The sequence below is a fragment of the Cupressus sempervirens genome, chromosome 8 (genome assembly GCF_028749045.1).
Source record: "Cupressus sempervirens isolate cs-2001-9-10 chromosome 8, ASM2874904v1, whole genome shotgun sequence".
Classification (NCBI taxonomy): Eukaryota; Viridiplantae; Streptophyta; class Pinopsida; order Cupressales; family Cupressaceae; genus Cupressus; species Cupressus sempervirens.
Window position 1 is genome coordinate 788,878,979 of NC_143125.1, and position 72,089 is coordinate 788,951,067.

Genomic DNA, 72,089 nt, shown 5'->3' on the forward strand with positions numbered 1-72,089 from the left:
ATAAGGCTTTTAAGGAAATATCCACCATCACCAAAAAGGTAGAGGTGATAAATAAGGGTACTAGAAAGAAAGGAGCAATTGGAAAAAGTTAGTAATTTGGTTGGAAGATATCCAAGAACTTAGACTTCAAAAATTTCAAGCCAAGTGTCCTATAGCTGGTTTAGATGAGAAAACCTTGTATGTAATCAAAGATTGTATTAAATAGAGGAATGAAGCTTTGGTACAAGGTATGACTAAAATCAAAGAAACTTTGTGAGAACTCAATGTTATACATGAAATAATTTAGGGAGACCTCAAATGGTTTGGCAAACACTTCATAGGTAAAGAGGATGACTCTATTGCAAAAGTAGAGGAAGTGATTAAAGAAGTCCAGAAGAAATTCCAGGAGCTCCAAGATAAGAAGAGACCAAATAAGTAGGGACTTTTTGAACATAGCCCACACTGAAGCCATGCTAATAATCAACCTAAAACACTTGGAAATGCATGAGGAAAAGATAGCAGAATTGAAAAAGGAGAAAGAAATTTGGAAACAGTGACTCGCTAACATTGGCCTACCTCATCAATCTATTTTCTCTTCATTTTCAACCACCTATGAAGCATGGAAAGTGGCAAGGAATGTGTCTGGTGTGGATGGTGCTACTTGATCAAAATCCATAGTTATAGGTAGTTTCTTAGTCGTTCTTTCTAGTTTTTATTTTCATGCATTTTGGTTAACATAGTTGTGTTATCTAAAATACTATTTTACTCTTGGCTAGGTAATTTTGTCAACTATCTAGCCCCATGCCTTATATAAATGCAATAATTAGTATGGCATAAGTTTAATCTCTAGCAGACTAATAAGTAAAATTATTTTTGTTTTAGGTTTAATCTTAAGTTTTTGAAGATAGCATTTCATATTATCAGCAAACATAAATAGTACTCTACAGTTTGATTTTGCTAAAGGCTTTTTTGAGGTAGATAATACTGTCTACTTCTTCGAATCTGTATTTCTGAAAATACTATTTATATAAAATCCATTTTACTATGTTTGTCATTCATTCTAAGATTGCCTATTCAAAAATTTGAGGAGCTATGAGAAGTGAATTTCATTCGATCTATCTGCTTGTTTTCTTAACTTTCAATTATGTGGACAATATTGATACTTAAGATCAAGTGGTTCTTTAGAATTCAAAGTTACTTTATATAGATGAAATAGAATAAGCCGATTCAGTATTCTCAGCAAATTGTATTTTGAAATCTTTTTCTTTGTGGTAAAATATTGAATAATCATTCTTTTCAATAAAGGTAGCTACGCTTGTTTTAGTGAAGAAAACTTTTAAGCAGAGAATTCATTTACATCTTGTAGGAATTCAATTTATTGGTATACATTTTTCTCTACATTGAATAGCAAAACATTTTAGAAAAAGTGTTTACTAACACATGTAATATTATGGTGAGCAAGCTTAGCCACATCATCTCCAAGATGTCTTCTACACATCTTTAACTTTGGCTTCTCAGAATCACAATTGTACTAAGAGATATAACAAGTTTACAAGAACATGCATTTGTAAACTCAATCTTAGAAAAATCTTCACCGAAACTAGTATAAATTATTCTTGATTTAATATCTTATACTTCTAAGGTTAGCTTCATATACTAGACACTTAGTATAATCTCCCTTTAACCTTCCTAGTGAAAGTACTCAATGATCTATTTGTACCAACTTGATCTTTACTGTTGTTCTTCTATCAAATACCATAAAAAATTGCTATGTTAACATTAATGAAAAACATAGTCATGAATATAACATATCATCATAATTATTATTTAATCATGTTTCTACAATACTCCCCTATAGATGTATCATTAGCATTCATGCTTTTAACAAGATACTTATGATCATCCTTAGGTAATGCTTTTGTGAAGATATTAGTTATTTCCTCTTTTTTGTTAGCATATTCCATCTTCACCTCTTTATATTGAACTAAATCTTTCAAGTAATAATACATGATTGCAATATTCTTAGTCTTTCTATGCTTCATAGGATGCTTTGATATATTTATAGCACTTGTATTACCACAATAGATTGTCATAGGTTTACTGATTTCCTCTCTCATACCTTTGAGTAGTTGTTTGATCCATACAATTTTTGTATAATTTACTACAACAACAACATATTCTACTTCAATAGCAGATTGAGATATACCATTTTGTTTCTTGCTAGTCCATGTAACCATCCTTTTTCCTAAGAAAAATGATCCTCCACTGGTGCTCTTTCTATCATCAATATTTCCAACCCAATCAGTATCATTATAGGATCTCAATTCAAATTTCTCATTTTTCTTTTAGTATAGACCATAGTCTTGCAACTATCCCAACAGATAATGCAATATTAGGTCTGTTGTGTACTAATATTTTAATTTTCTAATCATAGACCTATATAATGTTTAATTCACCTCAGCCAAATCATCATTATTTGATCATTTATGGCCTATCACCAAAGGTGTGCTTACTGGCTTTGAATATTCCAATCCAAAAGTTTTTAGTATCTCTTTTATATATTTTGATTGAGTGATGTATATACCATATTTAATCTAATGTACTTGTAAATCCACAAAGAACTTGATTGCTCCAAATATAGACATTTCAAACTCTTTCCTCATTTCATTTCCAAAAGATTTTCATAAAATATCTTGACCTCCAAATATAATATCATCAACAAAAACTTTAGATATTAAAATACCTCAACCTTTCTCTATCTTCAACTATAGATTGTTGTTATTATTAGCCCTCTCAAATCCAATCTTCACAAGATAATTATTAAGCCTTTCATACCATGCTCTTCATGCTTGATTCAAACTATATAAAGCTTTGTGTAGTTTACATACCATGTTTTTGTAGCATCAACAAATCCTTCTTGTTCTACATAAAGTGCTTCCTCCAATATACCATTCAAAAATGTAAACTTAACATCCTTTTGATAAGTTAACTATTTTCAATTCTTTGAGCTCTGCAACTTGACTGCATTTTGCCACTCCTTTCCAAATTTTCAATCTAGCTTCATGGTAGGCCCTAAGTCTTCTAACCCTCCATCATGCTTGGACTTGTAGATGGTGTTAGACTTGCATAGGGATTTGTACATCCCAATAGAATGGTGTGGGTTTGTTGATGTGGAGATGAAGACAATAGCTAGCCCTACCCCCTTGGGAAATGGAAAACCTACTAGTGATCTTGTGAAAGGTGGGAAAAAACTAATGATTGGGACCCCCACTAGGTGGAAGAATGCACTAGTGGGTACCAATATGGCTAGAGATTCAATGGAGGATCCCAAGATTGTGCCTAGTGCTAATGGTCAAGTGATCTCCTTTCTAGATACTTTGGTAGGCAACGTCACTTCTAGCCTCAAACTATGTGTAGTTGGTAGATTTTTTGCCTTCAAACCCATGATAGAGATGGTCTGAAAGTGGGTAGCCCAAAAAAGGAAGATTAAGGGAAGTGTTGGTATTTCTGCAATGCCAAGTAGCCTTTTTTCTTTCAAATTCACTACAGAGGAGGATATCAATTTAATACTCCTTAGAACTAGGTATTATGGAAAGCATTACCTTGCTATATCAAGGTTACATCTGGGTTTTAATGCTAGGGTAGAACTCAACAAGATAGGCCCTTTTTGGGTATGACTATCTCAATTACCCCTTGAAATCTTAGATGAGAAGATTCTAAGGTGGATAGGGAATTCCTTCAATCACTTTGTTACTATGGACACAACAACAATACAAAAATTTAAACTAGTGTATGCCAAATTTTGTGTGAATGTAGCATTAAATTGGGCCCTACTGACTATGGTCACTCTAAAAACTAAATGGGGAGAAAAATACCAACTTATAGAGTATGAAAACATGAGACTTTTCTATCAGAAGTGTGGACAATTTGAGCATGTCATAGTGGACTGTAAAGCCCAACTATAGTAGGAGAAACAAAAGGAGGGATCCCTAGGAATCATAAAAGAAACTATTAGGGAATCCTCAGAAGCTCCATGGCTAGAGGAGGCTATTGCTGGAACTCAAAGTGTAGTGGCTAACAAGGTATAGGATACCCTTTTCATAGGGTCTAGGGGGCTAAGTGAACCCAAAGTGGGGGAAGCTTTAGATGAAAAAAAGAAAATTGAAGAGTATCCATTTAGACGAGAGATAGAAGAATTAATAAGGTCACCTTTGGGGGAACCTAAGGAAGCTGAGATGATGGAGGAAGGTGAAATAGTGGTAGACCACTCCCTTTCTAGTTCTCCAGCAAGTCTAAGAAGCAAGAGATTACAGGAACAAAAGCCTATAGACTGTGTTACCCAGGAGAGGGTATGCACCCCTATAAGAATTATGAAGGCCTCTCTAGTAAAGATAGCAGCAAAAGTGATGGAAATTTTAGATAAAGTGGAACCTAAAAAGGAACTAAACCCTACTTCCCCATAGGCAAGTGATAATGACTAATGGAAGGTTGACAAAATGAAGAAAGGGGGGGGACTAGATGTAGGAATAAATGGTACATCTAGAAGACCAAGTAGCAGAGCAATGAGGACAAAGCAATTAGCAATAGACATGGCCTATGGTAAGTAGCTTACACTAGAGACTATAAAAAGAGGTAAGAAATGAAATTTCTTTCTTGGAACTTAAGGGGGCTAAAGAACAAGTGGTACAGCTAGAAGACCAAGTAGAAAAGAAACTAGGACAAAACAAGTAGCAAGGGACATGACCTATGGTAAGTAGCTTACACTAGAGATTGTAACAAGAGGTAAGAAATCAAATTTCTTTCTTGGAAATTAAGGGGGCTAAATAACCCCCAGAAACAATATGCCTTGAAGTAGTGTATATTCTAGGAAAAGGTTGACTGTGTGTTAATCCAAGAAACCAAAATGTCTAGTGCTAATTTTGGTGGACTAGTAGGTCATGTTTGGCCTAGGGTTTCCTTCATACATGTGAATGTTGATGGAGCCTCAAGGGGTATTGCTACCATGTGGAAACCGTGCTCTATGACTAGATTTGAGTTATGGAAAGATAAAAAAAATTATAATACCTAAGTTCCAAACTAGTAATCAAAGATGGGCACTTATCAACATGTATGCTTCTAATAATAAGACAGGGAGAAAAGAAACCTATGGATAGTTGGAAAGGTTAATAGACACTATGAAGAAAAAAAACATAATGTTTATGGAAGATTTTAACACCCCCCCCACCCTCTACCACTCAGAAAAGTTAGGGGGAAATAGAGATTACCTTGAAAGCTTGCAAGTTCTTCATGATTTTATGGGAAAAATGGATTTAATTGATGTAGACTTGAGAGGGATCCCATTCACCTAGACTAATAATAGAGAAGGAAGTGATCTCATTCAAGTAAGACTAGATAGACTTATGGTGATGGGGAACCAAAATTCACTGAGTGATTCCTTTCTGGAGAACCTCACACAAATTTCTTTTGACTATTCCCCTTTAATCTTTCACTGGGACAATAGTATAAAAGGAGGTTTGAAACCTTTTAGGTATGAAATAATGTGGAAATCCCACCTAGAATTCAAGGATTGAATCCATGAATGGTGTAACATAAGGATAGATGGTATTGCAATGTACAAACTAACTCAAAAATTAGATAATATAAGGAGAAATGCTAAGGGCTAGGCTAAGAGTTCCTTTGGAGATTTGTTCAAATTCAAAAGAGAAGTGGAGGAGAAACATAAAAAATTGCAAGAGGAGATTGCTGAGGGAAATAATTTGGAAAAGCTACACAAGAAGGAGAAGATTATAGAAAAAAATGGAAGTATATCATTTTGAGAGAGGAAATATTTTGGAAGCAAAGATTGAGAATTTAATGGTTAACTAAAGGTGACAGGAACACTAACTTTTTCTAGTCAACCTTGAACCATAAAAGAAGAAACACAAACAATAGGTTGGAAGCAGAAGGGGGAGGAGAATATAAGGACTAGCAAGAGATGGGAAGACATGCTATGGATTACTTTAGCAAGGCTTATAAAAAGGTAAATAGAATAGGAAATTAGGTAATTAGAAGAAGTTTGATAAACATGATCCCACAAGTGCTAGGAGAAGTGGAAAATAATACCATTCTAGGAAACATCATAGAGGAGGAAGTGAAACAGGGAGTGTTTTCTATGAAATGTTACAAGGCCTAGGACCTAATGGTTTCCTCCCAATGTGTTTCCAACAATTCTAGGAGGTTATTAAAAATGGGCTAATTCGGGCAACCAGGGATTTCTTTAAAATGGGGAAGATGCTAAAAAGGATAAATAGGACTTTTATTGCTTTGGTCCCTAAAACTCCAACACCCATGATTCTCCTTGACTTTAGACCTATAAGCCTTTGTAACATAGTTTATAAGCTTTATGCAAAAGTAACGGTCAACAAGATTAAGAAATTCCTAGAGAACATTTTAGGAACACCACAAAAGGGGTTTTTGCTAGGAAGACAAATCTTGGATGTTGTGATAACCACTCATGAGATCATGCATTCAATGGAGAGAAATAAAATACCTGTTATAGCCTTCAATTGGATATCTCTAAGGCGTATGATAAGGTAAGATGAGACTTCCTTTATGATGTTCTTGAAAGAGTGAGGTGTAATGAAAAGGTCATAAACCTTATTAGGATGATAGTGAGTACTGTCTAGTATGCGATCCTACTAAACAACTCTCTTTGGGGTAATTTTGAAGTGGAGAGAGGATTAAGGAAAGGAGACCTGCTATCTCCCTACCTCTTCATTATGGTGGCAAAGGTGCTAGGGAGATCATTCTCCAAACTGGTAAATACAAGTTGTGTTAAAGGTATTAAACTCACCACTACTATTGAAACTAAAGTGTTACAACAATTTTTTGATGACACTTTTATTTTTGGAGAATCCTCTATAATGGAAGTTGGAGCATGGAAGAGTATCCTTAGAAACTATGAAGACAACTTAGGTTAGCAAATAAACTACTCTAAAAGTAAAGTTTATTTTTTAACATTGATGGTGTTATGTAGAGGAAGATCAAGAATATTTTAGGTTGTCAATCAGCTAACCTCCTAGATACTTATCTTGGTTTACCTTCAACCACCAAGGAAGTAAAAAATGACTTCTAGAATACTACCATTTAAAGAATCCAAAAGAAGCTAGCAAGATGGAAAGGGAAAATTCTTAGTAATGCTAGAAAACTACACCTATTCTCTAGGACTCTCCAAGGCATCCCAATTTACTTTCTATTCCTTTTTAAAATAAACCAAAACATGGCGGATAGAATTGAGAGAATATAAAGGAGTTTTATTTGGTTAGGAACAAAGGAAAAGAACAAATTGAATCTTGTCAACTAGGAGGATGTTTTCAAACCAAAGGAGGGGGGGTTAAAGAGTGAGAAGACTTAGAGATCTGAATAAATCCCTTCTTGCTAAAATTGCATGGAGGCTAGGAGAAAACAACACAGATTGGAGCAATATCATGAAAGATAAATACCTATCGAACTCCCTATTTACTCATATTATCTTTAATAATGACCTCCCAAGAGGATCCAAACTATGGATGAATATTGTCAAAAGCATAAGTATATTGAGGGAAGGGATGAGGTGGATTAAGAGCAGTATGCAAAACATCAGGTTTTGGGAGGATAATTGGATGGGAGGGAAACCACTAGATTATAGAAAGTTTAGAAGGCTAATGGAAACATTGAAGGCAGAGGTGGGGCTGAGAGTAGCATATTATATTCACGCTAGAAAGAAGTGGAAGAAATTACAAAAAGATATATGTCACCAAGAGGATATTCAACTACTTAAAGAACTTGAGGAGTTGATAGAAGCTCAAAGACTCCCAATTTTAATGTAGAAGGATGTAGTGGTGTGGGAGATAACTTATAGTGACCATTATACTATCAAATCTACTTACAAACTCCTCTTTTGTAATGAATTTTTTCCCACAACATGGCATAAAGTCTGGATCAGTAATCTTCTGCCCAAAATCAACTTCTTCTAGTGGACTATTCAACATGGTAAGATACTATCATTGGACAACCTAAAAAAAGGAGGGTTTTTTATCACAAACAGATGTTATCTCTATAAAGAGAAAGAGGAGAGTGTATCTCACCTTTTTCTTGAATACCCATATACTCTAAAGATCTAGTCACTAGTGTGGGAGAAATTTGGACTGTATTGGGTGCTAAAGGAAAATTTGAGTCAATTTGTGGAAAACTAGGATTGTCCCTTTTATCACCCCAAGTTGGTATTCCTATGGAGAATTGTCCCATCATACATTTCCTGGCACATATGGAAGGAAAGAAATAATAGAATCTTTTTGGAAGAGAAAAGGCCTGTGGAGGTAGTTATGAGAATTATGGAGAAATTGCTAAAAGAAAATATAATGATTACCAAATGTAAGGTACTAAAGGAAGAACCAAGAAGGAAAGATGGGGTATCAAATAGAACTTTAATCATTTTGATAACTCTAAGGTAATAAGGAGGCAAAAAACAAGATGGAAACTACCAAAAATAACACAGCTTAAATTAAAATTTGATGGTGTTGCAAGAGGGAGTGTTGGGGCTATAGGTGGAGTGCTAAGGAATGGAAATGGTGAAGTGTTGCTAGTCTATTTCAGGAAAGTTAGTGGAGGAAGTAATAACATGGCTAAAGTGATGGCTCTACTTTGGGGCCTACAATCAGTTAGTGAGATGAAGATGAAGGAAATAACTATAGAAGGTGATTCTAAATTAATAATTGATATGTTGAAGGGAGTCTCTAAGCTAAGCTAGAAATATCCAAAATATTATCATGGATATTAGACATATCCTAAATAGGATGGAAAAAATCTAGTTATAGCACATATACAAGGAAGGTAATATGGTGGTAGATGTTGTTGCTACCATGGGGTTTGAGTTAAAGTAAATGACATGTTGGAGAAGCATGAATATCTTAAAGGAGGAACATAAGGCCCTAGTTTGCAAGGAAATGGGGGAGAAAAAATTGAACATGGCTAGACAAATAAAGATCAATGCCAAATTTGGCAATATCATATCTAGGAAGGAGAAGCTCGCTAAATTTAATAGGAAATATAAAGGAAAGATGACGAGACACTGTCATATAGGTTGGATAATAAATAGAAACAATTTGAGGCAAGAGTTGCTTCGCAATTATGGTAACATAATGCAAAATTTGAAATATTTTCCTTTTTAATGTATGAAAAATATCATTATAGATACTGTCAGAGATTTTAGGGATGTTAGATTTATGATGCAAAGTACACACAAATCCCATAATGAAAAGATACGAGATTTCAAAGCACCTCAAAAACTTTCTTTAGGATGTTTAAAGGCCCTAGAGATGTTATTTTCAACATCACAATGTTGTTATTGATGAAAAATATCCCTGTTGTCAGCAAGCTTGAGGGTAAAAAGGCTTAGATGCAAATTACTAAGGTTGCGGGGTCATGGAATAGTGAGGGAGAAATGGGTGGGGATTTGAATCGATTAGAGCCAACAAAGATAGAAAATTTTAAGGATAGAATGACAACCTAGTTCCTGTTAAAAGAACGGGGAATTCTTCCTTATATGTAGGCAATAGTAGGTTATAATGAAAATTGTACTCTTTAGTTTATGCAGAGTTACCATAAATGTTATCACATTCCAAATAAATGATGAGGTTATTGCGATGGCCACTGGTTTGTCTGTAAAAGGGAAAAAATGGAAGAAGGTTATGAAAATGGTGGATGAGGCTAGCATGAATAGATATTTTTCTAAGGATGAAGAGCCTATTTGCTATATGGGAGGCTTCTTGAGGGATAAGCTACCGGCTCCTTGGGATGATGTTTGTTTGGTGATCATTAAATACCTCACACTCAAAGGCTGGTTTGGAGTCTATTATTATTATCACTTCCCTCTCCTAAACCATTTTAGAAATATACAATTTATTTCTATTCTATTCTTTCTTTTACACTCCCTTGAGGACATGAGAAGTGATATTAGGGAGAAGAGAAGTAAGGGTAATAATTTCACTATCATTCACCAGGGTCTGATTTTTAGACTTTACTAGTTTCATCTTGCCCTCTATCCCCCTAGGGTTGTTTTTGTTTATAATCAATGCCACCACCAAAATTCCCCTCTGAGTACCAACACTAGAACCAAAATCCACATGTCACATCCTTCCCCTAGTAGGAATAATAAGAAAAAGAAAAACCCAAACCTAGTATTTGAACAAAAGAGTAGTAAAAAAATCAAAATTGAAAAGCTTATAGAGGTGGGAATTGGGGATTTAGAGGAGGAGGAGGGAGGAAATGGTAGGAGAAAGTCAGGAAGGTTAGGCAAAACAAAATCAAGGTATAAACAAAAGGAAAATAGATTTAGGGTCAAGGAGGTAGAAGAGGAGAATTCTAGGAACAACATGAAAGAGAACTAAAGGAGGAGAAACATTCTGACTACAAGAGAGAAAAGGGGAATGAGGAGAAAGAAAAAAGTGAAAACTCTATTGATAACACCTGGGTGTTTGCTATTAATGTCAATACCACTGAGACGACACATGTTTTGACTAGTTTTACCTTGTAGCCTATTACCTTATGTGAGGATAGCAATAAAGTGGATACCTCCCCTATCACCATCTCCTCCTTGACAAAGGAAAAAACTAATTTTTTTACTAACCCTAGGCTTTGCAGGATGAGAACCAGCCATTGAAAAAAGACTAAGGAGGCACATAAGAATATAGAAAAAGGAAACAAGGAGAAAGAGGAGGAAGAAAATGAGAAGAATGCATAGATAAAGAAAAGGGTCAAATCTTTAGAGGATGGGTTTTAATCCTCTAAATTTTCCTTGAAGGTTACCCATGCTGCTACTACTACCCTCCAATTATTGACGTAGGAGAAGGATGTGACAAGGCTAGAAATGGAGGACAACAAGCTCTTGTATAAGTTTCTTGCTGAGGGTTGAGCTAGAGTGCTTATGGCTTGGAAAGAAAAAGATAAAGATGAAAAATAATTTGGTGGTCTCTAGGGGTTTTTGATCCCTAGTTGTTTTTTTTTTTCTATAGCTACTTGGTTTGTTGGTCTACAACTTATTCTCAAACTTGGGTTGGCTTGTTTATGCCAACAGTTTATTTTGAACTTTAATAGTATGTTTAGTGCTATAGTCTTTAGAATTAGTATAGATGATACTCTAGTAGTTGTAAATGATCGATTTTTTTTTTGGGCTGGGTTGGTTTGTTTATGCCAATAGTTCATGTTTTGAACAATCATAGAATGTTTAGTACTATATTTTTTGAATTAGTATTAATGACACCCTATTAGCTATCTTTTTTTGTATGGTGTTTATTGGTTGACACTTGTAGTTCTCTATAGTAGTGACTACCATCTGCTTATTTTTTTCAGTAGTGTGTTGGTTGTCATCTTTTTGGATGTAAGGGCCGACCCCCTTGTTTTGGTTTCTTTTTATTTCAAAAACATCCTTTTGATAAACTTTGAAACCTTTGTATATAGAGTAAGCAAGCATAGTTCTTACTCCTAATTTTGCAAAAAGATCGAAGGTTTCTCCATAGTTTATCCCTTCTTCTTGTGCATATCCTTTACAAACTAATCTTGCCTTCTTCCTTGTGACCTCACCATGTTCATCTAACTTCTTTTTGTATACCCACTTTGTGCTAATCACATTTGTATCTTCTGGTCTAGGAGTCTATGCCTTATTTTTCTCAATTTGTTCAATCTCTTTTTTCATTGCCTTACTCTAGTCCACATCTTGTAAGGCATCTTTCACTATTTTAGGTTCTTGAATGCTAAGGAAAAATGTATCATTTCTCAACTTGTTCCTTGTCATTGGTCTAGCATCTTTATCTCCAATGATATGTGTAGCAAGATCATGTCTCTTGACATATTTAGACAATCTTAGTTCTACTCTGTTTTCCTCATTTGGTCTCTCAACAACTAAATCACTATGTACATCTCTATTAGGTAGTTCAATGTCTCTTTCATGTACACTAATCTTAGAATTAGAATGTGCTCAACTTTATTCTATAACTCAGCACATGAATGTAGCCTAGTTCCTGAATTCAACTTGGCATTCATAATATTTGACTCAAAATTCATTGAAACTTTTTGTTTATTTGTACCTTGATTTACAACATCTTCATCAGCAAGCATACCTTCATAAAAGTATACAAATTATTTGTATTCTTCTAGTAACTTCATATGTTTAACCTCATGTACCTCTATATGTTCATCAAATTTCACATTTGCACTTTCCACAATGTTGTTAGTGTTAGTATTTAAACACTTATAAGATCTACTTCTTGTGGAATAGCTAAGGAATGTACCTTCCTCATATTTTGCATCTAATTTACCATTTTTAAAATCTTTGAGAATATAACATTTGCTTCCAAATACCTTAAAATATTTTACATTGCGTGAGTACCCATACCATAGCTCAAAAGGTGTTGAATGAGTACCTTTCTTAACTTGTACATGGTTCAAGGTATAGACAATTGTACTTACAACTTCTCTTTATTATTTCAAAGCAACAATTTTCTCCATCAGGAGTGTCCTAGCATAGTCAATTATAGATCTATTCCTCCTTTCAAATATTTCATTGTGTGGATGGATCCTAGGAGCAAATTTCTATCTTTTGATTCCTTTTTCATTGCAAAACATCTCAAATAAACTCATTTGTTGTAAATTCTCCTCCTTTATCAAATCTTAAACATTTTGGAATTTTACCTATTTTCTTCCTAACTCTTCCTAAGTACCACTTAAACATTTGAAAAGCATCAAATTTTTGTTTCAAAAACATAACTGTCATCATTCTAGAATAATCATCAACAAATAGCATAATATACTTATCTTCTTTATAGCTTTGTACTTCAATCTATCCAAACAAGTTAGTATGAATAATCTATAATATTCCTTTAGACATATGAGTCTTACTCTTAAAACTTGACTTTGTCATTTTTCCTAACTGACATTGTTTGCAAATTATATTTTCAAGTTTCTTCAACTTAGGCAAACTTTTGACTCTTCTCGTGTTATTGATATTAACTAAGTTATCAAAATTAACATGACATAACCTCTTGTGACATAGTCACATATCATCAAATTCTACAACTAAACAAGTAGTATCCTCTATATCAAGGTAGAATAGATTACCTCTAGTTTGATCATATTTTCTAATTAGTTTACCACTAGTATCATATATCTTAGCAATCTTATTCTTAACTCAACCTTACAACCTGAATTATTTAGTTGTAACACTCAAAAAATTATAGTTAAGTCCTTCAACATAATAAGCATTGTCACATGAAATATATTTTTCAAGTTGGATAGAACCTTTTCCTGTTATCAAATAGGGTACATCATTACCAAACCTTACACTATTTCCATCATAATAATTCAAGATAATGAAATTACTTTTATCTCTAGTCATGTGATATGAACACCCACTATCAATGATCTATCTGTCATTCTTGTTCACACATGACACTAATGTAGTTCCATCGTCCTCATTAGATTCATCCTTCATTACTACATACACCACTTCATCATCATAATCATCAGATCCATCTTTTGTTTCCTCTTCAGCAATGTAGCAAGACTTTTTGTCTTTGTCTTTTTAATCTACCTCTATGAAATCTCCTTGATACTAGTGCTTCAAGTTGTTCTACATCCTCTTCATCTATTTCACTATCACTAGACGCATACTTTACCTTTTCTTCTTCTTCTTATTAGGTTCCTTCAATGACAACTTAGCTTTGAAAGTAGATTCAACATTGTCAAGTTTGAAATTATCAAAATTAGATAGCTCAAAAGCAATGAGCCGACCTGCCAAACCTTCAAGAGTTAGATTAGATCTTGGTATATAGCATAGTTCTTGTATTACAAAAAATATAATGGTATAAATCGGTAGTAGTGTTCTTAAAAAATTTCTTAGTACAGTCTCATCATCTATTGTACTAGTAGATCCCCTTATTTCATTAACAAAATCATTTATCCTAGAGCAATTTTGAGTAATATTCTCACCTTCTTGCATTATCATAACATCGAACTTACTTCTAAAACTTTCACATTTGGCTCTTATAATGTTTGTGTCTCTTCTATAGATAGTGTGAAGAGAATCTCACATTTTCTTTGCACTTTCACAACCCTTGATATCATCAAATTCAACATAACTTAAGATAGAGGCAATATCTAACATTTCTTGGTTGTGTTCTTTCTTCTTTTTCAAATCTTCAATAGTTAGGGCTCCAGCAAGATCAACATGCTCTATGGTGATGGTATATTATGCATGATCTCTAAGACCTCCTAGGTGTAGGTTCATCAAAATTTTCCATGTAGGAAATTTATCTCTATTAAGCTTGGGTGCCTCTCTTTTTGACATCTTGATCTTTTTCTTCCAGTACCTTTAAACTAGTCCTCTTAAACAGATGACTCTAAGATAGATTTTTGGAATTCTTTATAATAATTGAGAGGGAGGGGGTCAATTAGTTATTTAAGGTCTAGATGTACAAATAATTTTTTTTGAAACTTAGTGAAGCTATATTCATAAAATATTTTCATCATGCATGCATCCATTACATCATACAATGACATAAACTTCTAGGTTACTCTCAAATCAACTTTGTAGAAATATAAGCATGAAACGTAACAGATTCAATAACATAGTTGACATAATGATTTAACATGGAAACCCAATTTGGGAAAAACCACCAGTAACATGCTACTCATTCTCACTCTTCTGAAGTGATGCCTTGTGAAAGGCCAACCATGTTAAAGTTTATAATGGACATTGTTAAATGTGACCTTGCTAAAGGATTTTAATCACTCTATTAGGAGTGATCCTTGTTAGAGGACTTTAGATCATTCACTTGGAATGTCACCTAGTTAAAAGATTTACAAATGATTTTTAGGTCAACCATAATCCAAATAATTTTCCCTAGACTAATACAATGATTAAAAAGAAATAGTAAGGCTTGATCCGATAACAACTTATAACATAGCTTCAAATTAGAGATCTTTGTTTTAGTCCTTCATTCTTCTTGGATTTTAGACAACTTAGCTCTAACAACTTATTCAACCTTCAAGCATCCATACCCTTAAGATTTTTTTCTTTACTTTCTAATACAGAAACTTCTCTTAGGTCATTGAATGAAGCAACAACCTAGACTTCTTATCTTCCTTAAGTTCTTACACATGAAAACCTCTGCTTCTAACCATCCATCTTTATAAATAGAAAACTAAGATCTTTTTCGGTCATCCTCCATTGTCCATTTTAGGATTAGGTTGGATTAGGTAGGATTCAATGAATCTACCCATCATTTCATTTTATCCCCTTCTAGAAATGTATCCTTCAATCCTCTTTGAATTCACCTCAAAATGGTTTAATTTTAATACTGTGCCACTAGCTCATCAAGCTTATCTTCCACACAGTTCACACAAACCAAGAAATTAAATTTGTTGGCTTAGATTTACTAAATTCTTGATCTTTCTCATAATGCTAACACTCAACATTAACTTGGTCCTAATGCTTGGCATATACTATGTTTAATAGCATCAACTATTAAAATACTTGGCATGAACTAAATTTTACTAGTTCTTGGCATCAACTAAACTTTACTCAACTTACAATGTATCACTCAGCTTACACAAAACTTGAATTTTCCTTGACTTCAACTAATTTTTTACTCAGCTTATACTAACTTTGTGATATTGCTATTAGGATTTAGCTGTGTGATTTTTTATCCAAACTCATTGACCCATGTTTCATGAGTAGTGAGTCAACATGAATCCATATCTCATGAGAATAAATGAAACACTTAGCACTCATTGGATCTAGGTGATGCTCACAGGGGTGAAGCACCATAGGGGGTGAATTAGTTATCCAAGGTCTAGATGTACAAATAATTATTTTCAAAACTTAGTGAAGCTATATTCATAAAATATCACCTAGATCCAATGAGTTCTAAGTGTTCCATTTATTCTCATGAGAGATGGATTCATGTTGAATCACTACTCATGAAACATGGGTCAATGAGTTTGACTAAAAAATACACAATTAAATCCTAATAGAAATATCACAATTTGACTTGCTGTGGAAATTATCTCCTACTTATACTAACTTTTCTCAGCACCTATTGTGTAGAGTATTAAGCTTGGTAGACACAATTCTTTTAACTCGTTCTTCAAAACTTAATCAATCTATCCATCTATGACTTCTCTTTGACTATGGCAGCTACTTTGTCTATTGGCGTGGGTTCTCTGTTTGTTTTTTGGTGCTTCTTCATTTGATTGCCTCCTTTAATGCATGGGCTATCCTCTATTTTTGGTCTTTGGGTTCCTTGGAATACGCTTTTACTGGCTTAAAACCTTCGAACTCTCCTTGTTTCAATTTCCTCTTTTCAAATCGTAGTTGTTCTATCCCTTTGGTGCCTCCAATTGCATCTTCAGACTTTTATAGGTGGCTTATATCTTTAATCTTCTACCTGGGTTGCTTCTTCTAGTATGATGCAAGCTTTCAGTGTTCTTCGTTGGCAGATTTCTTTGAAAATGCTTGTGTGGATGCATTTTTCATGGCAGGGCATAATCTTCATTTGGTGTTGATGGCTTCAAGTATATGCTACTACGGATTCTTTCTTTCACTTTTTTACGCTCTTGGTCATTGCTTTAATTGCTATGGCTTTCTTTTAACTGCATTGCCACCTCCTCAATTTAAAACTCATGGCTTCCTCATTCAATTGTTTATCTGGTGCATGAAAGTTTGCATCATGTTTTGAGTGCACTATGTGAGCAAGTTCATGCAGTAAAGTTTTCTTAATGCTCTCATAATTCCTGAAGCCTTTAAGATCATCTGTTCTTAGCCGTACTGATATTTCCTCTCCATGATTCTAATGAAGTATTTCCTACAGATCCAAGTGCCTGTGCTCTATCATATGATGATTCCTGACATTGATGAAGTGTTATCTAACTTTGGCAAGGAATATCTAAGCCACCATGTCGAGCTTGTGTATCTTCATAATATGACCATATAATGATTACTTTGCTCACAAGTAAAAGAACAACATTATTTAAAACACCTTGTAGTATAGACATTATATCTCCATGATGATTGACTTGAGATATGCTATGAGAAATATCTGATGTCATAAAAATGTACTGAGGTAGTAATTTTCCAATATTAATGATAGTTTCACTGTTAACCGCCAATAGATGAATCTCTCACACGTGGTCCTATATGATTGTGTGTGGCCAGCAAGCTCAACTGTTACTTCCTGCAATCGATGAAATGCTTCCTCCTACCATCTTCTCCAAGAGACCATAGACACTTTAAAATATGCTAATCTAACTTGGGGTGAGCTAGATAGCATAAACCCTTCAAGATTTAATTCTGAGCTTCTCAAGTGTGGCTAGTATTTTCTAGAACACCAACTCCCTAATATACCTTATCAATCTGATACCATTTAGTTGGGACCCAAAGTGGGTCCGGCTAAAAAAAATTTCATTTTCGAACACCTGAATCATCAAACTGATCTATTCATCACCTGATATTGATTGAAAACAAATTTTGACAGCTGATTGATCAATTAGAGTTCATTTTACCACTTATCTGCAAATTGTCAAATTTGTGCCAGAAGGTCTGTTCATTGGCCTAAAAAATTGACCTAAACATTTGATCGAGCTCCAAAAATTGGCACACTGATTCTCTATTCTGCACACTTGCACCCTATCAAATCTTGTCTTATGATGAATTCCCAGTCAAAAGATATTCGTCATCAAAGTTGCCTTCTCAGAATTACCTGCAAGTAAACATTTTAAAAAGCAATAAACTGGCTTTAGATATGGCTTGGAAAATTGGGCAAACTGACACTTGGGAAAATGAAACTCAAGGCATTAGTTCTCTGTCATGACGACAATGTACTTCTGTGATTTGGGCTCATGACGAATCACGAGGGTCAAATGGAAATCAGTCAAAGTGGGCTACTTAGAATTTTATAGACTGAACATGCTAACAAAAAGCATTTTTTGCAAATGGAATTGACCCGAAAAAGTGTGCAGACGGATTCGTCACAACTTACAGACTGACACACTTATAGTATTTTCAGAGGACAACATAGTGGTATAATCCATTCAATCTTACCAATCACAGATCTCAAGTTATAGCATCACGAATATGGGTCCTGAAAAATCTACAAATGCTAACACCAGTAAAAGGTTACAAATTGTGTTTGGAATTGCGTTTGAAAACTGATCAAACAGATTCATCAAGACTTAAAAATTGAAACATAACAAATCTCTAACATCTACAATACAACTCAAAAGGAATTTTAGCATTCGGGTCAATTGGGTCAGAGTTATAACTCGTCAAATAGGGCTTCCCAGAATTTAGAATTAATTGTAAAAATATGAAAACAGTAATTGACCAACTTTGAGGGATTCAAAACCTAGTCAAACAGACTCAAAATGACTCAAAATCTAAAACATAGGTTTTCAGGTATGGATACTAGACACTCCCAAAGTGGCAAGTCATGATGCAATTCTAGGTGCAAGATATTAAGGCATAAACAGGGCTTCTTGTCGCTGTTTGACATAGCGTAAAATGCAAATTTTTAAAATACTCAAAACAAGACTTCACCAAATGACTCGAGATGTCAATTTATCATCGTGGAACACTTAGGCAAACTGAATGAAAGGTGTTAGAAACATTAAACACCTCATGGGCCTCAAGGGTACAGCCGGGTACATTTGCATTTATGGGGCTTTCATAGGCTTGGCTTGATTCAAAATTTTGAAAATGGGGCTAAAATGAAGCATGTAATTTTTTGTCCCAACACAATCTTTTTTCAACAAAATGTATAGTTTTAAATAAATGAATACAATGAACAAAAAATTTCTTAGTTTCATTCTAATTCTCATCTCATATCTCTATAATTTGTAATATTTTGTGGTTTAGGGATAAAAAACTTAAACCCTTTTTGCATCCCCTTAAGGTTGTATGTCTTATGTGTTTTATAGTTGGAACAAAGAGCCAAGTAAATGCTTGATATATTTGATAGGGTTTATAGTTATTTGAGAAAGATATTTCATGAGAATGAGGTCTTTATGAACACTATTGTTTATTTCACAAAGTGATATGATAGAACTGATATCTTGATGTATGGAATATGTCACTGGTATCATAGATATATAATTGTGATTTATGAAATTTCCTAATAGATAAGGCACTAATTAGCTTTAGGATCAACATGTTTCTTACTGTTGCATATTTGGGATCTTTTGAAATCAAATTTATAATCATCCATTTCCATTTCTATTTAAGAGCTGAAAGGATTCCTTCACTTAGCTTGTGGATTTCATAGGACTTGCAATTTTCTATTGTATACCTTGTTATTGCATAAGTATAGGAGAAATATAGGGTTTATCTACTTTGTCTAGATTTAGTTGTATGCTTTTGACACCAATACCATATGAAGAATCTATAGGTTCACCTGCCTAGGTTTTGTAGAGCTTGAAGTAGAAGAAAGGTCTAACCTTATAGTTGGCCTTGGTGTTTGAATAGGTATGTTGTAGATGGTACATAGCTACCCTTAGATGTATTTTGTTCTCATTGGGATTTTTAAAATGCGACATTTTAAAACACCAACAAAATGGTGACTCTAGTGAGGAAATATTGAATCTAAATGACAGACAAACCTTGAGAATTTGAAAAAGAATATTCAATAAAATTGGAAGAAAGATGTGTAAATTTTATTACAACAGCAAGGTTATGAAGTGGTTTCCATTTGTTTTTTGATTATTTATGTCTCCCATTAATGTTTTATCCATTTGCAGTAGTAGCTTTAAAGGTTGACTATAAATTGTGTTGCTACTAAGAGAGTTCACCTTCAATCAATTCAACCAGATTTTGTTTTCAAAGTTTTGTTGTAAAATCATAGTCAAGAATGAACAAAAAAGGTTTTTTTCTCATTTTCAAGTTTTTAAATCTCCAAGAGTGGTTTGAGTCCCAACCTGGTTGATATTGATGCTTGGTCAATGCTAACGTTTCTCAATACTTATTGTGGCTCAGTTGACACTAGCATCACTCGACATGTGCATCAAAATTCTTTAGTCTTCTACTCTATTACTTGATCAAGTCTATGCATTTGATCTATCTTTTCTCACACTTTCAAGTCTTGTATATTATTGTCTTCTCCCACTATAACATTATTTAAATAATCAATTTAGCATGTCAAAGTCCAACTAATCAAGGATCCATTTTTAGTTTCTACTTCACAACTCAAATTTTCCTCTAAGTTCTTTTGTTATGAACAACTTCTCAAATCCTCTTCAACAATAAAATAGATATGACACTTAGATAAAATAGAATTGTCTCCCCAATAGGTTTGACATCAATGACAACACAAGAATTGTTCAAATTGTAGTTCCCAACAGATTGCTTATGGGATGTTAATCCATTTGTAATCATAATAAATGAATGTAAGAAAATTTGTCATCATATAAAAGGAAAGAAAGTCAACAAAGGGATAAAATGGATTCCAAGATATAGATAAAAAGGTAGATAGGGCCTTTTCCCCTCAAGTGAGGAGATCAAGGAAAGGACTATCATGTCTCTCACAAAGTAGGAAAATGGACTTACAAAGGATATGCTAACAATGTCACATGGATAGGAGCAACATAATAGGGATGTAAATGTTTCAAGTAGAATGACCATGGACTAATTAAGGCAATGAAATTAGGGCTTGTAACTAATTTTCTATTACTTTTACTCTTTTATTTAACTTGTAAAGTTTAAATTTTGACTTGTAACTAATTATAGAACTTAGGAACTTATATGCAACTAATTAGGAGTTAGGACATGTTCCTTAAAGGGAAGAAATTTGAACACTTGTCTTTAGGCAAAAAAATTAGGACTTGTAACTAATTATATATTACTTTTACTCTTTCATTTAACTTGATTAGGACTTGTAACTAATTATATTGAACTTTTACTCTTTTATTTAACTTGTGTATAAATTGTAATTTCTAACTAATTATAGAAATTAAGAATTATGTAACTAATTAGGAATTTAATCATATCTAAATATAAATTACATAGAACAAAATTAACCAAATATGTATACATCAATTTCATCAAATATATACTAGAACATTATCTTACATAATCTAGCATGCAAAAGAAATGTCTAGAGAATGTATATGTATAGGTCAATAATCAAACATGTATATGAACCTAAACATAAACACATGTGTCAAAGATTGTTCTCAAGTCTAATATAAATGTATCAATCATTGAAAAATAACAAAAACATGTATAATCTAGATCTCATAAGATAATATCAAATATAAATAGTGTGCATGTATACATCAAGATATCAAATAATCTATAATAAAATAATAATAATGATGATCTCCAAGTGTAGGACTATCATCATGACATCTCCTTATAGCATGGTCTAAGAACTGACTATTAGGGCTCTCACCAAGATGTGTTGACCCCTATATATATTCAAGACAATGTAATATCAATGCACATGTAATCAAATTAAATTAAATATCTATTAAATTTACAAATTTCATTTAATTTATATGTACATATGTATGCATGTGTACATGTGTCTAATTCAAAACATTTAAAACTTACCTATCCACTACTGACATCATCAAATGAGTCTTGATGATGTACATGATCTAGCATCAAAGATGGAGTAAAAAGAGGCATGTTCCCCTACAATACATACATATATGTGCAACAAATAATATTAAAAAATGTATAATTACAAAGGAACAATATGTATACATGCATAAATTATTAGTTTCAAACAATTGAAATTTTAACATGAACAAAAAACTATAGATTTACTTGTGTAGATATCGGCATCTGATAATACTCAGTCTACCTAGTATCAATCATATCCACCAATATATCTAGATTTTTTTGGGCCTCATCTAGCTCCATCTTTGCATCTATGCCAGCATTACTACTAACTGGCACATGTCCTAATAATGATGAGCCAAGTGGACTGACTAGATGAGATGGCATAGAAGTAGAATCATCATGTGTCAACAAATTCATCCATCCTATGGTCAACAACCTAAATTCAACATCATCAAGGCCTACATCTAAACTTGGACCATGCCCTCACTAGTTTTAGGGTCTATACTAGTATGTATATGTCCCTTTGCAGCAAAAGATTGGTTAGTAGGTGGATCATGATGTATACTACCACCATGACCACTATACTAATCAATGAGAGGAATTTGGATGAGGATGTGTCCCAATACAACCATGGAAAGGATGTTGAAAATCTAATATAGGTATGCCAAGATTCTCTAGTGTGAATCTATATGAATATAATAGATGCTCAGTAAGAGTAGTCATAGTAACTCATGCCCACATTCTAATGAGACCCTCTAAGCTAGTCAATGAAGGGATTCTGGGAGCATTGTACAAGTCTCCTGAAGATGAAGCACTAGATGATGATATGGAATGTGGATGAGACATCAAATATTGGCCAAACTCTCCCTCAAAATAGATCTAATAGATGCATCAATCCCTCTAACTTGCTAAATCACCCCCCACAAGTGGCTGCTACACATGGACTCATCAATTGATAGACCAAATATAGGGGAAATAGTAGATGTCGTCTCTCCAATAACTAACCTATGTGTTTTTGGTGGATGAGCTGATAGCCTATCAACTAGTCTACCATGCACCTATCCTAAATGTGATGGTAAATTAGTTTAATTCACCACCCTACCTAAGTGAACCTTACCATAAAGTTGTCATTAAAAATAGATGAAATGTGGTCATTATTTGGATAACGACCATGAGTAGTAAGGAAGCATGGGTATATTAGTGCAACCATCTATGGATCTTTACACCAAAGGGGAAAATACACCTTCACAGACTTTTTGGAAACATAATGTATGAAACATTCCCTCTTTAGGACATATATGGGCACTAAGCCATGTACCTGACGTAGTGAAATACCTAAAGAAACATCTTATCTCTTACTATCAAGGAAAACTTGTATAATATGTGTAGAATATGGATCAACACCATGAATCTCATCTCTAATATATGTAATGCTACATAACATGCTCTAGCATGTACTACTATATACACTAGAGCATGTGCCACTAGATAGGCATTCATAAAGTCTCTAAATCTCTTGGTTAGTGCAATCATAGAGCTCATGAGGTGGGATATGCTATTGATCTAAGGGAATAGGCCACTACTAGGGAGGACAAGTTTCTTCCTATTGGGATAGACTATTTTTTCTTGGGGAGGGAGATAGGCTACTACTCAGAGGGGATAGGAAACACCTTCTCGGGGAGGATAGGTTGTTGCTCAGGGGAACAAGCAATTGGTGCTCAGAGGGGAAAGGTTGTTGATCTTCCATGTAGAGGTCAATGTATGTATTATAATGTGTAAACCTAAAATTTAAATTTAAATATGACATTTAATAAACTTGAAAATTATTACAATATAATTTTAAAAACTAGAATTTCATAAACATGAAATTAAACATATAATACAGGTGCACATGAATCAAAATTATTTTTAAATGTTGAAATGAATGCACATGTACATGTATCAAATTTACTTTTAATATATGTAAGTCTTAAAACATAAATGAACATGTACACATATTTGAAACTTATTTATGAACATTAAAAATGAGCATGCACATATGGATGGGCTAAACATGAAATGAGCATAACATACATGTACATGTGTGCTTTACTTCCTAAAAGTTTCAAATTTGAATTTTGCACATGTGTATATATGAACCCTAATATTTAAGCCTATTTTTACCCAATAAAACCCTAATATGAACCCTAATAAAAGCCTAATTTGGACTCCACAAAAAGTGTAATTAAAACCCTAACCTTAGAAGCTTAATTTTAGTACAAATGTAATTCTAATCCTAACCTAAACACTCACTCTAGAACCCTAACTATTATTTTAATTATTCATCAATTTATATAATGTGTGCATGCAATAACTTCATAAAAGTGTTGATTAAGTCTATAGAGCCTAGACCACATGGGTGGACTACCTAACACATAACTAGGTTAAATATAGAACTAGAATGAATAATAAATTAAGGGGTCCTAATATAAAATATCTTAAACTTGGGTCCGTGTTTAGGATCTATTCATAAATAAAGCCTAGAATTTAGAGAATCTATAATCTAATGTATTGAAATTTCTATACACATGAAAATATAGTTCAAGCTCGATCTTAAAATGATGGCTAAAGGGTCTAGAATATCAAAAAAATTTATATACATATATCACATGAATTTCTAAATTACAAACAAGTGTTATGGTATCTAGTTTTTAAATATATGCATACATTTAACTTTGTGTGCTCACTTTACATTAATCTAGAGTTGCCATTCAAAGTTTTAAGTTTAAGTCAAGTTTAATTTAGGTGAAGTACTTATAAATAAATTGTGTACATTCAATTTCAAATTTTCCATTGGTGTACAATTTAAGTGTGAGTATGAAAAACATATATTTAGCGAATTTACATTGCATTAAACATATAAAATATACATACACGTTTCTAGTATGTATTTTTATGTGTACAACTTAAAAACTAATACATGTTAATTTAAACACATACACATATATATATGAAATTAAAATTAATATATTACAAGTTCATGTGTGTACATTAAAAATTTAAAAGTATGTGTATTTCCAAAATATGCATACATACATACATAAATACATACATACATACATACATACATACATACATATATATATATATATATATATATATATACATATATACACTCACATATATATGTACATGTACATATGTATGCACACACATATATATACATATATTGTTAGAAATAGTAAATCACCAATATAACTAAGAGGGGGGGCGGGGGGGGGTGTTTGAATCAGTTATATATCAATCTTGAGAAATTCTTAAATATTCAACCAAGTAAACAACAATCATAAAGAAATGTGCATACACAATTACACTAGATATGTTGACTAGGGAAAACCCTAGTGGGAATCAGGCCCATGAATAATGTACTAATCTAAATATTCCTTGTTAAAGGATGGACCCTGTTAGGAGTTTATTAAAACACTTAGTACAAAGAGTCCCTATTAGGAGACTTTGAATCCTTGTCAGGAGATTCTAACCCTATTAGGAGTTGTAGAAGGTAGTTGAACCCACTATCCAAACAACTTTAGGATCGGATCAATGAACCCACTATCCAATTGATCTTGGTACTATTCCTTTAAGAAAAATAGATGTGACAAAATCTTTTGCTTCTTCCTCTATCTAGTGTGTCAAACTTCTTCACCTTCAAATCATGTAATCAAATCTAGAACTCTAAACCCATCAATAGTAACCCTTGAGGTCACGCATTAGTAGATTACTCTACTTTGTAATTCATAATTCTTCTCTGCTTCTTAATCTCCAAAATGATCCGATATCTAAAACCCACAAAGCATCTTTACTTTATACCAAACTCAATATTAATTCCTTGAGTTGACTCCATACTTTATTATAAGTTAATTAAATGAAATACACATTTAATTAATGTTTCCATCTCACAACTATACACAATATTTCACATGCGTGACTTCCATACCTTCACACTTTCTAACATCATCACTGGTTAGTGTACTACCTCTAGTTAACTGTGCAACCCTTATTCCAAACAATGTGCTATATCAATCATACAATAGAAACTATTCTCCCAATGCTTTGTTTCCCTATGGTTCTCTATAAATCATTAATAACTTCCATATAGTATCAATTTAGGTTTTGCACACTTCCCCATATGTCACATTGATGTTGTAGTATATGTTGGTAACTGGGCATGAGTAGATATGCAATGTAATGTTATTAATACAAAAATCACAGTCTGCTACTCTACCAATTTTGCTAACTTATTACTATGTTGTCATCAATGACAAACATAGTTATACATCATATAAATGTTCTACAATACTCCCCCATAGCATTAGCATACATGTTAAAAATCTCCCCCTTCAGTATTGATGGTAACATAGATGAAAATCATCCAGTTCTAAGAATACCAACAAGTTTCTTCATCACTCAAGTTTCTTGCCTCATGAAAATCTCTTATTGCAACACTTCTCCCCCATAGTAAAAACTTTCTCTAATTTTTTTCTTTTCACTCTCTCCCCCATTGACATCAATGTCAAAGACTATACATAATTTGAACATACAACAATCTATCAGCACAATCACAAGCCAATCTGTTTATTTGCAAATTTTTCATATAGTTCTATAAACAACACAAGTGTCTAAAGACATTTTTCAACACCAATTACCTATTTCCAAGAGTCCTTGACTAACTCTATTAATCACAAATACTCCCCCATTTAGGAAGCATCAACATATAGTACAATCTAATAATGGTTCTATATACCTTGGACTAATGCACTTTTTGCATCTTCTATTCTGAGCTAGGTAGGGGCATAACCCCAAGCATACCTCTTAGGTACTCAAATGTATCCTTTGGCAAGGCCTTTGTGAAAATTTCTACAATCTATTCCTTAGTATTAATGTACTCTATTCTGATTTCTTTCTCAGCAACTTTCTCTCTCAACACGTTATATTTTATGGCAATGCATTTAGTCTTAGAATGCAAAACAAGATTCTTATACATGTTAACAGTACTTGTGTTATCATAGTAAATGATAATAGGTTATGTGGATGTAATTCAAATATCATTCATCATCTGCTTCATCCATGTGACTTGATTATAGTTGTTTGCTTTTGCAACATGCTCTACCTCTACAGTACTTTGTGAGGTACAATTTTACTTCTTGTTGAGCCAAGAAACAAGTCTTTCTCAAAGGAAAAATGCTCCTCCACTAGTGTTTTTTCTATCATCCCTATCTCTAGCCCAATTAACATGTATATAAGTATAGAGAGTAAAGTCATTGCTTCTGTCATACCAAATGTCATAATCTGATGTTCCTTTGAGATATCTAAATATCCTTTTTACTACTACATAGTGATATTCTTTAGGCTCAGCTTGAAATCTGACTACAATTCCAATTGCACTAGCTATATCTAGTCTTCTATGAGTCAGATACTACAATCCTCCAATCATATATATGTACTTCTTTTGTTCAATAGTAGGTGTCTCATCCTTGCATGACAACTTATGACCTGTTACCATAGTAGTTCCAATAGGCTTTCAAATAGTATCAGTGGGCTTAGTGGTCTTAGGCAAATCTCTTATAGCAAGCATATTACTGGCCTTCACAATGTAATCAAAGTTCATGTCACAAAATCTTTTATGCCATAGCCAACTATTGTCAATCTTGGCTACCAAACATGTTATTATAGTGGAATTTAATTGAAATACATTAACTTTGGTTCTTGTACCAGTACCAAGTAGTTTTCCTTCCTTTTTTTTGATAATGCATGTGTTATTATCAAACTGTAGTTGGTAACCTTTGTCCATAAGTTGTCCAACACTCAACAGGTTATGCTTCAGTTCATCAACAAAGTAAACATCATTAGTGTATGTTTTACCATAAAGTGTGATAGATCCAACTCCTGTAATATGACAGGCTATATTGTTCCCTACTCTGACAATTCCTCCATCATGGCTTTTGAATTTGACAAATTTGCTCATGTCACCAGTCATGTGATGTGAACAACCACTATCAATGATCCAATCTTTCTTTTCAACTTGTGAGATCAGCACACTTTCTTCTCTAATTTCTTTGTCAAGATCCTCCTTTATAGCTACAAACCCTATTTTTTCTTCACTCATGTTTTGATCAGATTCGTCTTCTTCTTCTTCTTCATTAGCATATAAACAATTTCTAGATCTTCTAGATTTGAACCTTCCCTTATACTTTATTTCTCTTTTAGGACGCTTAGATGCATAATGACCATATTCATTACATGTCCAACATTTGAAGATATTCTTACCATCTTTTTCTCTTTCCACAAGAAGAGCTACACCCTCTTGGATCTTTTCTTCACTGAACTTGCTACTACTAACAATGTCTCCCTATGATTTTGTGCTCCTTGCTAAACCAGGTTTCATATTTAGTGCACTGAATGCTATCTCCACTTTCTCCAATTCTCCAAAGTATTTTAGATCAAATTTTGCAACTTCCAACCTACCAAGTAATTGCTCTTTGGTGAAATTAGTGGTACAAGGTATCATCAGCTAAATCATTTGTGCTACTGTCTTGAAAGGTGGTGTCAAACTTTTCAAAATCTTCCTTATTACTTCATCATCATATTTCTTTCCATCAAGAGATGTGATCCCTACAACAATATTAGATATTCTCACAACATAGCTTCTTATAGATTTATCTTCCATCATTCTAGCATCTTGAAAAGCACAATAAAAATTTTGCAATCTAACCATTTTTGCATGTGTATCACCCTCATAATTAGCCTCTAAATTTTTCAAATTTTCATGATATCTTTTAATTAATTTTACCTAACTGTACTCACTTTAAGGTAACTCTGACAGTATTGGTTCTCTTGCCCTTATCTTGCACATAAACACTTCTCTCTGTTCCTTGGTACAGGTGTCAAGATTGTCTTCTTTTATAATATTTTTAGATGTCTTGGTTACAAGCCAATATCCTAGACCCATGCACAAAAGATGATTCTTCATTTTATCCTTGTAGTTGTCATAGTTTGTTCCATCAAATCTATGACTTTCTTTTCTGAACAGATTTTCCATGGATCTCTCAAAGTTATTAAACTTTCCCTTTAAGGACCTAAAGCTCTGATACCAATTGTTAGAAATAGTAGATCACCAATATAACTAAGAAGGGGGGAGGGTGGTAAATTAGTTATATATTAATCTTGACCAATTCTTAAATATTCAACGAAGTAAACAACAAACATAAAGAAATGTGCATACACAATTACACTAGATATGTTGACTTGGGAAACCCTTGATCAAAGGGAAAACCCCAGTGGGAATGATGGCCATGAAATAATGTACTAATCTAAATATTCTTTGTTAGAGGATGGACCCTATTAGGAGTCTGTTACAACATGTAGTACAAAGAGTCCCTGTTAAGAGACTTTGAATCCCTGTTAGGAGATTCCAACCCTATTAGGAGTTGTAGAAGGCAACTAAACCCACTATCCAAACAGCTTTAGGATTGAATCAATAAACCCACTATCCAATTGATCTTGGTATTATTTCTTTTAGAATAATAGTTGTGAGATAATCTTTTGCTTCTTCCTCTATCCAATACATCAGACTTCTTCACCTTTAGATCATGCAATTAGATCTAGAACTCTGAACCCATCAATATTAACCCTTGAGGTCACACATTAGCAAATTACTGTGTTCCTCTACTTCATAATTCATAATTCTTCTCTACTTTTTAATCTCCAAAATGATGAGATCTAAAACTCAAAAAGCATCTTTCCTTTATACCAAACTCAATATTAATTCCTTGAGTCAACTCCATACACATGCAACTTTTGTACCTACACACTTTCTGACATCATCAGTGGTCAATGTACTACCTCTAATGAACTACACAACCCTTAATTCCAAATACAATGTGCTATATCGATCATACAATAGAAATTTTTTTCCCAATGGTATGTTTCCCTGTGGTTCTTTGTAAATCATTAATAACTTCCAGACGCTATCGATTCAAGCTCTACACACTTGCCCACATGTCACATACATGTTGTAGTACTATGTTGTCATCAATGACAAAAAAAAGTTATACATCATATCAATGTTCTGCAATACTCCCCCATAGTATCAAAATACATGCTAACATATATATATATATATATATATATATATATATATATATATATATATATATATATATATATATATATATATATATATATATATATACATATATACATATACATATATGCATATATATACATACAAAAAAACATATAAAATTAAACTAAAAACATATTAAATGAAACTAAAATCATATAAAATGGGTGAAAAAACCAAATATTCATATCTATTTCAAAGTTTGATGAGTCAAGTGCTTTTACTTGTGCACTTTTGATTGAGACTATACACTCCACTATCAAAACTAACATGTGGGGTCAAAGATGGCCTATTTGAAGCTTCTAAATTTTGTAAAGAGTTTCAATCAAAATTAGTGAGCTTGAGACTAGGCTTAACAAACCCCGTCTAGGCTTAGTAGTATTGATCGAAACTACCTAGATAGTTTTGATCAAAACTAGCTAGGTAGTTTTGACTAAAACTATGTATCACCCATAGTTTCTATCGAAACTAGATGCATAGTTTGTTTTGATAGAAACTATATAGTTTCTATCAAAAAAATTCATAGAACTTTCTATTGGAAGTATGAAAGAAAAAATTGGTTGTTGAGAAATTTTAGAGGAATTTCTTCCTCCAAAATATTTTAACCCACTATTGTGGGTTCACCCATAAACAAGATAATAGTGAAGTATAGATTTTCATTTCCTAAAGTGGATGACATAATGGATTATTTGAGTAGAGCAAGATATTTCACCTAGATTTATTTGAAAAGTGGGTATCATCATATCATAATTAGAGAAGAAGATGAATGCAAAATTACTTTCAAGAAAAAGGAAGCTTTGTTTGAATGGTTGGTTATGCCTTTTGGTTTAGTTAACACACCTAGTACTTTTATGGGGCTGATGAATGAGGTTTTGAATAAATTCTTGGGTAAGTTTTTGATTGCATATCTTGATGACATTATGATCTATATTAAGACTAAGGAAGAACACCTTAAACATATCAAACAAGTGATATTTTGATTGAAGGAAGTAAAGCTATTGATTAATCTAAGGAAATATTTGTTCATGAAGGAAGGGATTGTGTATCTTGGTTTTGTAATTTCTACTAATGGTTTAAAGATTAATCCTATAAAATTAAAGGTTATCCTTGATTGGCCTACACCTAAGACTGTTGGGGAAGTTAGATTTCTCCATGCATTAGAAAATTTGTATAGGAAGTTCATCAAAAAAATTGAACTCAATATGTAATGCAATGACATATAGTATGAGAGGGGATAAAAAAGATTTCTAATGGACACATGGTAGGCATAAAAGTTTTGAAACATTAAAAAAAAAGGTGGTACAATTACCTACACTTTCTTTGCCTAATTTCACTAAGTTTTTTCAAGTTGATTGTGATTCTAGTGGAAGTGTCATTGGAGCTATTTTGAGTCAAGAAGGAAGACTTGTAGCTTTCTATAGTGAGAACTTGAATCAAGATAATAAAATGTATTAAGTTTATGATTAGGAATTATATGATATTGTTCAAGCTTTAAGGAAATGGAGATATTATTTGATGCCTAAAGATTTTGTGTTGTACAATGACCATAAAGCTTTATAGTATTTGAGAAGTTAGAATAAGTTGAATTAGAGACACATGAAGTGAGTAGATAATTTTTAGTAATTAGACATAATAGTGGACAGTTTAACAAATTTTTTGATGCTTTGATCACAAGAAGATATTTGTTGATAGAAATGAGAGTTAAAGTACTTGGTTTTGATGATTTGAAATATTTGTATGAAACTAATCCTAATTTTTTAGAACCTTGTAAGTCTTCTAATAGTCATATGACAAGTAAACAAAATAAGTGGACAAATTATTTCATTTATGAAGACATGTTTAAAGGAATTCAATTGTGCATACCTAGAGGATTTATGAGGGGTATCATCATGAAGGAGAAACATAGTGGTGGACTTGTTGGATATTTTGGAATTGAAATAGCACTGAAGATGATATCTAACATATATCAATAGCCTTAGATATATAAATTTGTTTAGAAGATGGTTAAGACTTGCAAAATTTGTCAAACCACAAAGGGAATTAGTCAGAATTTGGGTTTGTATTCATCATTTCATATACCAAGTAAACCTTGGGAAGATATCAATATGGACTTTGTCCATGGCGTACCTAGAAATCTGAAAGGTAATGATTCTATTCTTGTAGTGGTTGACATATTTTCTAAAATGGCTAATTTCACCCCTTGTAAGAATACATATGATGCAATACATGTGGTTGAATTATTCTTTAAGGAAGTGGTAAGATTACATATATCTCCTAAAACTATTCTTTTTGATGGGGATACTAAGTGTATTCATTATTTTTGGAAGATACTTTGGAAGAAGTTGAATATTGAGGTTAATTTTAGTTTTATATTTTATCCACAGATATATATATATATATATATATATATATATAATTGAAATTGTGAATAAGGATTTGGATAACTTGTTGAGATGTTTAGTTAGAGATGAGCCCACAAATTAAGGCTTGATTTTATTACAAGAAGAGTTTGCATACAAAAATAATGTGAATAAAAGTACTAAGAAAATATCATTTGAGATAGTACATTCTACCCAGCTAAGGGGTTTGAGTATTGAAATGAAGATGAGTATTGAAGTAGAGGAATATGTGGATTTCATGAAGACATTACATAAGGAAGTGAAGAAGAATCTAGAGACTAATAATCAAGAGTATAAGAAAAGAGAAGATAAAGGAAGAAGACATAAATCTTTTGAAGTTGGATATGAAGTTATGGTTCACTTGAAGAAAAATAGATTCCTAGTTGGTGTTGGTGTTTGAAAATGTTACCCATTTCCAATTACCCTAATGAGAACAAAGCACATCTAGGGGTAGCTAACTCCCATTTTCAACATGCCCATTCAGACACCAGGCCAACTATAAGGCTAGACACTTCTTCTTCTTCAGGCTCTGTAAAACCTAGGCAGGTAGACCTATAGATTCTATTAGTTGGGAGTTAGCTGCCCCTAGATGTGCTTTGTTCTCATCTGGGTAATTGGAAACGGGTAACATTTTCAAACACCAATAGTTGGAACCTAAAGTAAGTTGAAGATGAAGAATTTTTCTCCTTGTAAGATTTTAAAGAAGTTTGATATTGGCAATGCTTTTGAGGTTGAATTACAAGAGGACATGGATATTTCACCAATATACAATATTCTAGACATCTTTGAATACTTTGGATCAGATGAGGAATTAAAAGATAGCCTAGATTATCCCAAGAATATGACTAACAACATTGAGAAGGTTTTATATAGAAGAGTAAGTAAGAGCATCAGAGAAAAATACTACATAGAGTACCTTGTCTGGTGGAAAGATAAACTAATTGGCAATAGTTCTTGGATAATACAAGTTGAGTTGAAACTTTATGATTTATATTAGAACATCAAGGTTTCTTAATGTGGACGCTACTTCTAATTTATTTACCCCAAGTGTCTAATGCAAGAGCATCTTGAGTCAATGTGAAATCTTGCATCAACCAAAAATACTGCTTTTGCTTATGTCCAATTCTTTGTTTGGTGAGTGGTTGTTGTTTCTCATGGATTCAAATTTAGCACAATGGATATCTTAGTAAGTACCTATTGGTGATCCTTATTCTAAGTGTGTGGAATCTAATGTTCCTTATGGTTGGAATTTTGTGTCTCCTTCTTTGTTCACTTGTTTCATCTAACATGCCATGAAGATTCTTTCTATGTGGTTTTCTATCATGACATGGCATCTTGTGTGGTAGAAGGAAATCTCTTGGATCATGTATGGACCTATCGTTAAGAGAGTGGATTCTATTTAGATCATTTGGTAGTTCTTTTGTTTTCTTGTCCAAGGTAGGACCTATTTTTTAATTAAATACCTAACACGTCAACTTTTTGCCTTATTGGCTATATAAGAGCTTGGATTATATTTAGGAAAGGATGATTTTACCAAGTTTTGGAAAATAGAAAATATAGTGGAGAACAGGTGAAAAATGAAAAAGGAATACTTTTAACTCTATGATTGTAATTTCTTTATAGTAGCCACAACCTAGAGCATTTTAGAGTTAGCCATGTTGATTGTATATTTTATCATGGGAGTTGTCTAACCAATCAGCAAATCTCTTGGTTAATGATGCTAGTTAAGTTTTTTCTTCCATGTATACTCTTGAAGAGGTGTTACGAGATTGGATGTGGCTCCTTTCCCCTACTGTCCTTGCATCAAGAAGCCACCCATAGTGTCAATGTGATTATGGTCCATGTGGTCTAATGCTAGATTATTGAAATTAAGGTCACAATAATCCTCATTTTCAACAAGAACTAATTTGAATCAAGACATATCTTGAGAGGAATAAGAAGTGTCAAGGGTGTAGTTTTCTATTTATAAGGAACTCATTAAAGAAGAATAAATAAAACTTATAAAGCCCTCATGTATAGAAGGAATAAGATACATGCAAAATGGTTGATCATTAGGAGAAATAATAATTCTATCATCTAATTGTGCATCACGAGGAAGGGAGTAATCCATGTCCTTATATAAGGGTTCATCCCAAATAATAGGAGTATCCATGTTAGGGACATTGTAACTGTAATACCCCAAAATTGGCTGATTGCCATTATACCAATTCTTGTCTATTCTGATCAATCCTAAAGTCCTATTTCACTAGGCAATTCTTATTCTGATTCTCGCTACTTGACTTAATTGTCAAATGCCAAAAATCCTAATCTGCATTACTCACACTCTTTATTTAATTCCTAAGTATTGACTCAAATTAACTACATTAAACCTATTGATTTAATTTAATTTAATTATAAGTGTTTATAATTTAATTTAATTTAATTTAATTACTTCTTTAGCTAATGTACAAAGGAATTAAATATATTTGATTTAATTAAATATTCTCATTCTAATTGTTGAATTTAATTATTCAATTTAGAATACTCAATTATGAGATCATATTTAATTTCCTTAAATCAAATATCTTCTCCAATATTCTCTCTTCAGTTCAAAAATGGAAACTCTTAGTTGACTAAAATCATAAAAGGAATTTAAAAAATTAACTTCTTATTCCACTCAAAAGAAATTAGTTAACTTCCTTTTCATAAAGAAACTTTCCATTCTAACTGAATCTCATTTCTAATCTCAACCGTCCATCCAAATTGATCTTGACAATTGATCAATTCTTGGATTCTATTTAAGAAGCTCTCAATTCCTCATTTCAAAAAGAAGAAGAGAGGTTGAATCGAATTTCTATTGAATTGTTGTTGCATTATACACTCAGCTAGCTTATTATATTCACATATTCTCATTCCTAGATTAAGGACATTTAGAGTTAAAATGCATACATTTAATCTAGTTTGTTTTATAAGTTCTTAGATTAATTGCATAACACATTTAGACTAAATTGCACACTCATATAGAATTATTTGCATTCTTAAATCCTTCGTTCTTAGAGGGTCTGGTTGCTTACACCTCAAATCTAAGGATATCTAATAAGCAAAATCTCTCTAGATAGAAGGCAATAGGTCACCTTGCCGAACTATTCTTGGATGAACAATATCATGTTCATTCCAAGATGAATCCACATATAAAGACCATGTTGAAGTGTGTGTGTTAAAAAGAGGCCACATATTCACGCATGCAGTGACTCTCCAAATATTAATCAACATCATCTTTGAAAGAATTACTCATTCAAGGGGATGGGGATAAATGCAAGGAAAAACAAAATTCTCATCATATACATTAAATTAAATGTCTTGAAAATCATGAATGAAATTTGAAAGAAAAGATAACAATCCCATTGAAAGGAAATACAATGGCTGTAAAATAAATGCAATCTAAATTTGAAATAGATGCCATTTTTTTAAAAATTCACAATGAAAATATATGAAGTAAAATCTATATGCAAACAATCCAAAAGGAGATATAAATACCACAAATTTAGAAAATAAAAAGTAGATCTAACTCTAAGATGAAAAAAATAGGTATAGGATGTAGGGTTCACCAAAATGTATAGGGGGGGAGGGGGGAATGAATCTGCTACCCTATACAAATATGAAGGGTGAAAAAAAAATTCTCATCCTAATATACACCCACTTAACACTAGATGAAGTGTCAATCTACAACCTTATGAAAATGGTATGAATAGTTTGGAATTACTTCTCCCTCACCTCCATAAAGAGGTAATTTTATGTGGGAAGATATGCAATATAAATCAAAATATAAAGGAGTGGAAATATGTATTAAAATAGAGATAGGAAGAGAAATCACCTTGAGGAATACAAACCTGTAAATATTTTATCATATGAAGTCAAAAATTGTTGACAATTGGATTCTAGGTCTTAAATTACAAAATATGTAAAACCAAAAATTTGTTTTGCTCCAAGTCAAAGTCAACCAGAAGAGCAGGTATCAATATAGGACAAGGTCAACCTAAAGGGGTGGGGATGCAGTGTGTCCCTAACCTTCTATGTCTAATTGCAAAATACATTTTAGATCTATGAAGTACTATGAAAAGGGTACTTGAATTTTCACAACATTCTACTTTCTAAGACTATAAGCTACAAGAAAAATGGATTTTTTTTTTTATGAGAGATTTTCCTTGATCAAGTCTTAGTTTAGGAATTAACCTTGAAATTGTAATTGAACTAGAAATGCTAGCAAGTAGTAGAAATATATCTAACATGAAACAATGTAAATATATGAATATTCTCTTAAACTTATAGTTTAATCAAATATATTGATGCAATAGCCTAGATTCAACTTTAAAAATCATAGGAAAGAAAATCAAAACCTTCATTAATGGATGTGCTTTAAATTCACCGTTGGAATGAAAGTAGATCTTGGAGAGATGAATCTAGAAGGTGCAACAAAGGATCCAAAATATATTAAGGTAAATATTGAATGTTGAAAATTTTATCTTGCATAAACTCCTTCAATTTCTTGAGTGATTTAATCCTTGGTCTTCAATGGATAGTTTCTTAAACACCTAGAATGCTTGAATGTTTGATTGCTTGATGCACAAAGATGGAATCTTGATATTCTCAAGGTGGATATGGAATAGATGGATCTTCGTATACTTGTTATGGATGGAAAATGAGGAGAATGAGGTGCTTATAAAGGATTCACAATAAAATTTATTTATTTTCTTACTAGGTAAAAGAAATGATTCCTCATATCAGCCCTGACATAAGGGCTGAGAAGGGAACCCAAAATACATCATGGGGTAGGGATTTACTATGTCCTTGATATAGGGTAGGGACATATTATGTCCTTGACCCTAGGCCCAAAAAGATTCATGATTCCCCTAGGGTCCTAGAATATGCACTAATTTTAGGAAATAGCTACAAATATTAAGAAAAGCCTCATTTTGGTGTGGAAAAACAATTTTGTGATTGGAAGATGAAAAAGGACAGCAAGGGGGTAGGTTATAAATTGATCTTTGCACCATAGAATAGGAATATGAAGGAGGATCCATTAGATCCTACCCCAACTCCATCAAGAAGGAATAAAAGAAATGGGAAGATGCAAATTAATTACAATTTATGATGAAATTACATTAAATGGGTGCTAAATCATCATTAAATTGAAGTGCTTCCAATTTATGATGATACAACTAAATATAGATATTTAAATTTTTGTAAATAATAAATACACAAACTATAGGAAATGTTTTAAAATGTGAATCTCTTGGCATTAGATGACATAATGTTGTAGGGATGTCCATGCATCATGTTGGGGTGCTAGATGATAGAGAAAATACAACTCTTGACCTACATTTCTTACTTTCATATTCCAACTCAAAAACTATTTGTTACCTACACACATATAGGAGTAAATTATTGTGGCTACAAAGAAGCTTGTCATAGTCAAATCCCCACTTTGGTAGTCCCACCTCCACAAATGGTCAAATAAATAGATATATGATAAACCAAAATGGAGGCAAGTAATAGAAATTACTCCATGCATGATCAAGGATAACCCCTAATACATAATGAAATAGGAGCTGATAAAATGATTCAATTGTATATTGTTATTGATGTTACACAAATGTTATACTTCAAATGTGCACTTCCTATTGGAACCAAGTTTAGAGGACTCTAGTATATACTAAGAATAAGTTTAGAAGAAGTAAGTTCAGGGATTCCTATGTAAAACAAGTCAACTCAGTTACCAAAGGAGTTCAGTGTAAACCAAGTTAGGTTGATTACCAAGGAACTTAGTGGTAATCGAGTGACCTAGTTTTAGCCCACCTACAACAAATTAGTTTCATTTATTAGTTGGTTTATGCAAGCTGACTTAGTGGATGTTATTTATTTACTTGAAATGGTATTCAATCCAACTTAACATTGGGTTTCATATATATGAAAGGTCAAGACATGGACCGAGATATGAGAAAGTGGAGAAGAAGGTAAGATGTGAATAAAGAAGGATATATGATTTAGAGCAGAGTATCTAAGGAGCTAGAAAGAATATTCTGATCAAGGAGGATTTAGAGGATAAGCTAAACTAGTGATACAAATTTGCAATTTAGTTGCTTCATTGATCAAGTCAATCATTTTTACTCTCTAACAATTATAGCAGTAAAGAAATCTCTTTAAAAATTTGACCGAATAGTCATTTTGTAAATCTTCTAACTAGGTAGCATTTCTAGATTGATGTGTCTTAAGACCTCTGACAAGGTGACTCCTAAAAAGGTGATATAAATCCTTAACAAGGTCACACCTAATAGTGTGTTTGTTAACCTTTAACAAGGTTGGCTCCTAATAGGGATCACTTTAGAAGAGTGAAAAGTTATAACTAGTTGCATTGGTGGTTTTCCCAAATTGGGTTTCCATGCTAAATATTGGTGTCTCATGTGTTGATGTTATTTTCTTATTGCTTCATCTTTTTGTATCTAAGTTACTAAAGGTTAATACACATCATTATCTTAGGATTACTTTGTTAACTAAATTACAGTAAATATATAGTTCTAACTAAGTTGTGAGTTAAAAGGAATTTTGTATTGACATCTAACAGATTTGGAATTATTTAGTGGTAACTGATTCACCCCTCGCCTCTCAGTTACTCTTCTTATATTTCCAACAATTATTATCAAATTTTTTGGTGCTTACAAGAAAGTTTTCAAGGACCTAAGCTAAAGATCAAGATGTCACAAAGATAACTTCAAAGCATGGGGAGAACTCATCAAGTTGCATTTGGGAACCATTGGAGATACATGCCTAGAATTCCTAGAGAACCAATATGTGTCACCTCATGATCCTTTGATTGTGGAGTGGATGGTAGCTAAAAATAATCACAACACAATGATGATTAACATTTCTTCTGCTCTCAATTATGTTAAATTTGATGAAGTCAAAGATTTTTCTATTGCTTATGGAATGTGGAACAAGCTACAAAAGATCTATGGAGGAGATGAAAATGTGAGGATAACCAAAGTAGAGAGTCTAATAGGTCAATTTGATCAGATGAAGATGAGAGATGATGAAAATATTATAAAATATAGTGAGAGAATCAAAGCAAGTGTGACTGCAATCAGAGCTTAGGAGGAATAATTGAAGATGCAACAGTAGTCAGCAAGATATTAAGAACTCTTCTTCCTATTAATGTAATTAGAAGTTTTGTTGTAATTAGATAATATTGAGATGTGGGGTGTATCAATATTCTACAAATTTTTGCCTACAACTAGATATTGTTAATTACTTTATAAGTTGCATATGAAAGTAAGACAACAATGTTGAATAGTAGATATAACCATACACAAAGAGAACTCATAAAACCATTATTTTTTAACTAGGGAAACACTAGTTAATGGAAAACCCTATTAGGGATGATACCTACAAGTTGATTCACTAAACAAAAGAACCATGTTAAGGATATTGACCCTTAGGAGCCTATGAAATACATATAGTGTCTTGAGTCCTTGTTAGAGGACTAGGCCTTGTTAAAAGCCTCAACCCTATTAGGAGTTGCTTCAACATTGTTAGGTGTTGGTGGATCAAATACAATGTATACAAGAAGAGCCCACTTCCATAACATGCAATATACAATTAAGTTCTTCACAAGAATGGGTATACATACAATATTGTCCTACTTTTGTATCTTGCACTTTCTCTTATCATACATCAAATTCCGCATCACATAAGGCTCAGATATCATTTAAACTTTATTCTCAACTTTTTGACATCACATCTACATCACACATTATCTGTACAAGATATGATCTTTACTTATATCACACAAACTAATAAATATATGCTTAGTCGGCATTAATAATTTCACACAATTCACCAAATATAAAAATAAATTTGGATAAATATCTAGGATGTCGGTCCATCATGACTTAGTAATTATTTTGTCACAAAAATAATTCCTTAAGTCATAAAATCCAATTCTCTAATATGATTTGCTCTATTTTGTTAGATAATTGGACTGATATCTTAACTATAACTTGTGTTGTATCATTTGTATTTTTCTACATACTAACATATGTCATCACCATGTTGCCATCTATCAATATTTAACTATGCAAGTCCTAACTCAAACTCAATTGTTCATACATGTCATATATGACTTTGTACTACTGCAATTTGTCTAACACTTAGACAATTTTCTAACTGTGATTGTATAAATGAAATACTAAATACATGTTGTTATAAATGGTAGTACTTTTGTTGTAATTCTTTAGAATAACTGAAAGGGGTGAATTAGTTATTAAAGATCCAAATGTGATATTAAAACTTTTCACATCTTAGTGAACCCATAAAACATTTATCATCATGCATGCATCCATAAGATTATGTAATCACTAAAAACTTGTAGATTGTTGTCAAATCAATTTGCAAAAATGTAAACATGAAACATAGTAGAGTCAATAACACACTTGACACAATAATTTACATGGAAACCCAATTTGGGAAAACCCACCAGTAACATGCTACTCTTTCTCACTCTTCAAAAGTGATGTCATGTGAAAGGCCAACCTTGCTAAAGGTTACAATGCACATAGTCAAATGTGACCTGCTTAAAGGATTTCAATCACCCTATTAGGAGTAAGCCTTGTTAGAGGACTTTAAGTCATTCACTTGGAATATCACCCAGTTAAAGGATTTACAAATGATTGTAAGGTCAATCTTAATCCAAAGGATTTACCCTAGCCTGATACAATTATTAGAGGGTTACAGTAAGGCTTGATCATGTAACAACATACAATTCCATTTGTAGATTATAGATATTTGTTTTAGTCCTCCATTCTACTTGGATTTCACACACTTCATCTATGATAGCTTGTTCACCCTTCAAGAATCCATACCCTTAAGCCTTCTTGCTTGAATTTTCAATGTAGACTCTTCACTTAACAGGGTTGACCTTCTCTATTTTGTGTAGTTTCCTTTAATATGGTTGGCCTTTCACATGGCATCACTTTAGAAGAATTAAGATTTTTTTTGTTCATTCTCCATCATCCAATTTAGGGTTAGGATAGATTAGATAGGATTCAATTAATCTACCCCTTATTTCATTTCATTCCCTTCTACAAACTTCTCTTTCAATCCTCTTAGAATTTTCTCAAAATGGTTTACCATGAATTTTGTGCCACCAACTCATCAATCTTATCTTCCACATGGTTCACACAATCCAAGAAAACAAACTTTTCAGCTTAGATCCATTGAATTCACAATCTTTCTAATAGTGTTGATGCTCAACATTAACTAGCTTTTGATGCTTGGCACATACTATGCTGCTTGGCATCCACTGTAAAATCTCTCAACATGAACTAAAGTTTATTGGTGCTCAAAATCAACCAAACTTTACTTAGCATCAACTATTTCACTTGGCCTACACTAAAATAGACTTTTTCTTGGCTCCAAATGATTTTTTTCTCTACTTGCACTAACTTTTCTTGGCACCTATTGTCCACTCGGTCAAGCTTGGCAAACAAACTTTTTTTAACTTGTTCTTCTAAACTCTCTTAGAGTAACCAACCTTTGCAACCATAAGTAGACTATCAATGCACTATGATATCATTGTCTTAGTTGATTCTTGTACTCTTTTTCCATATCATAATTCAACCTTTTCTCTAGTTGATATTGTTACATCATTTGGTCAAATCCTCTTCATCAATCAAACAAGTCATAGTACTTAAATCATATAATTAGTTGTCTTACTAGCAAATAGCATGTTTGACATTAGTGACAAAAAAATGATTGAAACACATTTCTCATACTTGTATCAATCTATTTTCAACAACTTTAGACATCTAACTAGCTATATTGCTAACAATCTCCACCTTTAGCATTGATGGCAACATTTGGGGAAAATTGGTAAAGTCCTAAAATAATTTCATATAGAAATGAATACAAAATGTAACTACACAAAATTGCCTTCAAAACAAAAAAATATTTTATTTATGCTTTGATGGATCATTACATTCCTTATCACTACTTACAATGGTACATAGGTAGACTCCCCCTTAGATATACATTCTTCTCTTTCCAAACATATACATATATACTTTCTTTACTTGAACTTGTCCTTTATGCATATACAGTTTTCCTTATTTATATTTTTCCCCCTTTGACATCAATGGAAAAGGTGTCAAAAACCATATACAGAATTGTAATTCCTCTTATTTATCAAGTTTCCATTCTAGATAAACAATTTGCAAAAATAAGTTGCAGTCTCTCAAGGTCCTTCTTCAATTCTCCTTATCTATGTTAGATATACTAATGAGTGTGCAAAGTGGATAGGATGTCATTTCTACCACACTCAAGTGAGTATAGGAAAACTTGTCATAGCAAGCCTTTGTTGGCATGAATGTTGATGATACTAAATTGTGGGAGTATCCTAAGCATTGGACACTATTGATATGTTGCATTTGTGACTTTGTTTGTCATTGATATCAACATAGAATTATTTTTGTAAAGACTGGTTGAGTAGTAGATGTGAGGCCTCACCCAATCTGTCATAGTACCAATGAGATAATTGTATTACGGTGATTTTTAATCCTATGTATTGATACACTTCTAAGACTATAGGGTAATGTTATCTTCATTTTGATGATCTGCAATTACTTCTACATATTATGACCTAACAGATGCATTTAATGATTCTATTCATGTTTTAAGCTATTGGCATTTCTTTAATAGAAATTGAATGGTAGAAATGCTTGTAATGTAAGAATGTAATGTTTAAGTGGAAATTAGAGTTAAAAAATAAATAAATTTTGTTATGCATTGAGACCTAACCCGCATACCTAGGAATTCAATAGTTGTGGATTCAAAATCTTGTCACAATGATAAAAATAGACTATGAAGCTATTCATAATATTAAATTGACCATGTTATGATAAGTAAAGTTTGATGTTATAGTATTTTGAGCATTTTACATGGAAATTATTAGAAAAAGTAATTTAATTAAAAAGAATGAAGTATGGAACTCAAATGTTGAATGTGATATGTAAGTTTGATATTTTAATATTTTGAAGGTTATATTTGAAATGATTAAGAAAGGGAAAGTTAATTTGAGATGATGAAATATATGCAAGTCTAATGTTGAATGAGATAAAGATTATTTCACTTAGGTACTTATTGTTTACATGATTTTCTTGGACCACTGATGCTTGAATTTAGTGTGCAGGAATTTGACCATGGGTTTAAAGGGGAATTAAGGCTCAAACTACTAAAACCATGACATAGCCAAGGTTGAATCAGTGGAAAAGATTCAAACCTCATTGTAATGTCTTTTATTTCGTATATGTGAGTTGTATTGTGTGTGTAGTAGCCTAGTTCATGCATTATTGTAAACAAGTCTTTTTAATGTAATGTGATATTTTTGTGTGTGTCACTTGACACTTGTGTTGTCCATGTGGAGATGCCATGTCATTCAGGGTTTGTCAAGAAGTAACCTAATCTAAACCTAACCCCAATGTTGTACCCAAGTTAACCTCACATAGAAAAAATGCCATGAGGAGTCTCAATCAAAGGAAATTCGAATTTAGACTTGGCTAGGGTTTTTAGGGGTCATTAGGTGGTCCCTAAGTGTCTTTTAGGTGAAAATAAGTTACCCATATGATAGTGCATCATGTCAAGGACCTATTTTTGATCATGTGAGTGCCTAGATAGCCTAGGGAGTATTACCTATGCATTCCTCCATCAATTCGAATTTGGAGTTGTCATATCCATGTTCCCACTTAGTCAAAAATAGAAAAGTTGGAGGAGACAAGTTTGTAAGAAGTAGTGGCTTAGTGTTTTTGCTAAAATAAGTTAGTGAGAAGGCTTTATTAGAGGGTCTTGGCCAAACTAGTGGAGTGTCTACCCACTCTCTAATTTTAGAGATTGTTAGGTTTTGGAGGGAGATTAAGGGAGCTCTACTACAACTATCCTTACCATAGCTTGGACCAAGGTTGGTGTCTCAAAACTTGTTTCTTTTTCATTTCTTTCTTTTAGAATGGTTAAACAAATCTGCAAGTGTTAGAGTTCATTAATAGAGTATGCATTTGAATTGTAAATCTTGTGATATGGATTTTTGGGTATTGTGTGAAAGTGTGGTGCTCTTGTTGCATTATGAGAATTGATTATGTATTGTGACAATGTGAGAATGTGTGATGTTCTTTTAAATTTCTTGGTTCACCTTCTTGGTTTTGTTTTTGTTGGAATGGAAAATGAATGTGTTTTGTGCTTTTGGAGATCCTTTCTTGGTTTTGTTTTGTGGTTCTTATTTGTTTTGCTGTTGTTCTTGTTGAATGTGAGTGTTGATTGTGATTATGGGTGTGAAGGCTTCACTCACCCTTGGGATGGAAGAGAAGCCTTGGGTGAAGGGCACAAGTTGGGCTTGACATTGCGGGTGAGAAAGAAAATTTTGTCTTTACCTCATGATGAGTTTTTTATTATCATGGAGCATGGGCTCTATCATGGCCATGAATCTTGTTGTTTGGGAGGTACAAGGAGGTTTGGTGGAAGAGGAGAAGATGGTTGTTTTGAAGGCCTTGAGAGGCAATGCAGTGGTAATATGTTTTGGTGGCCTTGAGAGGCAAAAATGCATTGGCAATATGATACTTATGATGTTAGAATTTCTCCTCCTTGAAGAGCCCACCTTCACCCAACGTTTTATGATTCCAATGGTGAATCATTGTGCAAGCCATGAAAGGGTGTTGATTGTGTTTTGTGTTGTGTCTTCATGCAAAATTTTGTGATGTATGTGTGTAACCTAGTTCGAGCCTTGTTCCCCTAGGGTGGGCGTGGTCTCTATGGAGGCCTATGGTTGGGTGGAAAGCACTCGTGGTCTTTGTTTTTTTTTTAACTTGTGATGCATTTACAAATTTTGTGCTCAAGGGAACAATGGAACAAGCTTGGAATGATCATCTTATGGCCGTTGCATGAAGATAAAACTTGTCATTTTGCTTTGTAATTGTAAAGGTGAACTCGCCATATTGTTCGTGTAGTTGAAATGAATGATTGCATAGTAGAGAAGAAGAGATATGTCTTTTGTTTGGAAGGAGATATTATTTTCTCACAACATCAAATGTTGTATTTGTAAGAGTATAGTTCCTACTCTTTTTGCTTTGTGTGTTGAGCTATAAAATAAAATCCCCATTTGTATATACCACTGTGATGTATGGGTTCATGGGCAGAGAAAAGATTGGAGGTTCTCTTATTGAATACATTGTAAGACTCTATCTTTATGTGCTTTACTCGAATAAAGGAAGTTGATTATATTCTCTTTCATATATGAGATAGTTTCATGTTAAGAAATAGTCATGATTATATTTTAGAATAACAAATTTAAGAGGCATTCAATTGTGATTGCTCATGGAAGAAGCTAGTGATATAAATTTTCATCAAGGTTTCATTATAATGAATACTTCAATAAAATTTTGAAATGGAGCATGATCAAATGTAAGCTATAAAGTTGATGTAATATATCAAACCAATAGCATGGGAATTTTTTTAGATTCTAGTTTTATTTACTACTATTACAAGTAGCATCAATAGAATCGATAATCTTATAAAAAAAGGATAGCCGGTTAAGCCAAATTCAAACCCACACTCATATCCTATCAAACGGAGAACAAGAGGAAATGCAATAAAACTCTTAGTGAATCTTGCTGTAGATGCATATTACCTCTCTGGAACTTGTATTGGAATGAGAAATATAATGGATGCCTATTACAGTCTAATATTTTATTCAGCAAGAATATACTTAGAATCTTGTTAATAGGACACTATTAAAATAATAAAATGATTGAACAATATATAGTAGTAATAGATATAAAAATATGTCATCTTCAAATTTTGATATTAGGAGAAGAAACCTGTGAGCAAAGTCAACATAAAAAGGACGTCTAAAAAATGATAAATGGAAGTATTTAAATAAATAAATGAATGAATTAAGAATAAATAAGTTTATAAAATTCACCCCTGCACTATCATAACCTAGAAATGGTACCACATAGAAACTGTATCCTAGAGCTAGGCATTGAAATTGCCTATCACCTCAACTCAACACCCTGCTTGGTCACGACCCTAATTCCGTGCACACAACTTGGGAATTTGTGAATATGTTCTTTCGACTTGGGAAGGAGAGTAATCGCTACTACCAGTGTACTATGTTTTCCAACCCCTCCCTTTACCATTAGATACGTAACTTTCTACACCACCTTAACTATGTACAGCTGGAAAAATCAAATTTTAAACATCGATTTCCTCTCCTCCAATTAATGCGCAGAGAAATCACATCCTACGGCTTTTGTATCCAACACATATCTTGTTCATAAGTAAATGTTGTGACTTTTGATTTGATGGGGTAATAATGCTGTCTACATTACTTTGAATCTGTTCAGGCACCTCCACTTTGACATCCAAAGGGTGAGCGTCCCAAGGAGGATGCGTCCATCCTACACCATTCATGTGCCACCTAAGACTCTCCACCATCCAGCGATTTGGGATTGAATTGTTGATGGTGTGTTTATAAAGTTTGGTAGTGGGGTAGTGTAGATTGGTTATTAACAAATGTTCTTGCTATAAGGTCAGGAGTAGATTTACTTAAGATAATTAAGAGAAATGAGTTAGAATAATGTATAATGGTAGCAAGCCTTTATTAAATATGTTCTTTTTTGATAAGAGGGTGGTATAACTAGTTAGTGAGCTAGGAATAAATACAATTCAGTTAGTATAGTTAAGTTTTGTTGTTAGAAAGGAGAATCATTGTAGATTATAATTTAGTTAATGTTTTTTTTTATTGGTAGGAATTTTTGGTGAGTGGTAGAAAGTTTAGGTTTAATATTAGTTTGAAGGTTGAGAATAGATTTGCATGTTTAGGAAAGGAGGAATTAGTATAGGTGAGTTTAAATTTTTTTTTAGTAGTTTCTTATTTTAGTAACTTATTTATTTAATTTCTATTAATTAATTTGTATTTATTTGTTTAGCTATTAAGTCTTGGAGATAGTTAGAACTAGTTTAGTTCAGATGTTTTGTTAGGATATGTTGCTAATCATATTAATTTTTAGTAAAAAGTTATTTAGTATATGTGTTTTGGATCATTAATGTTAGATTTATAATAGTGTTAGAATACATTTGAAAATTAATTAACTGTGTTATTGGTTGTATTATTTGGTTAAGACTTCTAAGATTATTGTTTGGTATTATGTTAATCATGGGGTAAGTATAAAGAAGATGGATTGATTTAAAATAATGTAGAATTATTATTTATGATTTAATTAACTATATTGATTAGATAATATTAGCCTGAATTTAATAAATGTTGTTATATTAGATTTAATAAATATGTTAGTATTTACCTTTAGAGAAATAATTAGTTTTAATTTAAAATTTAATATAAACGAAATTGTATATTTGTTTAAAAGTAAAGTAATAACGAATGCTCAGTTTTAACGATCTATTCATAACCATTGGTCATAAACTTTTATGATATTGTCAGGACACTATTAAGGGAAAGGCATTGAACGTCTTGCAATGTACATGTGTTTTAAACTAATTTAAAACTATCAGCTTAGTGAGTTTAATTATTAGTATCTCAGAAAAAAAAAAAAAAAATATTTGTTGTGTTATTCTTGTCAGTAAATTTTGGGCATGACAGTGGACAAAGATCTTGATGGTATAGACAATGGCCTAATTGTCTAGAGATGTGTAGTTAAGGGCATGTTGGGCACAGTTTCCTTGTGATGCAATTAAGTGTGTAGAGCCTAAGTCAAATAAGTACAGAACTTGTATCTAATTTACAAAGAGTAGTTTAGAGAAAGAGTATTCGGAAAGTAGTTCCTAATGTTTTTTGGCTATCTTACATCTAAGATGTAAAGACAAGATGCTCAGTTAGGTAGTGATAGAGGACAACTAGTTGATGATGTCAGCCAAGTGCACAAGCCTTAGTATCACACATGTGAAGTTTTGTATAGACTATGAGCTAAAAAATTTATTGTAATTGTAATTAATTAATTATCTTCTTTTAATTAATTGTGAAAGCCTCAAGGCTAACTCAAGGAATTATTATGAAGATATGGTATAAAGGAAATATATTTTCTTCATGTGTGATGTAAGGATATCATTGTAAGAAGTGAAAAGTGCAAAACAGAGTAAAGTTCTTAAGGAATGTGTGTAAGTGATCCAAGGGATTATTGGATGCGAGACATGAGATCTAGTTACAAGATCTGAAGGAGCACAAGTCTAGTTCATAGGACAAAGATAGAGGAAGTACAATTTAGTTCTATTATTATATAAAGAATAATATAGATATCATTTGTACATGTGGGTTCATTGGTCTTTCCCTTGAAGCTATTTGGGCAATGAGGCTAGTTGTCTTCCATAACTCCTAATAGGGTTGGAAACTTCTAATAGGTATTCAAAGTCTCCTAACAGGGACTCATATATACTGAATGTTGAAACAGACTCCTAACAAGGTCTATCCTCTAACAAGGAATATTTATATTAGTACATCATCTTGTGGGTATCATCCCCACTGTGGTTTTCCCTCTAATCAAGGGTTTCCCTAGTTAAGATATATCGTGTTATTGTGTATGAGTATCTTGTTGTATTTTTAGTTTATATTACTCATATGGTTAATATTGTTTAAGGTTGATAATTATGATAATAGTTGTATAACTAATTCATCCCCTCCCCCTGTCATTTATATAAGTGGACTATATATTCTAACAATTGGTATCAGAGCATTATTATTTGATTGGACTGAATGATGATGCTTCTTGTATGGGAGAGTATCTATTATGTTGGTGCTCAAAATTGCGTTCTCATTTTGAGCGACCATTTAAAATTTTGAATCAAGTCAAGCCTTTGAAAGCCCCTTAAATGCAAATGTACCCAGATGTACCCTTAAGGCCTATGAGGTGTTTAATGTTTCTAACACCTTTCATTCAGTCCGCCTAAGTGTTCCATGAAGTTCAATTGTCATTTCGAGTCATTTGGGAAAGTTCTGTTTTGAGCTAGTATCAATTTTGCATTTTCACTTAAGTGTCAAACAGCGACAGGAGGCTATGTTTGCCAATGAATATCTTGCACCCAGAAATGTGTCATGAATTTCTATTTTGAGATTATCTAGTATCCATACCAAAGAACCTATGTTTCAGGTTTCAAGTCGTTTCAAGTCCATTTGACTAGGTTTTGAATCCCTCAAAGTTGGTCAGTTATTGTTTTCACACATTTGCAAAATGTTCATAATTCTGGGAAGCCTTGTTTGACGAGTTATAATTGTTGACTAGTTGATTGAAATGCTAAAATTCCTTTTGTGTTGCATTTTAGACATCAAATATTTGTCATGTTTCAAGTTCCAATTCTTGACGAATCCGTTTGATCAGTTTTCAAACGCGATTCCAAATGGAATTTTTGAAGTTTTACTGATGTTAGTATTCGCAGATTTGTCAGTACCCCTATTTGTGGCATTATAACTCCTAATCCATGATTGATAGGACTAAATGGTTTATTCCCCTATATTGTCCTTTGAAAATACTACAAGTGTGTCAATTTTCAAGTCCTGAAAAATTTGTTTTCACACTTTTTTGGGTCATTTCCATTCGCAAAAAATGTTTTCTGTCAGTGCTTTTAATCTGTAAAATCCAAGTAGCATACTTTGAACATCCACCATTCGTGCCCTGTGATTCATCATGAGCCCAAATTGCATATCCATAATGTCCTCATGACAGAGTTTTAATGCCCCAATTTTCGTCTTTCCAAGTGTCTGTTTTCCCAGTTTTCCAGGCCAAATCCAAACCCAGCTTAATGTTTTCTGACATGTTTATCTACAAGTGTTTTTAAGTGGTCAACTCTGTCAGCAAATATCTTCTGACTTTGAATTTGACATGAGAGGAGATTCGACGGGGTGGAAGAATGTAGATCAGAGAGTCAATGTGCCAGTTTTCAAAGCCTAATCAGTATCGGAGGTTCATTATATCATTTTGGAATATCAATTGTCCAGAAAAAAAAAAAAAAATTAGCCGGACCCACTATGGGACCTGGCTAAATTCATCAGAATTTTGAATACTAGACCAGATGGATCTATGGAGGCACATCTCAGAATGATGTAGAAGGGATGGTCATTTCAGATATTGAGACAATTGCTTTGGATCCTAAATTTTTATATTACATACCACAGCCATGTAGATGTTGAGTTGCTCTATAAATCATCTAGCAATAAGGAGTCAGGGACTCAAGATAAGTTGATGGAGTGCTTAAGAGCTTGTGCAATGATTGAAACAGCAAATTATGCTAACAAGACCATTAGAAAGTGTAATAGTGTTTCCCCATCTCAGTGCTTTGCACGTATGATAGAAAGCAAGCGTTAGAAGAAAAGGACCAGAAAAGGACCAGAGGCCCAACGTAGGAAGAACAACACCCACGTGTGAAAAGGAGTAGCTCATGCTATTAAATGGCAAGCAACGACAAGAATAAATGATTGATGAAGAAGTCACCCACGCAATGAAGGAGATCTTGTGGTTTCAAAAGGTAAAAGACCCCACATATTGAAGTAGGGATGGAAGTCAAAGCTGCCTGCAGAGAAAGAAAATGCCCATGTTAAGTTGGCAGCCTCATGAGCAGACAAGCCGGTCAACTCCATGATCAATTTTATTCAGGCACCATGAGCCATGTGGAATAGCTGATTGTCCCTCGTATAGAAAAATTTTCCCATGTCTGTTGTAGAGGGAGTGTTCACACATGTTAGAGTTAGAGCATTAATAAAATAAAGCTCTCACAGCATTGAAGGGATATCCAATAGCATGGGGAAACCATATAGTCTGCATTTGTTACAGGAAGAGGGGCCCTCCATATATCTATGTATGGAGATAGCAGAGATCAGTCAATGCAATCAAACAAAAGGGAGCAGCAGTCTTAGCACCAATACAAAGAAGAAGCCGCTATTTAGAAGCAATGAACAGAGGCATTTCAAAAAGAGAAGGCCACACCGAATGTAAAAAGGGGTAGTCGGCACATATTGATAAAGGATCGTGCAAATTCTAAGGAAAGTCGCCCACCACTTGCAAAAGGTCATTCGCGCCTAGCAATGGAGTGAACTCACAGTAGATAAATGAGGTGCCAGAAAGAAAATTGAAACTCCTTACGCCAGTATTGAACACTCCATGCACAGAGCTCACGCATTGTTTGAAGTAAGCCATGGCTAGGAGAAATGATTCAGCTAAGAGCACAGGTAGTGGAAAATGGTCAATGGCATATATCCCACATTGCTTGTCGGTGAGACTTCTAAAGTTGTTAAATAATATCTTGTGTGCAGTATGTAATGAATTGAGAAAGAGGCCTTTTGAAAGCAAACCTCGCGTGGGACCCGACCTAGATGCTAGCTGGAGGTGTGACGTCATTGTGTCACAACTTAAATTTTGAACGAACATATAGTAATGATGATGTCACATTGAAAACCAAGATGCAATCAGATGAGGACACGTGTCCAGATTCGACGCATTCTGCGTCCCCACAATATGAAGTTGCGCTCGATTTAAATAATGCAAGAATGTCGGTAGTTGACACGTGGCGATGGAGCAGGAAGGTAGGTGATATGGTAGGGCCATGGGTAATGAGGTGGTGAATAAGTCAGCCAATCAGGGGCCTCCACATGGCAGCCCGGGTGGTGCCCAGTGGGCCCAGAGAAGCATAGAGGAAAATTCTCAAATAAAAAATAATAATTTTAAATTATTATTTCAAAAAAGGATATGCACGTTCACATTTTAAAATGCAAAATAGGGCTTTTGTTATAAATTTTAAACTTTAGATATTTTAAAATTTTTGAAAATTTTAAATTTTAAAGTGCAGACCTGAATGCTTCTAGCAGAGGACATTTTTTCAAATGAAGATTCTAGGGCCTTCCGGTATCAAAAATGAGCACTTCAATATACCACCGAAACCAGAACGAGATGAAATTTCCTATTTCGGAGTTATTTTTTGCACAGGTATCAATTTGTTTGAGCTACACAAGGTTTTCTATCAAGTACCTGAATTGCAACCATTTTCAGATCAGGAAGTTCAGATTTGAATTTTTGTCAAGAAAATGAGTTGAATATCAGTGAAAGGCAATGGAAATGTAGTTAGGGTCAAATTCGTTTAGATTTACTCTATCAAAACTCATTTTCACTAGCATTTTCATGGGGCATTCATATATTTTTAGTGAATCAAAAGGCTTTCATCATTCAGTTGGGGATATTTTGCAAATCAGTTGCAATGTAATGATGAAACAGAAAATCAAATCAGATGGAAGAAAGAGGTTAGAGAGAGTCTTTACAGTTGCAGGAGATGGATTTCTAAGTCGACAGATGGCAGTTGCATGTGAGATCTGGGAATTTATCTATCCTATTTTATTCTTTCTTTCTTCCATTTGAAGGGTTCCAATTTCTGGGAAGAAGAAGTTCATTGTTGTGATACCATTAGGGATTCCAGTTTTTGCACTGTGAGACCATTGGTTCCAGTATTTTGACATGTTTCCATGATTGTGACACCATTTCTCTTCAGCAAAACTCTCATGTGAACAACATTATAGAGATAATATAGATAGTTCTGAGATATTAGGTTATTTCATGTTTTAATTTTATGCATCTGAATGTATAGTTTCAAGGAAATGAATACATATGAGCAACAATTTCATTAGTTATGTTCTGGTTCTTGTCTCCTGTCTCAGCAATCTGTAAGTCTTAAGTGGTTTTGGAAAAAAGATTTGAGACCCATTTGCATCCCTTTCAGGTTGTATGTTTGATGTATTTTGCTATTGGACCAAAGGGCCAAGTAAATGCTCGATATGTTTAAACAAGGTTACTGGTTGTTTGAGAAGGATATTTCATGAGAATGAGACCTGAATGAACACTGATGTCTGAATCACAAGGTGGTTGGATAGATCTAATGTCTAGGTATATGAGATACATCTTGATGTCATAGATGTATGTTTTGAATTCATGGAATTGCCCAATGGATTAGGCATTGATCAGTTATAGGATCATTGGTTATACTATTGCATATTTGAGGTTTTGTTGAAATAACATCTTTAATCAAATGAATTTCCCTTTCATGTTGAAGAGCTATAAATAGAATTCCCTCACTCAGCTTATGAATTTCATTGTTTTGCATCTAGCTACTGCAGATATATGTTATTTCATAATTTATTAGGAGAAATAAGGGTTTCTATCTGCTTTTTATTAGATTCAGTGTATGCTTTGATAACTGGTACCATATAAGGAATCTATAGGTTCACCCACCTAGGTTTTGTAGAGCCTGAAGTGCAGAAGGAGTATAGCCTTATAGTTGGCCTGGTGTCTGAATGGATGTGTTAATAATGGGAGCTAGTTGACCCTAGTACGTTTTGTTCTCATTAGGGTAATTGGAAATGGGTAACATTTTCAAACTCCAACATATTATATACTAATTCATTGAGGACTCCTGGTATTTGGTATTGAATATTGTCTTTGGACACTCGAGTTGGTTGATGACTTGGAGTAGCTAATTAACAATTAGATTGTAACATTGAGATTGAGACCTTTGACATAGATAGCAATGGGGAAGAATATGCATGAAAAACATCTCAGAAGGCATGAGAGAAAGTATTCATAGGAAGGACTCCTAAGCAATGTGGAAGAGATATGAATAGAAGTAGCAATAGAAGATTACTTGGTATTCTTAGAACTTAGATGGTTTTTCATCTATGTTATTATCAATACCAAAGGGGGAGATTTTTAGCATGAATGTTGATGATAATACATTCTAGGAGTATCCTGACCATTGGAGAGTATTGATATGTTGCATTCACTACAATGTTTTTCATTCATGTCAATGTAGCATTATTTTTGTAAAGATTATCTAAGTAGTAGATAGAGATCTTGATGGTATAGATAATGGCCTAATTTTTTGGAGATGCGTAGTTATGTACATTTTTGACATAGTGTCCTGATGATGTGGTTAAGTGTGCAGAGCCTAATTCAAAGACACACAAAATTTGTATCTAATTTACAAAGACCAATTCATAGATATAGTGTTAAGAAAGAAGTTCCTGATGTTTGTTGGCTATCTTACATCTAAGATTTAATAAAGAGATGCATAGTCAAGTAGTGATAGACAATAGTGAGTTGATGATGCTAGCAAGTGCACAAGCCTTAGTATCACAATATGAAGTTTTGTATAGACTATGAGCTGATAATGCTATTATAATTGTAATTAATTAATTATCTTCTTTTAATAAATTGGGAAAGCCTCAAGGCCTACTCAAGGAATTTTTATGAAGATATGGTATAAACGAAAGATGTTTTTGTTGTTTTTGATGTAATGGCATTGTTATAAGAAGTGCAAAGTGAAAAGGAGAAAAGTACTTAAGGAATGCATGTAAGTGATCCAAGGGATTATTGGATGTGAGATTTGAGATCTAGTTACAAGATCTAAAAGAGCACAAGTCCACTTGACAGGATAGAGATAGAGGAAGGAAGTAAAATTTAGTTCTATTATTCTACAAGGAATAATACAGAGATCATTTGGACAATGGATTCATTGGTCTTTCCCTTAAATTTGTTTGGTCAGTGGGTCTAGCTATCTTCTACAACTCCTAATAGGGTTGGCACAACTCCTAACAGGGATTTAGAGTCTCCTAATAGGGACTCATATGTATTGAATTTTGTAACAGACTCCTAACAAGGTCTATCCTATAACAAGAAATATTTATATCAGTACATCATCTTGTGGGTACCATCCACTTGGGTTTTCTCTCTAATAAAGGGTTTCCCTAGTTAACATATTTTAGTTTACATTACTCATATGGTTAAGATTGTTTAAGGTTGATAATTGTAATAATAGTTGTATAAATGATTCATCCACCCGCCTCCCAATCAGTTATATTAGTGGACTGTATATTCTAACAGCCTTAGCTACAAGACACATCTCTAATTTCCTCTGTAAAATATTGATTTTAGGTGACATAAATTCTCTAAAAGTAAAAATCTTATTATTACCTTCTCCTTAATAGTTTCAATGCCTATGATAGCATTGTAATCTCCTCCATTTTAGTTCCAAGATCTTCAATGATTGCCTCAAGTTTTTGTAACATGGTAGTGAGTGTTTAAAGCTCACTCATTTACCCCTTGATCTAACCATAAAAATCTAATAGGTAATTGTATGACATTGTGTACTCTCCATACAACTTCTTACCTTCATAAATGCTCTTCCTCAATTCTTTCATGCACATATCTAATTTCTTCATATCATTTCTCACATTTGTTCATATTGTATCAAATATTGATGCATCATGCTTTTACTAAAGCTATTTCAAACAAGGTTGTGAATTCATCATCCAATGATTTCACCAATTTTTTCACTATAGTCTAGAAATTTGGATTTGTAACAATTCTGTAAACTATCTTTCGCATCATATGTAAGAATTTTATTAGTGTTCTTTCCAAAGACTTAGCTGATTTGTTCTTCTCAAGAAGTTTTCTCAAGGATCTCATTAATCCCTTATGATCATTATCATCACTAGCTACTACTACTAGAATAAGTGTAACTTCTTTCAACTCTACACTCTTCTTTTCTTCTTCTTGATTTCTTTTCTCTTCCTCTTTCTTTAACTCTTCTTCTTCATTCTTCTTCCTTTCCTCTTCTTTCCTCTTCTCATCTTATTCCCTATTTCCCTATTTCTTCCTTTCCTCTTCCTCTAACCTTCCATTTTTTTTAATATTATCTACTTAGATACATTATCTTTTTCATCTAAGCTTGAATAGGAAGTGATATTGCCAACAATGTTTATTCCATATTTGGTAAATGGATTCTCTTTGACATCAAAAGTTATGTGCATATTGTACACTTTCCTGGATTTCATACCAATAACTATATGAAGAGTTGAAAGTTCTTTTTTGTGTCTCTTCATCTTGTTCTTCACCATTAGTAAGAGTACTAGCATCAACATATATTGGACTTGGTGATTTTTGTTGTGTACTCTCCTTGGTGACCGTACGCATAGAAGTCATATATATTTCACTACAAGTTCCTCTATTCCCTTCTTGAATTCTTCATAGTTTCCTCCCATAAGAAAAATATCTCTTCTTTTATTTCCTAGCAAGGGTTCAATGCCTTTCAAAACTCTGTCAAAATCCTCCTTTATGTTCACTTCACACAATTTATTAATCATGCTTTCTCTTAGTTTTGTATCTTCTTTTACCACTATTTTCTTCCTATTAAGTAATATGTTTAGAGATCTTCTGGAATCTTGGTTTTTATACTATCAAATCTCTTGTTACTCAAAATCATATTCCATACAATAGCATTATCTAGTTATCTTCTATCTATATTGCTATAGAAACTATAATATTTATTCAATTGTACAAAATTGTCATCATTTATAATTTTCATATTTAGGTTTTCTACCTTTGGTTTATAATCCTTCTTCTTAGTTGGTGTCCTTCCTTCTTTAGCTTCTTTCTCAACTGGCATGTATTCAAATTCATCATCAGATTCCTTAGAATCACTAATTTGTAATGTTTTTCTTCGTTTCCTAAGTCCACTGGTGGTTTTATTGAACCTTTTCTTGGAGGATGGTGTATGTTCTTGTTTGACCTTTACCGATCTCTATAACTTTCTCTGCACAATAGGTGTATCATCATCTTATTGCTTCTTTTCTTGATCACATTGTAATCTAACTAGTTATACTTGTGCAACTACTGCATAAGCTGTAGTAGGTGTCTGTGCAGTATGTTGTACAACTATTACACCTTCAAATGGTCTTACAATAGTAATAGGTGTAGCTAATAACACTTTAGACTACCCATTGGCTCTCATCTCCATTTCTATCCCTTTGATTTCATTAAATTCTTCTCTTGACATAGAAAATTACTTAAGAATGGATTTTATTTTCTTCTCCTTATTCTTCTTAATCTCCTTGATATGAAGTTTAGAATGAACTTCCCTTACCTTTTCCTCATATGAGCCCCACCTATGATATTCAACGTCCTTTTCTAACTACAATATGATCTAGACATTGTAATACCCCAAAATTGGCTCATTGCCATGACAACCAATTCTGGTCTATTTTGATCAACCCTAAAGTCCTATTTTAATAGGAAATTCTTATTCTAATTTTTGCTACTTGACTTAATTGTCAAATGTTGGAAACCCTAATCCGCATTAATCATATTACTCATTTAATTCCTAAATTATTAACTCACATTAGCTACATTAAACCTATTGATTAGATTTAATTTAAATACAAAGTGCTTATACTTTAATTAAATTAAATTATTTCCTAAGGATAATGTACTAATGAATTAAATTTATTTAATTTAATAATGTGGTTACTTTAATTAATTGAATGTGATTATTCAATTAATTTAAATATACATTTAATAAGGTCATATCTCATGTTATTAAATTAAATAATCTCTTCAAAATATTCTCTTTAGTTCCAAAATGGAAACTCTGAGTGAACTATCTCTCAAATTGGAATTAATCTAGTTAACTTGTTCTCACACTCATGAAAAGCCTAGTTAACTACTCATCACACTCAAATCTGAAATAGCTAACTTCACCTGCACAAGGAAGTCTCCATTTCAACTGAATCTTCTCTTTGATCGTAACCATTCATCTCAATCAATCTTGACCATTGATAGATTTTAGGATTCCTATATAAGAGGCTACTAAATCCTCATTATAGATGTTGGAATTTGAATTGTACCAAATTGCTATCAAAGTAATTACTCATTTAAGTTCTACCTTTTACACTTGGCTTAGCATTTGATATCATTTTAGAGTAAAGATGCATACATTTAGCTTAATATTTTTTTTTTCATAGATTAATGCTTGCACTTCATAGAGATTAATTGCATAATCATACTCTGCATAAAATCCTTCATTCTAGAAAGGTCTGGTTGCTTGCTCCTTGATCTAAGAGCAAAGGCATAATCCTTCTAGTTAGAAGGTAATAGGTCACATTATCGGGCCTCTTGGATAAATGACTCCATGTTTATTCGAGGATGAATCCACATCTAATGACCATATTGAAGTGTGTGTGAGGTTTAGAGGCCCACAATCTACACATACATTTCTAGTGCCCACCGTGGGGCAGAGAAATTTTTTTTTTCTAGCCTCATCTATCTTATTTTTTGACATTTTCATCATTCTATCATACTTGCACGTACAGTCTTGCAAATTTTCATATAGGAAATCTTATTTTTGCACAAAGATTTGAGGGTTTTGCCAATTTCTATCCACTTCCTCATGCAAAAAAGTGCCCCATTGCATAGTTTCTTATGTGGAACCTCATTTTCTCACATGCATAAGTGCAAGAGCTCATGTAGACTTGCACAAGATTTTGCACAAAATCTTGAAATATTTTAGTTAAGATGTAGTTTTTCAGTACAATGTTTATCATTTTTCACTAATGTGTTTTCTCTTAAGCATCTTTATTTTGGTTTTCCTTATTTTCTACAGCCTAACAATTGTTTGTAGGACATTTGATGAAGATTCCTTTACACAAACTTTCCAAACATGAATTGATTGTGTGTTTGTAGGATGCTATCAAAGATACGATTGTTGAAGCCCAATTTCAAAAGCCACATAAAACATTGTGTCTTTTTCTTGCTTTCCAAACATAGTCTAATTAGGGCTTGTGAACTTTGTAGGGTGCAAGATAGAGGAATAAGGGATTATGCTCTTCACCACTTGGAAGCCATGACCAAGGGTGAATTAGAAACCTAGAAGCCTTTGAAAGATGGAATGTAAGGGAGGCAAGAAACTTAGTGGTTCTCTAGTTTGAATCCTCTTCTATGATAGGATGATGATTTAGTTTTAGGGAATTAGAATCTTTAGAAAGGATAAGTTTAGATTGATTAAGCTAAGTTAGTGATTAACATATTTTGTGTATTTGGGTGAGGAAATAAGGTAGAGGAGTATGATCTTTCCCCTTGAGGGAAATCAAAAACTTCAACCATTATATTTGAACCACTAGTTTGAGTAAATCCTTTAGAGGGCATGTTGAAGTGATCCAACCTCTGAGAACAACCCAAGTGAGCACACTCCTTTTGCTATAGATTCAAACTCACTATTAGAAAGAAGTTTTGTAGAGTGAAAGACTCAAAAACCGTATTAATTTCCTCTCCTTCATTCTTGATATCGCATATCAAGGAGAGGCTCTGTCTGTTGGACTATCCAGTGCTGGCCCTCGTCTTACTAAGCAAGTGTGTGCACTTTTAGATATTGGTGTGGTTTTTTGGTCTCAACTTTTCTTGTAGAGCCATTAACAATTAATATGAATAAAAGCCAAGTAAAAACCTTTAGTTAGAGGTTACCCGGTTCACCTCTAAAAGTGGGCATAATCTTTGTGTGAGGGGGAAGAATCTCTCCTATAGAACTCACCCTAGGCATGCTACTAGGCATTGGAAGGTGGAATATGTGATTGACCCTTGTCAAAAGGGTGTTCATTCAATGTATAGGTTATTGAGCCCTTTGAATACACCAAAAACATGGATACCCTTTAGGGGGTGACACGATTGTGTGAGGTGCACGCATGCACATAAGTTGTGAGATAAAGGTTTTGCCTTCTCTACCATTTTTGGTTTTTAGGGATAAAGTGTTTTTGTTATTGAATCTTAAACATGTCCAAACCTATCTAAACAAACTAAAATTCAAGACTTCCCTATCCCTTTGAGTTTCTTTGTCCTCAGTTGGATTGTATTCGACTACTGCTTGCTTCCCATGTCTTGTTGAAAACGCTTTGTCTTATTCGAAACCCAACACTATTTCACAACTTCAAATTCAACCTTTTTGTTTCTCTAAAATCTATTAGACTAACCAATAATCTATGTAGAATAGTCAAAAATTTTCAAAATCTCTTCAAAATCTAGTCCAATTGTAATTTTGGTCTCAAATTTTGTGCACAGTTTGCAAAATTTCTCACACATGTACCTTTTGTCCTATCATTTCTTCATGAAATTTTGTCTAGGTCTTCACATGAGTACTTGTGCATTCTTGCATGAGATCTTTTTGTCAACATTCTATCTCATTTTGCCAAGTCTTAGCACTTCTTTTCATGACTTGTAGCACATCTTCATGTGAGTTTAGATTGTTGTTTCATGACTTCACCTATGCCTGTGTACTTTCTTGCATGCCTCCTAGAGGACATTCATGCAAGATCTTGAGTCAAAATTGTCAAATAAATCTATTAGAGCTATCTGTGCTCTATGTCTAGTCTATTTCCTACATTAGTTTACCTCTTCTTTGTCTATAAATAGTCCCAAATAGTGACATCTTGCTTCATTGATGACTCATGGTCTATACTTTAACTAGTCTCATCTCTCAGTTATCTTGTTCTCATCCTCTATTATTGTGTATACTCTGTGTCATGATAGTCATAATCTTTGGTTATTCTAGCCTTCACTCAGAGTACTTGTACCTCAATATACAACACTCTTCTCTTTCTTTTTTAGACTACTTTTTAGTGTGATCCTTGGCTTGGTCTTCACTTCCTGACTCTATCTATTACTATCACAATAAGAAGTGTAAATATGTTTTATCCCCTTAGACCTAGGTGAGGTCAAGCTAGGGGTCATAATCATAGTAGAGGCCACCTTCCATTTTATACATAGTCTGCATCTAGTTCAACTAGTGAGAAATCTTCATGATTTCCTTCACCTATTAGATCACCTCGAGTCCAGAAAACTTTCTCCATAAACTTAAAAAAAACCAAGAACCCCATGTATCAAGAGGATCCTGAAACTAGCAAAGGTCACACATCTTTGAACAAAATTTATGAATCCTTTTTCAAAGGACCTTTCCAATCTCAACATACTAAAATAGAACATGTTCCTACAATGGTTGATTATGAACCTGAACATGGTAATCACAATAGAAACCATGACCAACCTAGGAATGACAAAGGAAAAGACCATGACACTGATGAGGAGTAGGAAGAGGTGGAAATACTTCTTGAACACATAGCAAAGTGTCATAAGGACAAAAACTTTTAAAAGGTCATGGAAATCTACTCAATGAAGAGAAAGAAAAATATTTTCTCAAACTTGCCCAAGAGGGAGCTAAGCTACCCCATCATTTCAATGTGGAAACTATCATCACACCTAAAGAGGAAACTAAGACTTCCAAACTCCAAAAATAATTGAAAATCATGCAAGACCAACTAGCTTAGATGATGTGTGATAAAGACAAACATGTGAAAACATACACCTTAAATGCTCTTTGTCCATTTCCATTTGACAAGAGCATAGACATGCCTCCTTTTCCAAGAGGAGTAGAGTTACCTAAGTATGATAAATACTTTGGAACTATCGATCCCCAAGAATGATAAATACTTTGGAACTATCGATCTCCAAGATCATTTGTGGGAATTTGGTGCCTTGTCTATGGAATTCATGCATGATCAAACATATCTCATGTGTTTATTCCCAAGAATTCTAGGTGGTCAACCTATGAAGTGGTTTTCACACTTGCCTCCTGGTATCAAAATGTTTGATGAAATTGCCAACTTGTTTGTCCACTAGTATTCTCATAACATTCAACACCTTGTTAATATTTGAGATTTGTGTAACCTTAAGTAGAAGGCTAGGGAACCTTCCCTCACATTCCTTTAGAGGTGGAGACAACTCTATACTAAATATTCATGCAAGATTCCTAAAATGGAATTACTTGACATCTTCACTAATAATCTCCTGCCCAATTTTGGGTATAGAGTCCAACTTCAACGTCCACGTAGCTTTGAGGACATGGTCACACAAGCTATCTACATAGAGGAATTCATGGTCAAGAAGGGTGAACTTACCCTTCAAAAGGAAACAAAATAAGGATCCACCTCTAACAAGGACAAACCCAAGTACGTCAGTAAGAATCAAGAAATTGTACATGATGGGGTTGTTGACAATGTCACTCCTAAACCTACTAAGGTAGCCTTTAATCTCATATATGGTCTCAACGTATCCAAGAATTTTGCGAAACCTCCTCTTGACAAAAAGACATCCAAAAATAGACAGAGAAACTCATGGGCTACATGCCCTAAATGAGAGTATACACCTCTAGGTGTATCTTTGGATGTGGTTTACAAGACCTTGCTACAAAACAAGCTCATTTCACCATTGGAAAACTCTTTCCCTTATGATTTGCAACCATGCTCACCATGGTGGAATGAAACTGCATTTTGTGAGTACCACCAAAATAAGGGACACAAAACTAGCAACTGCATCAACCTACATCACAAAGTCTAGGACATGATCGATGATGGTGATATTGTGGTAGATGGACATAACAAGAACTTGGATCACAAGGCTTTCAAGGAGCCCTTCTCATCTTATGAAAAAGGAGAGAGCTCAAAACCAAAACCTAACAACAAGGTCAACTATACATACTCTAATGACAACAATGTGATCAACATGGTTGAACTTGTGGATTTTGAGTACTCTAACGTTATTACCATCAAGGGAAAGCAAGATAACAATAAACCCAAAACACCATTTGTCTTGAGAGGCCCTACTTCCAATGCAGCCAATAATACATCTTCACAATACTATGCCAACACTGTTACACATTCTCATGCCAATTTGGTGCTCAAAGGCCTTGTGCATTCTACTCCTGATCTTGAATAGCACAAAGATAAAACCCTTGCTGGTCCATATGGCAGAGGTGCAAAACTTGCAACAAATTTAGTAGCTACATTGTTCTCAATCAATTAAAAAGAACTAATGCTCAAATCACAATCTTTGAGCTACTTAAAATCTCACATGCTCATAGGTAGATTCTTGACAAAGCCCTCACTGAGGCAAATGTTCCTCAAGATCTGGATCTTGAGCAATTTCAATCTATGGTGGGTCATTTGACCTCACCTTACTATATGTCCTTCTCTAAGGAGGATGATAATTTATTGAGTCACCCGCATAGTCAACCTCTACACATTGAGGTCATGATACATCAGACATGTGTCTGTCAAGTACTCATTGATAATGGAGCTAGGTTGAATAATTTCTTTGCTACTTTGCTTACATAATTAAATTATTCTAAGGACTCTATTGATCCTCATCACAATATCACTATCAAAGTGTATGACGAAGTTAAGCGAAAGTCTCTAGGTCTTGTGGTATTGCCCCTTTGTGTTAGTCCTATAGAAAGGGATGCCACTTGATAGGTCCTCAACATTTCCATGACTTACAATATTCTACTAGGAAGGTCATGGATACATGAGATGCGCACTAGGCCATCCACATACCATCAATACATAAAAAATTTGTTTCATGGCTCTGAAGTCACTATTCCTACAAGTACTAGCTATACCTACAATGTGTTGAAAGTTGTTGAGAATTTTGTCCCTACTAATAGGGAATCTATTGATTATCATGATAACAAGCTAAAGCAACTTGAGTACTCATTCAAGTTAAAATAAACTAGCATGAGTGAATACCACATTGAACTAGTGTTGTCATTAACATCAATTCTTGAGTCTCCTTGTCATTATGGGAGACCATCTAAGGCAAAGAAGCCATTTGTGTTGACACCTCAAACCAAGTATAATGGCACTTTTGTCAAGTCTATAGTCCCCTTAGAGGATGAAAGTGAAAATAGAGTCATTCTTATATGGCTTTACAAAGAGGAGACTCTAGTTGAACTCACAGAATAAGCTCATGAGATAACTCCTAAGAAATATGGCCCTAGTCTTCGACTAATGAATTGCTTTGGCTATAAGGGAATTGGTCCTATTGCATGCAATAATAATGGTCTAGTTGATCCTATCAAAGAAATAGCTTGAAGAAATAGAGATACATCTATTCTAGGCTTTAAGAAGGTTCCATTCCATTTAAGGGTTAACAAATTCATCCTAGAGCCTGAGGGTTCATCTAGAAATGAGTCACAAGTTGAGTTAGATACTCAAGAAGATAATTTTGACAACGAGGATCCTTATCCTTATCCTATTCCTCATGATCTTGCTAAATTCTTTACTAAGTTGGATGACTTTGTGCCACATTTCAGCACTATGGATGGTACTAGTGATTCTTCTAAGGACAATACTGATCTGCACTGTGCTCATTTAGAATAGGGAGATTCTAGTCAAGCATTACATGTTGAGTATCTATGTAAAAATCCAGATGATGAAGGAGACTATGTCCCTATCACTGTTGGTGAATTCTACTGCTTGTTACCATGTAGCAATGATTCTAAGGAATATGAATTTGACTCCCTTTTAGAGGCAACTACAGATAAAGACATTGACCAAGTTCATGTCTATGAAAGCCAACTCAAAGTGGTTGAAGCATCTAGGGTTAGGTTGGATAGTCTGATCCAACTAGTGTCCTTGAGTCTTTGGTTGATGACATTAGTGCTTAAAGGCATTCAAACACACTTGTGGATGAAGTCACTCTAGGTCTTGAATTGCTGGTCCAAGCATTTAGTAACTATACTATGAATACAATCGAACCCACCACTATTCTTTCACTCGCATATCTTGAGCTTATAGACTAGAATTCTAATACATCTAGTGAAGTCCCCACATTCTAGAATGACTATGCTCTTGCCTACTACTTGAATTTTGTCAAACCAATAACATCTTACACTAGCAAAAAAAGTGTCAACATGACTAAAGATGACATAAAATATCTCAGTCATACAATTAAAAAGAAAAAAATAGGTCTGATGGTGAAAACCACATTGTGGCAGTGTTAGAACCCAAAAAGGTAAAAATAAAAAATGCATCCAAGGGTGAAAACCTCTCTAAGGCCCCTATGGATGAGATATTTGATGCACTTCCTAGTCACTTTCAAGAAAGATCATCAGTGTTGATAGAGCCAATACAACTGATCAACCTAGGAACAGAAGAACATCCTCACATGATACATCTGGCACAGTCACTATCTCCAGCAAAAAAAGAGGAATGCATTGCCTTCATCCAAGAGAAGAAGATAAACTTTGTGTGGAAATTTTCTAACATGCCAGGACTAGATCTTGATCTCATTATGGATTAAACTAGTTTAAAAAAAATTTCAAAAAATGCATCCTCATTTTGCATTGCTCATCAAAGCTGAACTGGAGAAGCTTTTAAAAGCTGGTTTCATCCGTGCTATTGATTACGCTGAATGGATATCCAACATTGTTCCAATCTTTAAGAATGAAAAATCTATCAAATTTTTTACTCGCTTCCATTATCTCAACTTAGCATGTCCTAAGGATGATTTTCCACTTCCCAACATTGATATGATAGTGGACATGACAGTAGGATATGAGATGTACTCACTCATGGATAGATTTTTTGGTTATAATTAGATCAAAATTGTGCCAGAAGATCAGGAAAAGACTACTTTTACATGTGCATGGGGAACCTTCTATTGGAACGTAATGCCATTTGGCTTGAAAAATATTGGTGCTACCTATCAGAGAGTAGTCACTACAATTTTCCATAATATGATGCATAAGACCATGGAGGACTATGTGGATGATACCTTGGTCAAGAGCACAAAACACAATACTCATCTACAAGATTTGGGACCTATCCTAGATCGCATGGAAAAATTCAATCTCAAGCTTAATCCTAAGAAATACACATTTAGCATCACATCAAAGAAACTACTGGGATACATTGCATCTATATAAGGAATCAAGGTGGATCGGGAGAAAGTTCAAGAAATTATGGATATGCCTCTACCCTGTAATATCAGCCAGATGAGAGGTCTACAAGGAAGACTTCAATCTATTCATAGGTTCATCTCACAACTGGAGAATAGATCACAACCTTTTATAAAGACTTTACATAAAGGTGTGAAATATAACTGAAGTCTGGATTATGAGCAAAGCTTGACATAGATAAAATAATATCTTGCTAATCTACCAATCTTGATGCTTCCTATCTATGGGAAGTCTCTAATTTTGTACATCTTAGCAACTAAAACATCTCTAGGTATCTTATTAGCTCAAGAGGACAACAATAACAAGGAAAGAGCTATTTACTAATTGAGTTACATGTTGATCTCTTATGAGATGAATTATAGCATTATTGAGAAAGCTTGCTTGGTAGTTGTCTTTGCTTCCCAAAATTTAAGATACTACATGCTTGCTCACACTACATGACTAGTGGCTAAAATTGATCCACTAAAGTACTTACTCAACAAGGCAGCTCTAATAGGAAGATTGGCTAAGTGGGTCATGATACTCAGTGAGTTTGACATTTAGTATGTCGAATGAAAGGCTATCAAGGGACAAGTGATTGTGGATCAGCTAGCAGATGCACCTATGGAGAGTCTTCTCCTAATGAACATTGATTTCCTTGATGAGTAAATTCTAACACTCACACACCAAATATGGGTAATGTTCTTTGACGGGTCCTTCACACAATAAAGTTATAGTGCCAGGTTACTCTCCATAACACCACAAATTTATTCACTCCCCAAGGCATATAAGATTATGTTTCCTTGTACAAATAACATTGCAGAATATGAGGCTCTGATTAATGGCATGAAGATTGTGGCTAAATGGAGAGTAGATTAGTTAAATATATTTGGGGACTCTCATCTCATAATCAACCAAGTTAATGATGTGTATCAAACAAAGGATGAGAAATTGATCCCTTACAAATGCATGGTTGATAAAATGAAGAAACATTTTTCTCACATCACCTTCCAGCAAATTCCTCAAGTAGATAAAAAAGTGGTTGATGCCATGGCTACTCTGGCCTCCTTGCTACAAATGCCCAAAAATGATCTCTGACATGAGTTCCTGGTGGAATCATTACTCTAGCCTACCTAAAATACCCCTGATTCTAGGATGATCTATTCTATTATAGGACAAGATTCATCTCGCTACCACCATATCTACTCCTATCTCCATAACCAAACCATTCCATACGATCTAACTCATAATGAAAAAATCACCTTATCTGTAACGCTTCATAGTATGTCATTATTGCTAATGATTTGTTTAGGAGAGGTCTTGAAAAAATACTCCTTAGGTGTCTAGAACCCAAACAGTCTAAACACACATTAATTGATATTCGTGAGGGCATTTAATCTCACTCAAATGGCTTGACACTAGCTTGCAAACTCATTAGAATTGGTTACTATTAGCCAAAAATGGAGCAAGAGGCAATCAAGTAGACCACGTCTTGCAAACAATGCTAGCTGCATGGGAATCTAATTCATGCTTCAACTAGGGAACTAATTCCATCTACCACATTGTGGCCATTTCAACAATGGGCCTTTGATCTTATGGGTCATATTCACCCATATTCTTCTAATAGACATAAGTTCATTATTACAGCTACCAACTACTTCACAAACTGGGTAGAGGCAGTGCCTCTTACAATAGAAAATGGAAAAACTATAGCTCTCTTTATCACAAATTACATCATATGTAGATATGGTGTACCATCCTCTATCATTACTGACAATGGAGGACAGTTTAAAAAGAAAGACCTCAAGGAGCTATGCAAAAGATTCAAAATCATGCAACATTGGTCTTCTATCTACTACCCCATAGGTAATGGCTAGAAAAAGGCATCCAACAAGGCAATCCTCAAGATTCTCCATCCCACAATCAAAAAATTTGGGAGGGATTGACACCTTCAGATTAGTCTAGCTCTATGGGCATACAGAACAAGTATCAAAACTCCAATGGGTACAATGCCCTTTGCTTTGGTTTATGGAGTAGATGCTATTCTTCCAATAGAGGTTGAGATTCCTACTCTAAGATTCTCTATGAAAGGCCTCATCATGGATGAAGATTATAGAATATATTAGCTTCAAGAGCTACTACTATTAGATGAACATGGACAAGTGGCATGCAATCATCTTTGAGCTTATCAGTAGCAAATGTCCAGAAGCTATAGTAAGAAGGTTAAGCCACATAACTTCCAACTGGGTGATCTTGTCCTGAGAGAAAATCCTAAGAATTAGCAACAATAGGTCCAAAAAGGGAAGTCTAAACTAAACTAGCTTGGTTCTTATATCGTCACTACAGTGTTTGGATCTAGTGCTTACCAGCTTTCTACAACTAAGGGAGAAGTGCTCAAGGAGCCTATCAACACTCTCCACCTAAAGTGGTTCTACAACTGATCTGATCTTAGAAGCTCTTTGTACATATCTAAATGTCCTAAAAAAAATCTAAAAATTGCAAAAAAGTCTTGAAAAAATTCATTACCCTAGTGAAAACCTAGCAATGGGCTCCTTGGTAATATCAAAAAAATATAAAAATAGAGAAAAATACAAAAAAAATTGAAAAACAAGAAAAGTGTCATTGATGAAAACCTAGAAATAGGCATCATGGTAGCAAAAACATAAAGCTCTACCAAGAAGGTGAAAACCTAGCAAATAGGCGCCTCTTATTCCCAATGCTCTATCTTGTAGTGCATCCTCTAATTTCCTATATAGTTGCTTTCCTACTTTAGTTTCCTACTTTTTTGCTCATGTATCCTTGGATTGAATCTTGTCACAACTTGGGGGCACCACCCTTCAATGTTATAGAATCTCTTCCATGATAGTCACCAGTTGTTCTAACTACATTTGCCTACTGTTGCTAGTGTCACTCTTTTTGAGATTCTCCTTATAGAATCTCTTTCATGATAGTCACCAATTGTTCTAACTGTGTTGGCCTACTATCACTAGGGTCACTACTTTTTGAGATTCTCCTTATAGAATCTCTTCCATGATAGTCACCAATTGTTTTAGCTACATCTACCTACTATCACTAGGGTCACTACTTTTCGAGATCCTCCTTATAGAATCTCTTTCATGATAGTCACCCATTGTTTCAACTACATCTGCCTACTATCACTTGTGTCACTTGTCTCAATTCCTTTATAGAAGATCTCTCTCACATCAGTCACTAGTTATTCTGGTTGTGTCTATCCACTATCACTCAATTATACTCAGGTTCTTCACCTTGGAGATTCCTCTTTGACTTCAATCACCAATCATTTTCACTACGTCTATCTACTGTCATCAAGCTACTACAGAGATTTTTTTCATCCATGTTCTAGACATTGACACTTGACATCAATCCTATAACACAACAACTCAAAATGATATACTTGTTTGGATATGCTGATAATTTTATTTGTCTATTTCACTTTTGTCTCATCATGTTGCCTCGGGCAGCTCAACAATGTCATTTTTGACTAGAGAAGCAATGACTAGGGGCATGATCTTTTCTTTGCTTTTTTTGTGTGGTTTAGTTCCAATAATTTGAAACATTCATATAAGAGGGGTGTCCACTATAAGAGCCTCCATCTCATAATGGATGGCCGAGTGTACCTCAACTTCTTTTATGTGGATACATCAATAACATTGGTTCTTCTCATTGCTTGTTGGAGTGAACTCTTCATGCCATAGTAATTACTGATACTCATCCTACTAAGTGAATGTATGGGTCACTGTGAGTATATCTAGCACACTTCTATCTCAAGTCACAAACACAAGGGTCATTGCGAACAAAATACTTATAGAATACTTAGCATAATATAGATCTCTTGTGTGTCTAGTGTGTCTGCACACAAGCAACATTTTGGTCATCCTAGCATTTATGCTTTGATGCTTATGTTAACTTGCTACATTAAAAGGGACAAATGCTATGGTCATTATGGCTTCTTGTTCCTTGAATTCTTACATTTAATCCTAACAAAACTATAACATATTTCCTATTCATATTTCCATGATTGCAATGTCAGTGGGAATTGTATGGCATATGGGGTTTTGCTATATGCTCTGTGATGATAATTGTCAAAGCTTGGTAACCAGACCTAGGGTTGCATCTAGCATAGGTTTGCATTGCATACTTCCCTTGCATAAGAACTTGATTCAATTACAAATATACTTCCATCCTGCGTGATGTGGGATTGTTGGTCTCTTCAAAGTATCATGATTCTTCATGGCTGCACAATCATTCGGTTCTTTGGTTTGTCCTCTCGCTCCTCGATGGAATAGATGTCATTGTCACCCAAAAATATGAAACACTAAATGAAATGTTAGTACATTTACCTATGCATTTTATCCATAAATCCATAATTTAATTTCATCTACAAAACAAATTAAACATGCATCCATACATCACATCATGTTTTGCATCTCATAGTCATAGCATAAACATCTCATGTGCATCAAAGAAAAATATGGACACTGAAAATGACATGAACACAAGATACTCGACTCAAAACATTATATATATATATATCAGTATCAATGAATATTTCAGTATAAAAAATGGGTGCTACTTGAGCACTGTCGATAAAAAATTGTACAAAATGGTACTAGCACACCAATCAATACATAGCCAAATCAAAACTTGGAGGCAAAACAATGTTAGCTCTAGCTTTTTCTAGTACCCTCACTTCCTAAAGGAGGAGGAGGGCATGGTGGCATGTCTAGTCTAGTTGGCGGTCATGCACCCCGTGACTCTTGAGCATACAAGGAAAATTTGGGCACCTGCTAAGCCCCATTGGGCACCATTATATATTGAGCTACAAAATAATAGGTAGGTTGGGTCACTTGTAGTTAGACCTCATCTTGCAACAGCTCTAATCTCCACTTAGCTGCCTATACCCACTCTCGTAGTCTAAGGATTTCATGATCCCGCTCTGCTATCCACGTGTCCCATATGGTGACCTATATTTGTAGCTCCCCTAACTATCAAGAAGCCTGTTGAATCCACTCTCTAGCCCCCCTTAATGCATCTTGGGGCCCGAAAATAGGTTGGTCCTACATCTCCTTCTCTAACATCTCCACCTACTACTCAGCTAGTGCTTGCTCCTCTATGCATGGTCTCTGTTGCTAAACCTACTCTGCTCCACTGCCACTAGCACCTAGATATGACCCCATCTTTTGAGGGGGATCTACACCTACTTCACATGGTGTCTCACCTGCTTTGATGGTCCCTATGTTGGCTATTGTGCTAGCTGGTCTACTAGTACCTGCTTAGGTCTCTGTGGCCTAGGAGTTGCCATCCATAAGGGGTCTATAAACTATGGGAAGGGATGGTTGAAAAAATATGCCTGGTAGGCAAGCATCATCCCAGCATCTACTATGGCTAGCAAATAGTCCCACTATGTCACAACTAGGTTATGCACATTAATCATCAATCTCCTTGGGTCCAATCTAGCCAACCACCCTCGGTCCAGATCTCTAGCTACCTGGGCATATGAGCAATACTCCTAGCTAATGTCCTGAGGTCATCCATACTATTTCCATACCTAAGTGATGGGAAATATCTCTATAATATGGGTATCTCAGCCTAGCAGTGGCCATAATGCGAACATGTAGCTTAGCTCCTAAGGAGCATCATCCCAATCCTGAGTCTCTCTCCAAGGCTGCCATATGACAAAGACTAGGTCAGTGAGATGTGTCCTCCAGTGCTCAGTCTTCCCTAGACCTACCTAGGTAAACTGGCCCCTATACCTACATATATATGGCTCCATGGGCTCCCATGTATCCTCAAAAATGGGCCTAGTAATCAATAGGTACTCCCATCCCTAGATCTATAAAACCTAGATGCCAACAGCCATGCTCCTCCTACCAGGGTAAACAATCGCACGTATTTCATGAAACATGTGGGTGAGCATGTACTGTCCCCACCCAAATATCTCTAGAGCATCTAACATCCACTGCAATATCATACCCCAACTGCACTCTAATCTATGTTGCCCTCTATTAGGCACCAGAAAGCAACTAATAAAAAATTCCAAAATTGAGGCCAACTTGTGAGTAGGGCCATATGTATGGACGAGATCATCCCATGTGATGGCTCATCCTATAGCCAATTCTCTTTGAAAGATGGTCTGCAATGCTTATATACCCACTCACAGCACTATATCATACATAAACCTCAACTCATGGAAGGGTATGTACAAAATCCTATAGATGTCCTTAGGGGTGATGGTCATCTCTCCTTG